The sequence below is a fragment of the Nothobranchius furzeri genome, chromosome 2, assembly GCF_043380555.1.
Source record: "Nothobranchius furzeri strain GRZ-AD chromosome 2, NfurGRZ-RIMD1, whole genome shotgun sequence".
NCBI lineage: Eukaryota > Metazoa > Chordata > Actinopteri > Cyprinodontiformes > Nothobranchiidae > Nothobranchius > Nothobranchius furzeri.
The window spans coordinates 99,831,627-99,896,422 of record NC_091742.1 but is presented as its reverse complement, the minus strand read 5'-3'; the positions used below and the strand labels follow the sequence as shown (position 1 = coordinate 99,896,422).

Sequence of the window (64,796 nt, the reverse complement as noted above, 5' to 3'; positions counted from 1 at the left end):
ACAGAGAATGAATTATCACAGTTTAAAATGAATTTAAATATAACAAAACTTTAAAATGTATTTTACTTTGAAAAACCAGTGCTGCCGTTTTTCCCCGTGTGCGAAGGAGCCGGCTTCTGTGCGGTGCGCTGCTCTCACGAGTTAAAGAAAACTACAGGGAGAGAAAAGGTGGAAGAAAGGAACCTTACGTTAAAAGAAGGCATTTTTAGTTCAGACCTGTGAAAACCAGCTTCATGCTAACGCACGCTGCTACATGTGAACAGTAACGTAGTCAATGTGGTGTGTCGTTAATGCGTAATTCCAGATCGGTAACAGCGTACAGCTTCATGTCGGGTCATGTTCCCACCGAGACTCATTTCTGCTCGCATTTTCAGAAGAAGAGGAAGGAAGCCGAGGAAGATGTTGAGGTAACGTTAGATGAAGATGCTCATTGTTCTTTATCGTGACCCAGTTCCCTCTGAGTGATCTGTACCGTGATACGTGTGATATTCCCAACGTTCCTATTGGTGACTGAAGGGAATCTAACATGTGGCTAATATATTAGACAAGTAGGCTGAAGTGGAGGAGGTGAGTGAAGGAGAGACAAGTGGAGAGGCAGAGCAAGGAGCAGCATGATGATGGAGAGAGCAGCAGGGAAGCAGAGAATCTGGCTGGGACCCAAAATGTTCCTCCCATGGCTGTAGCACAACAGTCAAGCATTACAATTCATGTCAAGTTAAATAAATATTTTATTTTATTTTAATTAAACATGAGCTGTTTTACACACTCCTGCATTAATGTTCACCAAAAACACACAGTCTCATGTCTCAGAACGACCGTCTCCATACGTCTCTACCACCCTGCATTTAGGGGCGTGGTCCTGGTCAACACCATCTCCTGAACTCCAAACTGAAGGTCAGAATGGGAAAGAAAGGTGATTTAAGCTAATCTGAGCGTGGCATGGTTGTTGGTGCCAGACGGGCCGGTCTGAGTATTTCACAATCTGCTCAGTTACTGGGATTTTCACCCACAACCACTTCTAGGGTTGACAAAGAATGGTGTGAAAAGGGAAAAACATCCAGTATGCGGCAGTCCTGTGGGCCAAATGCCTTGTTGAAGCTAGCGGTCAGAGGAGAATGGGCCGACTGATTCAAGCTGATAGAAGAGCAACTGATAGAGACTACTCCCTGGTTTAATGACAGCCTTCGCAGCCTGAAGCGCCAATGCAGAAACATTTGAGCGTTTGTGGAAGAAAACCCATCTCCACGTCCATCTGCTGCACCTAAAGGATCTTCTGACATCCTTTAAAGCCGGGCGTACACTGTGCGACTTTTTCACTCGTAGCGTTCAGCTTCAGCTCAAACTGTACGACTTCCTCGCAGAACAGATCTCACGAGTCCTGTGCTCACACTGTACGTCTGGTAGCAACACGTCGGCCCTAAAATATGCTAAAAATAGCAGTTTTTACTCAACACGTCAGACTTTTTTGTCTTGTCTTGCCTGTTGTCCTTCGGGAGTGCTGCAGGAGGACACACAGGGATTTATGGGGGTTGGATGAGGAAAACGAAATAAGAAAGTAAATCTGTGTTTTGTGATCAGTTTAATTTGACATGAACACGACAAACACGCTTTCTTGACAATCTCTGTGAGTAAAAAAACGTGTAGAAACAAAAACGAACAACGTGTGTTATTAGGGAAATAGCGAGCGACCGGCGTTGATGCAGGATTGCGCGCGCATGCGCCGTGAGCGGTTCTGATACTTTTTTGGGTCGCAGCTGCTCGCAGCGCCGCTTCAACAGTGCGATACCCTCACGAGGGACGAGCGAAATATTAAACACACCAGAAGTCCCTGCGACCTCACGACTGCTGATCGGCGGCTGGTCACGTGGTGTTTATCGCCTCTCGTAACCCCCGGTACACGACACGACGCTCGGCACAAAACTCGCCTCGATGTCGTGGATTCTCGCACGACTGGAAAATCGGCTCAAAAAAGTGAAAAAGTCGCACAGTGTACGCCCGGCTTTACTCTGCAGTCAGAGACGCTAGGGTTTCCTATTTCTCCAACCTGGTGTCCCAGAGCAAAGGGAACCCCAAGGTGCTGTTTAACACCATCAGCAGCACCGTCTCTCCTGCCTCTCCTACAGCCTCCATCCACTCTGTTGCAGACTGTGAGAACTTTCTGTCTTTCTTTGTGGACAAAGTCAATAAGGTTAGATCTAGCATCTCTCCTTCAGCCTCCACCACCTCCCTTACCCATGGTGTCCAGTGTTTCCCCTAGGAATTTTTCCAGCTGTGGCGGTGGGGCCGGTGGGGGGGTGGGGGGGGCCTTGGGGAGAAATTATGACACGTCTCTAAATAAAGTAAAAGTTTCCAGTGCAGAGTGGAGACAACCCATAGAAGCACTGATTTGATCTCATTTCAGAGAAAAATAGAACAGGTCAGATGCACCTAATAAATAAAATTACTAACAAACTCAGGAATGTTTCTTTGCTTCACTGTTCTGGTGCTGAGAATATCACTAATGCGGATCAAAGGAGATACACAGATGAATGCACCTCTTATTTATTATATGGAAACTACATTTACTGCAGCTGGCAGAGGCAGAGATTGTTTCTATTGATACACGGATTTACAGAATCATTTTAAATGTTAATAGGGGAAGACTGCTAGCCTGGAAAGCCAGACTAAATAAATGTATTATTTAGTCTGGCCACGCTCCATTGACGGCTCTCGGTTGTGGGGCGGGTTCTACTGTTGTCTTTCAAATGATCTCCGCATTCCACTGGACAATGAATGTGACATACTCTTGTTTCACTCTGTTGCATCATCCCACCCACCAGGCATATAGAGTGCCCTGATTGGCCCACAAAGCGGATAAAGCTCTGATTTGTTCACTAAGCAGATAGAGCACTATGATTGGCCCACCATTATGGACCAATCACAGCTCTTTATGTGTTTGAAACCCCTCTAGAGAGCTGTGATTGGCTAGCCAGAGTCCTGGTAGGAGCTGCGGAGGCTCTAATGGAGCGTGCCTAGACCAAAATTTGCAAAGCAAGAATTTGGTCTAGTTCACTAAGCTAGAAGACTGCAGGAGGGAGCGGTAAAATACAGGGGGTCCCCAGCAAAAACAAGAAACTTTACGAGTCTGATGAAACCCGCTGGTTTTCCATCAGGCAGTCACGGGGCAGCTCCATCGACCCAGTGGCTGTGCTGGGTCAATGTTATCGAGCTCAGTCCGGCTCGGCAGAGGGTGAACGAGCCGAGGCGACGTCGTGCTCTGCTTAAGAAGCGGTGTTATTTTCCCGCTTCAGAAGAGCGTCCAACGTGTTTTTACGCTTTCTCCGGGACATGTCACGTCGCTAAGTTGTTAGCGCCGCGCGCTAACACGTCAATAGTGCAGCGTAGCCTGCTGGAGGTTTTAAGGGTTCCGATGAAAACACCCGACCTCTCAGGCTGCTCACACATCGATCTTAAGTTGTCGCTGTTGCGCTCACGCCGTAATACAGTATTAGATGCGGTTAAAGTCAGACATGAAAAAATAAATAAATTTTACATGAATTTTTTTTTTAATTATATTTTTATTGAAAAAAGAAAACAACACTACTTGCAATTACCAAAATACAATTAACCTTTCTTCATTTTTTCTAGGTGAATAACAACAATCAGACAGAACAACAACAACAACAAAAAAAAAGAAGGGGGACAAGACAATTAGACAAAAAAAAAACCATACCAAACACCCCCCCCCCACCCCCCCGTCCCCGTCCCACACAGATCAACACAACCGTCAAACATATTACCGGAATATAACAATAACAGAAGTACAATTAAACAGGTAATACCTCTAAACTAGTAAAATAAGAGATAAAGGGTTGCCACTTATGAAAAAAACTCAGCGTATATTTAATTTTTTCAAGTTTTAAAAAAAACATGACATCTTTAAGCCACTGGGAAACAGTAGGACACTTAGCAGACTTCCAATGTAACAATATCAAACGTCTCGCTAATAGGGATGTGAAGGCAATGATATCCTTTTGTGTGGAGTCCAGTATAAGTGAGCGGTCAGGAATCCCGAATACCGCAATCAGAGGACAAGGATGAAGAGTTACGCCAAGAACAGTTGACATAATAGCAAAATACCCTGTCCAGAAACGTTGTAACTCAGGACACAAAAAAAACATGTGGCTAAGGTGACAAGGAGAACCCTGGCATTTATCACATTTATTTTCCACTTCCGGATACAGTTCAGAAAGTCTAGACTTAGAGAAATGCACCCTATGAATGACCTTAAATTGGATAAGTCCAAGACGAGCGCAGGAGGTGGAAGATCGTACCCTTGCTATAGCCTGTTCCCAAGACTCCTCATGTATTCCAATTCCTAGTTCTCCTTCCCATATACCCCTAAGCTTAACCTTAGAGTGGTTAGTAAGAGACAGAATAGCATCATAAAGTTTCGAAATGGTTCCTCTGTGATGAGGAATAAAATTTAACATAGTTTCCCACCGCTGTTCTGGAGGTAAAAAGGGGAAATTCGGGAAACACTTGGCAACAAAATTTCGAATTTGAAAATAGCGAAACAAATGGGTAATAGGGAGATTATAACGAGAAGACAAATTGGGAAAACTATCGAACACACCAACTACATATAAATGTTTAAACTGTCCTATACCCTTGTCACACCACACTGAGAATGTCGTGTCCAAAAGTGAAGGGGGAAACAAATGATTGTTGGTTAGAGGACCCGAAGAGGATGGCATTACAAAATTATTGTGTCGTCTAAACTGAAACCAGATTTTGAGTGTGTTAAGAACCACCGGATTATCAGTATACAAAGAGGGTTTTACGGGTAAAGAGGAATAGAGCAAAGCTGGTAAAGAGGAGCCCTTACATGATAATAGCTCCAATTTACACCACGAGGAACCAGAAGATTTTAGCCAGTAGCAGAGTTTTTGAATGTGAGCGGCCCAGTAATAAGCTAGAAAATTAGGTAATGCAAGTCCTCCACTAAATCTGCATTGCTGCAGCAACGTTTTAGAAACCCTAGGCGGCTTCCCTCCCCAAATAAAAGAACCAATAATCTTGTCCAGTGAAGCAAAGAAATGTTTAGGCAAAAATAAGGGAATTGAGTGAAATAAAAATAAAAATTTTGGTAGGATATTCATTTTAACGACATTAATCTTACCGATTAAAGAAAGCGGGAGATTACCCCATCTTTGAATATCAGATGTGATCCTAGATAAAAGAGGAGACAAATTTGCTGATTTAAGGCCAGATAGAGAGCGAGTCACGTTAACCCCTAAGTACTTAAACCCAGAGGGACTAAGACGAAAGGGTAGATCGGACTGTTGGAGTTGACGTGCTGCCGTATTAACAGGAAAACTCTCACTTTTCCCTAAATTTAATTTATAACCTGAAAACAAGCTGAAGTTCTCCAGAATACTTAAAACAGCAGGAATGGAGCGAGCAGGGTCAGTCATATATAATAACAAGTCATCCGCATACAATGATACTTTATGTGTAATTCCATTACGGGGGATTCCCTTGAATACAGAAGAAGATCTTAATGTAATGGACAGCGGCTCGATGGCAATGGCAAAGAGTAAAGGTGACAAAGGGCAACCTTGACGGCAACCACGACCCAGCGCAAAATAATCAGAATAAACATCATTAGTGTGAACACTGGCTTTAGGGGATGAATAAAGAAGCTGAATCCAAGAAGTGAATTTATCACCAAAACCAAATTTCTTCAAAACTGCAAAATAAATTTTACATGAATAAGTGATGATTAGCCTGGTGGGGGGAGGAGAACCTGTCAAGATCGTCAACACTCGTTTATCTTAATGCTGCTGAAACATGTAAACCACAAAGCATTATATCCACTGCTACCTTTCTAATTTTAAACTCAGTAACTTATGCTGTAACTGCACCTTGCCCTGCCTGCTCCTCCTTGCTGCCTGCCGGCTGAGATCACAAGCGACAACATGGTAGTTCCCGCTACTTCTTCGGGAAACAGCACAAAAAATAAAAACTTGGGATCTTGTAGGCGTGGCAGTGGGAATCCAGCCGTGGCGGCCCGCCACGGCTACGCCTATGTAAGGGAAACCCTGGTGTCCCACAAGGTTCTGTGCTGGGGCCTCTGCTCTTCCTCCTCTATCTGCTTCCTCTTCAGCACATCCTGAGCTCCTTCAAAGGAATCTCCTACCATCTTTATGCAGATGACATCCAACTGTACATCTCCTTTAAGCCCCATGAGATGTCTAAGCTGCAGCTGTTACACACCTGCTTAGACTCTATCAAAACCTGGATGGTGGGAGCTTTCTTCAGCTGAATGAAGATAAGACTGAGATCCTCATCTGTGCCCCAGACAAGCTGGTTCCCAAAGTCAGAGACTCTCTTGGTCAGCTTGCTTCTCACACCAAACCTTCTGTCAGGAATCTTGGCGTGACCTTTGACCCAGCTCTCACCCTGGATTCTCATGCCAGTTCTCTTGTTCGCTCTTCCTTCTTCCATCTCAGGAACGTTGCTAAGCTGAGTCCCATTCTGTCCCGCTCTGAACTTGAGACAGTTCTCCACACCTTCATCTCCTCACGCTTAGACTACTGTAACTCTCTTTTCACGTGTCTGAGCAGAACCTCCCTGAACCGTCTACAGGTGGTTCAGAACGCCTGTGCTCGGCTTCTGACCAAGTCCTCCAAACACACCCACATCACCCCGCTTCTCCTCCAGCTTCACTGGCTGCCAGTCAACTTCAGGGTTCATTTCAAGATCCTGGTTCTGGTCTATAGGGCCTTACATGGACAAGCACCATCTTACATTGGTGATCTTCTTAGTCCCTACACCCCCAGCAGGTGTCTGAGGTCCAGTGATCAAAGCCTACTGGTTGTGCAGCACCAGGCTAAAGGTCAAAGGTGACAGATTGTCTGCTGCTGTGGCCCCGAGACTCTGAAACTCTCTCCCCCTGAGCCTGACATCAGTGGTCTCCTTTAAAACACAGCTGAAGACTCACTTGTTCAGGCTGGCTTTTGTATGACCTTCGTGATTTTTATCTTGAGAGGCGCTATAGAAATGATATTTTCTTCTTCTTCTTCCCCGTCCAACAGGGAGGACAACCACCTTCCTCAGACCACGCTGGTCTGCGTTATCAGTTATACTCCCATGGGAAACAGCATGTTGACTGAATGCACCTGGTTTTGTTTGAGGGAGTTGTGGTATTGTTTTTACTCCCTACGTTAAACAGCTTTCCACCTGAATCTCTACGGAGCAGTTTAGGAGTGTGATGTGATGTGTTGTGTGTGCTTGCTAATAAAAACCCTCAGAGAACGGATGTTCCCTGAGAGATCCTGTGAACGATGCTTGGGTGTGTATTCATTTCGTCTCTCTTTTTCTTCCCCGTGTCCTGTCTGGCTGTGAAGCAAACAGAATTGATGTCTGAATGCTGGTAACAAGCCTTACAGATTTACTCTCAGGTGGAGCATCAAAGCGTCTGCTTTTAATGTCACGCCTGATACTTAAAACTTTATTGTTATTGTTGTTGAATGCTTTGTAATTCCGACCAGACACGGAGTCAGAGGTGAAAGAGAAAGGAAAAGACAAGAGGCGGGGAGATGGGGGGAAGGGGGTGGGAGGTTCCACAAAAATAAACAATAATGAACTAGAGTCTGCTTCTAGACCTGCAGAAAGAGAAAAGATTTAAAAAAAAAAAGGGACACCCTGAACAATACATCAGGAGCAAGCTATCACTGCGTCAACCTGATGATGAAATATAAAATCAACATTGTTTAACTGAACAATCACACGATAATAAATCACAGTGCATTTAGTGGCAACGACAGCCTTAAGACCTGTGTTGAACGTGCCCAAGCCCAAACTTTTGAGAGCACCTGTGTGTGTACACGCACTTGTTTATGTAAGGTTTCTCTATAGGAGCGTCCAATAGAGTGTGAGGGACCACAGATGTGTAGGAGACGGGGGGGGGGTCGCTGTCCTGAGCCCATAACCCGCTCCGGCTGCTTCTGTCACGTTCAGCCAACCATCGGACACGCCACTCATCACGGATGAAGCTGAACGTTCAGCTCTCCCGTCAGTAAAACAAGCAGTAAGTGTAGCAACTCAGTGTTGTCCACATATATAATATCTGCAACAACGATTAAAGTGGTTTCACTGTGTTAAGCATCAGTCTAATGTGCTCTGTTATGCTCTGTTATGTTATGCATCTGTGTAAATATGTAGATAAGAATGTGTGTGTATATACATGTATGCTTTTATACTGAAAAGTACCTGTAGAGGAAGTTAAACTTTGACCCCATAAAGTGACCAATAAAAGGGAGCATTGGTGTTTAGTGGCTGCAATCAGTGTGTGCTACCACCAGTGAAGGCCCGTGAAACAGACGCTCTATATATGGATTTATTTCCTCCTTTTTAATCCTGGAGATTCATTTTGGAGTCTTGGACCAACCGCTGGGTAAACGAAACTCTGCTAACACACTGAACATCCTAATCATCTATGAAGCACACGACAGCTCTGGATGCTAAAATTCTCCTAAATCATTCATCACTGAATAAATCTGATCACACGATAGCTTACAGAGAACTTCTGCTGACACAAATGTGAGCTCTCTCCCTCTCGGTTACCACGGAGACGCATTTGCCGCACACGCGCCACCGGTTCTGTCCTGCTCTCGCTTCATCCCGCCCTTCTTGCTCTTCATGTTGATGCTCGTGTTGTGACACATGGTCAGTGATGTCATCATTAATGTTTCGCTCTGGTTCAAAGTGAAAAGGCTGAACAGATGACGTGTTGATGTCGCTCAACAGTCCCTACAGGGTCCCAAAGCCGCCGGTGCAACCGAGGTACAACCATATGACGTCACTACCCAGAGTGCAGTGCGATGCTAACAACAATGGCGACCTACGAGTTAAACCATTTTTACTAATTTTATAAAGATTAAGACATCAAGAAGGTTTTTACACCATTTTAATATAACTGATACTAACATTTATCTTTTAAGAAGCACAGAGTTTTGTAACCTGGGTTCCTTTTAAAATGACAACTTTTGTCGCCAATGGCAGTGAATGAGTTAATGATGATGAGGGTGGCTCCTAGAGGCTGAGGTGTAGGGCTAAAGTGTCATCACTCACTTTGGTCTGGTCCAGACGCCGTCTCTTTACTGGTGCTCCTCAGTAGGTGACGTGAAGCTCCAACATCTGAGCGTTCTGTGTTCCTCAGAGGAGAAGAAAAGTAACATTAGCACTGGCTACATTATTTTTACTAGCATCTCAAGGCCTTGGAGAAGCAGATCTTCACTTACCTAAACATCAGACCAGTTTGTCCCAGCTGAGCTCATCAGGGCGTTAGCCTGACAGCCTGTCAGTGAAACACGGCTCCAGCCTTCTGGATGTGGACTCTAAAAAGCAAAGGAGCCTTTTTACTGTTGTTTTCATTATTTTACAGCTGATTTGATCAGATTTCTGACGCTCATGCAGACGAGTGTCGGTGAGAGTTAAAGCTTTAATGTATTTTCCTGTCTTAAATGTTCTTTTTAAGTAATCATGTGTTAAAGTAAGTCTCAGGGCGTTGTCCTTTCAGCCCAGCTCTGGTATGCTGATAAGACATGTAATTTGTCTCTGTGGGGGTTGGTGGAATAATCTGCCCGGCAACAGGAACCCATAGTTTCTGAGTGACTCAGCAGTTTTTGGCTGACCAGCAAGCAACTCCATAAAATGGATCCTTCCCCTTAGGGAAGACCCAGCCTGAGAACAGCTCTGTTATCAAACACACTTTGTGCTGATGTTTCTGGACTCAGCGCTGCTTTCAAACGTGAACATGACTCCGCTCGGTGTCGTTAATCATTTTTACCGGGCTGACTCCGACACGTGCCGGTGAACCAACCCACCTTCATGTCGCTAGTGTTAGCCCCAGGCTCCGGTTAGCTTCCAGCTAAAAGGCTACAGCACTCTCCTCCCAGTCCCACCCTGCTAAAGAGGGCCTGGAAAAGTTCCCCCACACATCAAAGTGATTTTTCATTCATGAGCTTTTATAACCTTGTTAATCAGGATAGTTGATTTGCTGCTGCACATAAACTGTCAGTCAGAAGCTCTGCTAGCCGCTTATCTTAGAGGAGCTAGTTCACTTTGTTAGCTTGTTATCAGAATCATAGTTGCAGTTTCATCATCGGAGCTGCTTTTTAAATTCAAATTCAATTTTTATTTGTCACATACACATTCATACACAGTACAAAATGCAGTGAAATGCCTTACACAACTGCTCGTGACCTAAGAGTTGAAAATAAAAATAAACTGTACACCACGCATTAAAATGAAGGGTCAATTTAACTGGGAAAGAGTAAAGTAAATTATATCTGAATTAAAGTTGAATAATAGAATAGCTTTACAACAAAATACACAATACAATACAAATTAGAATAAAAGCTAAATTTAGCTGGGAAGGAATAAGATAAAATATATATAAGTTGTAGTTGAGAATAAAGTAACTGTACAACAAAATACACAGTATGTAAATGTATAAGAATGTATGAAGAAATAAAAATATCTGTACAAAACAGCAGCTGAACGATTATTAAATGGAAATGAAAAAATATATATATATATAATGATGAATAAGATCTAGGTAAACTTGTTCAATTTGGGGTTAAAAACAAACGTTTTCACATATTTTACATGTAGTTTTTTGCCAGTTCCTCTTCTGAAAGGTAGACAATTGTTTTTCTCTTTCCCTCAGAAAATCTTAATATTCTCCTAGTTTGGCCCAGCACAGTTCACTTCCCAATTACAGCAACAGCCTCATATCATAACCACATAAGTGGAGAACATGTTCAGTAGCAATGAGGGAATTTGCTGTTGCTTTTAAGTGATGTTAACTATTATTTAACATTTAAACTTATTTTATGATGTTTTTATTTATTCTAAAAACCCTGGTAAGGGATGTTTTTCTGTATTTGGAGCATCAGAGAAAGTTTTATGGTGGAGGTGATGTTTTAAAGTCACTGAGAAACTGCATGCATGCAGTTTGTTGTTTTGCTGCTAATGCAGTAGCAGGCACAGCTGCTAATACAGTAGCAGGTGCAGCTGCTAATACAGTAGCAGGTGCAGCTGCTAATACAGTAGCGGGCGCAGCTGCTAATACGGTAGCAGGTGCAGCTGCTAATACAGTAGCAGGTACAGCTGCTAATACAGTAGCGGGTGCAGCTGCTAATACAGTAGCGGGAGCAGCTGCTAATACAGTAGCGGGTGCAGCTGCTAATACGGTAGCAGGTGCAGCTGCTAATACGGTAGCAGGTGCAGCTGCTAATACAGTAGCAGGTACAGCTGCTAATACAGTAGCGGGTGCAGCTGCTAATACAGTAGCAGGTACAGCTGCTAATACAGTAGCGGGTGCAGCTGCTAATACGGTAGCAGGTGCAGCTGCTAATACGGTAGCAGGTGCAGCTGCTAATACGGTAGCAGGTGCAGCTGCTAATACGGTAGCATGTACAGCTGCTAATACAGTAGCAGGTACAGCTGCTAATACAGTAGTGGGTGCAGCTGCTAATACAGTAGCAGGTGCAGCTGCTAATACAGTAGCAGGTGCAGCTGCTAATACGGTAGCAGGTGCAGCTGCTAATACAGTAGCAGGTACAGCTGCTAATACAGTAGCAGGTGCAGCTGCTAATACAGTAGCGGGTGCAGCTGCTAATACAGTAGCAGGCACAGCTGCTAATACGGTAGCGGGTGCAGCTGCTAATACAGTAGCAGGCACAGCTGCTAATACAGTAGCAGGTGCAGCCTCTAATACAGTAGCGGGTGCAGCTGCTAATACAGTAGCAGGTGCAGCTGCTAATACGGTAGCAGGTGCAGCTGCTAATACAGTAGCGGGTACAGCTGCTAATACAGTAGCGGGTGCAGCTGCTAATACAGTAGCGGGTGCAGCTGCTAATACAGTAGCGGGTGCAGCTGCTAATACAGTAGCAGGTACAGCTGCTAATACGGTAGCGGGTGCAGCTGCTAATACAGTAGCAGGTGCAGCTGCTAATACGGTAGCAGGTACAGCTGCTAATACAGTAGTGGGTGCAGCTGCTAACACGGTAGCAGGTGCAGCTGCTAATACAGTAGCAGGTACAGCTGCTAATACAGTAGCAGGTACAGCTGCTAATACAGTAGCGGGTGCAGCTGCTAATACAGTAGCAGGTGCAGCTGCTAATACGGTAGCAGGTGCAGCTGCTAATACAGTAGCAGGTACAGCTGCTAATACAGTAGCGGGTGCAGCTGCTAATACAGTAGCAGGTGCAGCTGCTAATACGGTAGCAGGTGCAGCTGCTAATACAGTAGCAGGTACAGCTGCTAATACAGTAGCAGGTGCAGCTGCTAACACGGTAGCAGGTGCAGCTGCTAATACAGTAGCAGGTGCAGCTGCTAATACAGTAGCAGGTACAGCTGCTAATACGGTAGCAGGTGCAGCTGCTAATACAGTAGCAGGTGCAGCTGCTAATACAGTAGCAGGTACAGCTGCTAATACAGTAGCGGGTGCAGCTGCTAATACAGTAGCAGGTGCAGCTGCTAACACGGTAGCAGGTGCAGCTGCTAACACGGTAGCAGGTGCAGCTGCTAATACGGTAGCAGGTACAGATGCTAATACGGTAGCAGGTACAGCTGCTAATACGGTAGCAGGTACAGCTGCTAATACAGTAGCAGGTGCAGCTGCTAATACAGTAGCAGGTACAGCTGCTAATACAGTAGCAGGTGCAGCTGCTAATACAGTAGCAGGTACAGCTGCTAATACAGTAGCAGGTACAGCTGCTAATACAGTAGCGGGTGCAGCTGCTAATACAGTAGCAGGTACAGCTGCTAACACGGTAGCAGGTGCAGCTGCTAATACAGTAGCGGGTGCAGCTGCTAATACAGTAGCAGGTGCAGCTGCTAACACGGTAGCAGGTGCAGCTGCTAATACAGTAGCAGGTGCAGCTGCTAACACGGTAGCAGGTGCAGCTGCTAATACAGTAGCGGGTGCAGCTGCTAATACAGTAGCAGGTGCAGCTGCTAATACGGTAGCAGGTGCAGCTGCTAACACGGTAGCAGGTGCAGCTGCTAACACGGTAGCAGGTGCAGCTGCTAACACGGTAGCAGGTGCAGCTGCTAATACAGTAGCGGGTGCAGCTGCTAATACGGTAACAGGTGCAGCTGCTAATACGGTAGCAGGTGCAGCTGCTAATACGGTAGCAGGTGCAGCTGCTAATACGATAGCAGGTACAGCTGCTAATACGGTAGCAGGTGCAGCTGCTAATACATTAGCAGGCGCAGCTGCTAACACGGTAGCAGGTGCAGCTGCTAATACAGTAGCGGGCGCAGCTGCTAATACATTAGCAGGCGCAGCTGCTAACACGGTAGCAGGTGCAGCTGCTAATACAGTAGCAGGTGCAGCTGCTAATACTGTATTAGGTGCAGCTGCTAATACATTAGCAGGTGCAGCTGCTAATACAGTAGCGGGTGCAGCTGCTAATACAGTAGCAGGTGCAGCTGCTAATACGGTAGCGGGTGCAGCTGCTAATACAGTAGCAGGTGCAGCTGCTAATACAGTAGCGGGTGCAGCTGCTAACACGGTAGCAGGTGCAGCTGCTAACACGGTAGCAGGTGCAGCTGCTAATACAGTAGCAGGTGCAGCTGCTAATACTGTATTAGGTGCAGCTGCTAATACGATAGCAGGTACAGCTGCTAATACGGTAGCAGGTGCAGCTGCTAATACATTAGCAGGCGCAGCTGCTAACACGGTAGCAGGTGCAGCTGCTAATACAGTAGCGGGTGCAGCTGCTAATACATTAGCAGGCACAGCTGCTAACACGGTAGCAGGTGCAGCTGCTAATACTGTATTAGGTGCAGCTGCTAATACTGTATTAGGTGCAGCTGCTAATACATTAGCAGGTGCAGCTGCTAATACAGTAGCGGGTGCAGCTGCTAATACAGTAGCAGGTGCAGCTGCTAATACGGTAGCGGGTGCAGCTGCTAATACAGTAGCAGGTGCAGCTGCTAATACAGTAGCGGGTGCAGCTGCTAATACAGTAGCAGGTGCAGCTGCTAATACGGTAGCGGGAGCAGCTGCTAATACATTAGCAGGTGCAGCTGCTAATACAGTAGCGGGTGCAGCTGCTAATACAGTAGCAGGTGCAGCTGCTAATACGGTAGCGGGTGCAGCTGCTAATACAGTAGCAGGTGCAGCTGCTAATACAGTAGCGGGTGCAGCTGCTAATACAGTAGCAGGTGCAGCTGCTAATACAGTAGCAGGTGCAGCTGCATATGTTTGCAATAAAAATGTTATGTTGTAATGGAATTCATGCATTAGTTTTTGTTTGCTTTGAACCCAGAGCAGACGTCACACGCCAGACAACATCAACACTGCATACTTTAGTATTTGTTCATTTATCGTGAGTAATATCGATATCGCAATATTAAGCACTGTTATCGAATATCGCAGGTTTTCCTAATATCGTGCAGCCCTAGTTTCACAAATCCAAAACAGGGTTGTATGCAATCTGCTATTGTAGAATAATCTAGAACAGGTTTAACAGAGTGTCTGTTGTAGTTTTTGAGCTACAGCTGTTCCATCGTTGGCCAGATGCTGAAAACCCCCATAAATCAGGCTTTGTTGAAGTTTCACAAATCAGGGAAAGGACCACAAATCCTATACTGTTTAATTTGATCTGCTTTTATAGTAGAATATTCTAGAACAGGTCTGAATAGTGTGGGTGTTGTAGTTTTTGAGGAAGAGGAGATTAAATAAGGTCAGAGTAGAGAAAAATTGTGTGTAACGGCCCTTTAGCCGTTTCCCGAATCGGAGGTTAACTTCAGCCTCGTTTAGTCGCGCTGCTCTTTAGCTGATGTGGGGTTTATTTACTGGATGCTAACATCACATCACACTCACGGAGTAACACACACAGGCGCTCTGCTGCTACAGTCAGTGGAAGGTTATCATCTGGTGTAAAAAGGCGTTCATCACAATTCCCAGATCACGATTTATTCCACGAAAATCGTCCGAATCCACATTAATCTGGGTGCTAACTTTACTAGCATGTTGTGCTAGCGTTAGCAGGTGGGATGCTAATGCTAGCACGCTGCTAATGCCCGTAAATGAACGTGTACAGTAAAGTTAGCCGACATTTTAGAGTGATATGAAGCTTACCGCTCTGCTGCTGTGTCGAGCTGGGTCCAGCCAGCCGCGGGGCCTTTCTGCTGGGCTAAACTAGTTCGTGTCGCACCGCCACGGCTCAACAAAAGCCACCACACCTATAAAACACACTTTTGCCTTTTCTAAGAGATGCTAATGACTCCAACTTGTTGTTTCCGTTTCGGATCTTTATTCCGGGTTACTGTTGGCCGCAGCCCACGTCTTAACTCCAGCAGAAACACCGTTAACGATCTCCGATCACACTAGCTCGTTTTCTTCTAAACAACCGAACCGGAACTCTGCACACAGCCGGCCAAGAACAGCTCTTCAACATAAAAGTCCAACCACAACAAATCGCAACCCGCAGGGCCGGCTCTAGGTAATTTGGCGCCCAAGGCGAGAGTGCCCATGTGCCCCCCCCCCCCCCCCCCACGTGCCTGCACGCCTCTCACCCAAACCCAAGTCCACCCGACCACCACACATTGGAAAAAGCAACTCCACAGTGATTCCTTAGTTACTAATTTTTTATTTTAAATATTCACACAGCAACTCTTTAAAGTCAACAGCCTGAAGAATAAATGTCAGCTTGAAAGATAAGTAACCTGAGAATATTACAATAACCAACAACTCAAAATGTTGAGCAAACATCATTGGAGGGAGGATGCAAAATCAACAGCAGCATTAAACTGTGCAATCAAAAGCAAAACTCAAATATCAAAGTGTCATCATAAAGAAAGTTCTACTTTCCATTTTGTTCTACTGCTGTGGCCAGTCAGCAGGATCCATGGGGCCAGCAGCTCACACATGTTCACACACCTGTTGAAGCTGATGATGGTGTCTCTTCAGGCTGTTGGAGTGGAGCACTGAGTCTGCTGGTGTTGGGTTCTTCTTCTGTGAGAAAATACACACACACACACACACACACACACACACACACACACACACACACACACACACACACACAGTTTGAAATAATTAAAATATCATGAAATGTTAAATTTTTTTTACCTTATTTTGAAAAACCACAGGCTTCTTCCTCTCTAGCTGCGGTGCTTCGCGTGCGCTTCTGATGAGAGACAGTAGCAGGGCCGTATCCAGAGTTTCTAAACTAGCGAGGGCCACCATCCGTTATGCCATGCACATTGAGAACAAACTGAAGACTAAAGCTGATTTCAGATTTAATAATTTGTTTAACCCTCTGGAGGCAGGCGTTGCAGATTAGCAACGTAAAAACCTACCTACCTGGTTACTCCACATATGTACTTCATGAGTATTTTTAACTCAGAAGTTCCCCTGAAGGACTTAGTTGTTCGTCCTTTTATCAAGACTTATTTTGAGCCTGAGAGGGTTAACACTAAAGTGACTTGTTTTAGTATGACGTTGCATTTTTGGTTCTTTTTAAAACACAGAAAAGTTTTTCTTACCTTGCTGACAGTTTTGTTCGTGGCTGTAAACTTCCTCAGAGCTGACTCTGATGGTGGCGTCACTTCCTACTCAGTTTATCCGCGGGCAGCAGAGGACGTCGCCCTCTGCTGCCCGCTCTCCCCTCACTGATGACACAGTCCCATGCACGATCCAATGTGTAGACCCCATCGTCTCTGTTCATGGTCCCGCATCCACGTCTCCTTATCTCTATGGCTTCCTTCATCACTCATGACGTTTAGTGAAGGTTTACCATCACTCTTCCTAGTCTAAACATATCTAAAGTCACATATAATCAGTACAATTTATGTATTTCAGTCACGTGTTCAGCAGCAAGCTTCTGGAAATTATAACAACATGTAATAACTACCAGTAACAATGTAATGGTGGCTTATCTATTGTATTATGTACAGGTTGGCAACATAATCCAGACTAAGCTGTATTGAAATATGGAAGCATTTGTGAATTACATGCTACAGCTGCTTGCTACAGCCCTGCTGCGGTGTCTGGAGCAGACTCCAGTTGCCGACTCTCAGCAGCAACAACCTGACTCCAGGTAGCAGCTGCACACATCCACACAACAAGCTGGTGGGGATTTTTCTTCCGCTTGAAGAGATATTCACAACCATCACTTTTTTTGGAACTCCACGTAATCGTGAGCGTGCAACACGCTAGCTTAGCATTAGCCAATCTGCCCGTAGTTCAACTCTTGATCCCAAACTTAGGACCATTTTTTCCTTTTTTCCCATCAGCCAAGGCCAACATTAGAAACCTAGGAGTTATTTTTGATCCAGCTTTAAGTTTAGACTCACACGTCAAAACCATCTCCTGCTCTTGTTTCATCCAACTGAGAAACATTTCAAAAGTCCGTAAACTGGTTTCTACTGCAGATCTGGAAAAACTCATCCATGCCTTTGTGTCATCACGCTTAGACTACTGTAACGCTCTTTTTACTGGTCTCAGCAAAACCTCCCTCTCACGCCTTCAAGCCATCCAAAATGCAGCAGCCAGACTCCTAACCAAATCCAGCAGACGAGCTCACATCACTCCAGTTTTACAGTCCCTCCACTGGCTCCCGGTAGAATATAGAATACAGTTTAAAGTTTTAGTCCTGACCTATAGAGCGCTTAACAACCAGGCTCCAAGCTACCTATCTGAGCTTTTATCCCCACACACCTCCTCTCAGAACCTTAGATCCACATCTGAAAACCTCCTGGCTGTTCCTCGAACCAGACTGAAAACCAAAGGGGACAGGGCCTTTCAGACTATTGCACCCAGACTTTGGAACAGTCTGCCTTCAAATCTCTCTCTCTAACACTGTAGACGTCTTTAAAAATCATCTAAAAACTCACCTTTTCATCCAGGCGTTCCCTCCCTAAATGTTTCAGAATGATGGCTTTGTTCGGGTTCACACCTTCACTTTGTTTATACTCATGATTTTATTTTCTACTTTATCACTGCTATTGTTTTTCTGATGTTTTTATTGGTTAGAGGAATTTGCCCTGATCTTTATCATGTTGTACAGCGCTTTGTGATTTATATCTGTGAAAGGCGCTCTATAAATAAACCATTTCTTCCATTTCCAGTCGTTTCTGTCTTTGCTGGTTTCTCTTTTTTCCTCCACAGCACCTAGACCATCTCATGGTGCACCAGTAAATGTGTTCAGACTGTGGTGCGCACAATTAACCAACCTTTGAATCAGTGAGAAATGACTCGATGAACTTAATGAATCAAACCATTTGAATCGTTCAATGAATCGTTTCATTCCTAAACTCAACACATGAAAATAGAACATAGTAAAGTGAAATAAAGATCATAAAGATCAAAGAAACACAAGAGCAGCGAAACAAGAAGCAGAAAGTACACAAAAGAAATCAGCTGGAACAGACCACTGCACAAGGGAAAACCATGTACTGGACTACAACCGAACACGGATCGTAAGCACAGAAACACAAATGCTAAAGATGGACCATCCCCATACCCCCTTTAAACAGCCATCACACAATGTTTTGTAAAAAGGACATGACTGTGGTACATTACCACCATGATCTAACCTTATAAACAACCTAAGCCTCCCTGATGCCGGCGTGCTGTTTAAGCTAATTATCAGCATTTATTTCTAAGCAACATTTACATCTTGATGGCCGCAATTTGTGGTTTCCAGGACAGGAAGTGTTGGCTCATGGGCTGGAAGCGACCCCGATCTAGGGTAAAGGACAACAACGTGGGATGCAGCACTTGTATCGAGGATGTACAATCTACAAGGATCATTCCTTCTCTTTTACTTCTGCCCTTTCTTTAATGTTTTTCTTTACGTCAATAAAGAGTTCTGTCACTGATGGCATGAACTCGACTAACTGGTAGTAAATCTTGTGGTTACAGCATCAAGTTCTTCAGTATGGTGCCACGGTGGAACTAAAACAACACATAAATGCAGTGAGACAGAATACGGTAAGAAGCAACAAAAAATGACACTTATGATACATAAAACATACCTCGTTGGCTGACCCGTGCTTAAAGGCAGAAATAAGTATCTTAAAAGAAAAATCTCTGAACTTCTATGTTTAACAGTCCATGCTTGAACCTCTCATGAGCGTGCATCTCTTTTTTGCACCACCGGAACCAACACATTGAAAATGTGTTCCTACATGAGAACCCTTCACAATAAAAGACCAATGTAACAAACAGTGTGCATATTGCAAAATAAAATACACAAACTGAAATTCTGGCAGTAAAGTTCCCACCAAATCACAACCCTACTGTGACTTCACCTCAAAACACATTGCATAATAGGAATATATGTACATTTACTCTGCTTCCTGTTATGTTTTAACTTGCTATGCTTCGCTACTCCCTTTAAGAAGCTAAGAGAAAAAGATAAGAACAGACGAGAAAGAAACCTGGGTATAAAAATGTTTTCCTTATTCAATTAAAACACTCACATTGTTTGTTTGTTACACAGGGTTCACTTGATCTTGGGGCTGGAGGTTCTAACAAATACCACTAGACACACCAGAACCTCGTGGACGGGCGGGACCGGAACCTCGTGGACGGGCAGGACCGGAGGCTCTTGGACAGGCTGAGGTGCGGCCTCTGGGACTGGATACGGTGAAGGCAGGTGGAGCTCAGACTTGGACTGCAGAGCAGGGGCCTCTTGGACAGGCGGCACAGCTCTGGCTTCAGGAGACTGCTGGTGTTGGTGGTGACGTCGACGACGAGTGGATGATCTGCTGGTTAATGGAAGGGGCTCGGGCTGAGGTTGCAGGGGCCTCTTGGATAGGTGGCACAACTCTGGGGACTGCTGGTGATGGTGGTGACGTCTGCGACGAGTACAGCTCCTAGGAGGTGCGGGGATAACGCCGGCAATGCCAACTGGACCTGGTGGAGGTGTGGTGGCTCGGCCCATCGAAGGTTCCGCGATGGTGCCGGCTGAAACAGATGGAGATGAGGATTGACAGCCCACCGGAGATGGAGAGGTGGTGCTGTCCGGACCGGGTGAGGGTAGGGAGGTTTGGTAAATCCGGGTCGTGGAGATACTGACGGAAGGTGGTGGTGGAGTGGAGCCGAAGGTTAATAATAGGTCCTTCGCAAAGCGCCAAAAGGAGACATCTGTTATGGGGTGATGGTCGAAGTAGCTGGTGGCCCACCGCAGAGCTTTGCCTCCCAGGCAAAGCACCATGAAAGACACCTTGTTGAATTCAGAAGAATTTAAGTCCAGGCAGCCAGCACAGTCCTGAATAAAAGTCCAGCAGGTCTCAGGATCACCATCGTATCTGTACATCTGGAGTCTCTGCTGGGTCCTGGATGGTTGGTCCATTCTGTCACGAGTTGGTGTAGGAGGATGTTTTAGGACCCAAGATGCAGATACCAGAGGAACGAGGCAGAGGTGGAGGATAAAGTAAAAATCCTTTATTAAGGTAGTAATCCAAAGGCAGTGAGCCAAAAATCAAAAATCTAAACGGAGTCATCAAAAACACTAGAGAACTAGAAACACTGGAAGCTAGGAACAGGAACGAGACGAGACTGACAAGAACAATGGGCCGACAACACATAGAGACACAGACAGGGTTATATACACTGGGGAGGATGAGAGGGAGATGAATTGCAGGTGTGTGGGGAGAGAGAGACCAGGTGAACTCAATTACTAATCAGGGAGGAAACTGACATGACCTAAGAATAAAACCTGAAGACAATAAGAGCAGGGAACATAACTTAATAATCGGGGGGGGGGGGGGGGGGCTCAAACACTGATGGGAAAAACACACTAGAGAGACTAATAATATGAACAGCTGCAGCTAAAGAAAATGACCTAGGAGAAAAACCTAAAGACCAGAAGGGCAGACAAACATAACTAATATTCAAGGGGGGAATCTGAAACTAAAGGAAAACACTACGGAAAGAAAAACTACAGGGGCGTGACTGCAGGGGGCCACGGGAGCACAGGAGGGGAATATCTGAGGAGGGAAACCTAGAAGGCAGAAGATCTGGGGGCAAATGGGGAACACCAGGAGACACATGAGAGCGCTAGGAGACACAAAAGGAGAACCTAGAGAGGGATGGAGAACACAAGGAGACACATGAGGGGAGATGCAGACCATGACAGTAACCAAAGGAAATGCATCTTTAAATCATTTGGTTTTGGTAGCTAACAAAGTCTTAGAAAAAATGGATCTAATGTTCAACAACCCACATTTAATTTTTCTAGTCTTCTGCTCAGTTGAATTTGTTCTAATATTTATGAGATTTCCATGGTTTGCTTTACTAAGCCTGATATTTAATCTGTGTGGTTTTGGCCGTGGGCAGGACACTGTCTCTATGGGGTAGTGGGTGGGTAACAGTACAGAAGCTGCAGAGGGGTGTGTTAAACTACGACTCTGCTTCCTGGTCTGGACCCTGGGTAGTCATGGAGGACTAATAAAACTGGCCATGTTCCTAGAAAGAAGAGCTGTACCATCCAAAGAGGGATGGATGCCGTCTCTCCGCATCAGACCAGGTTTTCCCCAAAAAGTTTTCCAATTATCAATGTAGCCCACGTTGTTTTCAGGACACCACCTAGACAGCCAGCGGTTGAAGGACAGCATGCGGCTAAACATGTCGTCACTGGTCCGATCAGGCAGGGGGCCAGAGAAAATTACGGAGTCCGACATTGTTTTGGCAAACTTACACACCGAAGCAACATTAATTTTAGTGACCTCCGATTGGCGTAATCTGGTGTCGTTACCGCCAGCGTGAATAACAATCTTACTGTATTTACGCTTATCCTTAGCCAGCAGTTTCAGATAAGATTTAATATCGCCCGCTCTGGCCCCAGGTAAACATTTAACTATGGTTGCTGGAGCCTCTAATGCCACGTTTCTGACTATGGAGCTGCCAATGATCAGAGTCGGCTTGTCAGTGGGTCAAGGCCGGATTAACCATACGGGCAACTGGGCAATTGTCCAGGGCCCACGAACTCTAAAGGGCCCAGGGGAGCAAGGGCACGAGCAAAGTACTGTATCTGTAATCTCCCGCTTTATATTAAACTAGGGTGACCATACGTCCTGTTTTCCCCAGACATGTCTACTTTTCACTCTCTATTCGGGCGTCCGGGGGGGGGGTTCTTGTATTGATGAAAATGTCCGGTTTTTCATCCAGGAGCAGAGATCGAATTATGGGGGAACTGTATATCCTACACATCCAGGGGAGCCGTTTTCTACCTATATTACATTATTTATGGACTCTTTTGAGCAGAGAGCACAGAGAGCGGCACAGCGCGCTGATCGTTGTTGCGCAGCGCTCCAGGCAGCTGCTTCCAGCGCACGGTCCATTCTCAAAGTGGCACAACCAAAAAACTATAATTAGCACACAATCGTTCATGTCCGCACATGTTCTCTATTTTCTGTCTTATTTGTGCCTGAAGCGCTCTGCTACTGCGGAGCTCATCACCTGTGCTGCGGTGATGTCACCTCACTGACGCAGCATCGAAACGCGCTCTGCGCTTTACGGTCAGGAGATCCCTTTGATCTGCTCAGAAGTAACTGCTGAGGTGAAAAAGTAAGAATCCAGGCAGCAGATTTTCTGGAGAGTTTAGAGGAGACGCAGGAAGATGAGAGACAGACAGGACAGGAAATAGTTAAAAAAAACAAGAAAACAAAGTGTTGAAAAGTAAAATGTAGGTAGATTTATCTCCACTACACGTTTTTACCAGTATAAAACAATAAGTTACACACATGTAATATTTATACATCTGATACAATTCAGATCACCCTCAAAACTCAGTCACACACCCAGGGTCGTTTCAAGACATTTTGGGGTCCAAGGCAAAATGCCCCCCCCATAACTGGGCTCCCCAGAAGCCTCTGTGTAATTCATAACCTCTCCAGGAGTATTAGTTATACAGTGTTTATAAAAGCCCCTCAGACATTACTGACATGTTCTAATATTAATAGATGAAAAACTAAATTATCAGGCACGCTGTCTCATCTGCTGCTTTTCTAAACTTGTAAAAAGTAACAAAACCATTTGAAAGCCACTATTTGTGGATTCTCTGAACGTTTCCATGGAGTGTGGGACAACTTATGTTTTCATTGACCCTATCGTCTAATCTCACAGCTGAAACAAGCATCCTTAATAATCTGTGCACAGGAAGCTTACACAGCAAAATCTGCAGTGTTAATTAGTGTCAATTTTCTGGTGAAAATGATTTAGAGTTGATGATTGTTGAATCCTGGTGTGGTTTGAACACCCACGGTGTCCAAATAGCTCTTGGGGTGGAGCTAACAGCGCGAGTTAAGCGCCAACTCTCCTGTCGAGTTCATTTCTACATCCGGTCTGAGAGGAGAGCGGGCAACTCTAGAAAGTTCCAGGCAGCGCGGGCTAGCAGATGCAGTGTCAAGTTTTCAACGTCAAACGGTAAGTACCACATATATTTATTAATAAAGAGCCATAAACAGCACATAAAATGGGACTTTAATGTAATTTCGGTTTTAGACTGTAAGATGTAAAATTTTGTATCCAGCTAAAGCTAGCTTAGATGCTCGGTAGCCTCAGAGTTGATTAGCTATAGACTAGCGCCGTTTTGAATTTTTTAGAAATTAGTTCGGCTGGCCCTAAACCCTGAGAAAATGGACTGAAGTTAATTAGTGCAGCACAAAATGTGCGGGAAATTATCGTGAGATTCCCGGAAGTCCCGTTGCACCGACTTAATTTTAGGCGCCTGTCCGGTTTGGGGAGCTAATTCGCATCATGCTAACATAAAATGGTCATACACAGACAAACAACACTTTCTCTTGATAGACGTTTGAGAACGGGTCGCTAGAATCTCAATGGAAAGAACAGCCACTCGGCAGCAGGCAGACGCGCTGCTAACGGCAAATGTTTGTGAAGCTTTAGCCCACTGCTGCAGGTTACATGACTGGTAAAAATAGCTCTCCGAATGGGAAAAAGATGGAGGACACAGCGATTGACATTGTTAAAATATAAGGGACAGAACAGTTCAGTCGGGTGTGGACGTAGTTCTGCTTTCCTCGTGTAAACTACCGAGGTAAACTACAAACTGCTTCTGAAGCAGAAACACCCGCAGCCGAATGACTCAGCGGGATTTAGAACTTTATAATTCCAGATAAGAGCGAGCTCATCTATTTTCTTTAAGCACCATGCATGTAATTGTTCTTCTTTGTGCTTAAACAGTAGAGAAAGTCACTACCAAACACACACAAGCGGATTTAACGAGTCAATCCGTGCACATTGGATAAACGGAGAATATAAAGATTTTCCATTTCTGTTCTTTCTAAGCATGAATAATGTCTTGTTTTAAGTTTTTTCTTTAAATATTGTTTAGATTTCTACTGATTTAAAACACTTGTTTGTTTGAAATATGTAAATTTTAGAATAAGCAACAAGAATAAATATAGAGACTAAAACTTGAGAATTTTTCATTTTTATGCCAGCTTTGAGTTATGTTTTGTTTAAAATAAATCTATTTTATTATATCAAACACTAACTACTTTTCTCCTTTTGACATTTTTTCCTAAGAAATCATCATGTTGCTGAAGGTGAAACACCAAAGTTCCAAGAAGTACATACGGTTACAGCCAGGGTTCACATATTTGGAGTTCATCAGTGAAGGTGGGTAGCTGTCTTGTGTACCTTCACAACAATCTGAACAAGCTAAATCTTTTGTTATTTTAAACTACTTATACTTATTGTACCTTTTTCTTAGTAATTTTATTTGGTCTTCGACAAAGGCAGAATTTGTAGATTTTCACATCACATGTAAATGTTTACTTGCAGTGTTAAGTTAGCAAATGTAAATAACTGAAATTTGTTTTGTATGCACATAAGTTAGTGACTGAAGTGTCACATCACTAAACTTCATTTTTAAGTGAAAGCAATGTGGAATTTTAGAGTAGCTTTAGAAATACAGTTCTTCTTTCTTTCAGACTAAATTTTGCTTCAGACATATTTACCTCATATGTTATCATCTTCTTTTAGTCAAAAACAAGTTTGGGCTTCCTGATGTCACAGAACTGCACATTTTTGATGAGACTGATACAGCAGTGGAGGAAGACATCTTTCTTGAACTGATAGAGGCCAATCCTGACATATGCCTGACTGTAAGTGACAGCTCAGCAGGTGATGGTAAGTTTCATTTCATTGTTAAATCTTATTTTAATGAATGCTCATGGATCTTCAGGTGCAGATTTTTATAATACCTTTTGGCTGTAACAAGCTGGCTATTCGAACGATCAGCAACAGTATCCAAAAGGCAAACATTTAAAATTGTGGTTGTTTGCAGTTGCATAAAATCCAGCCAAATTGAATTTTGTTAAGAAATCTATTTTATTGAAAAGATAATGCAAATTGGTCTACATAATTAAACAGATAAGGACTTTACACATAATATGCGGATAACACATGGTGCAAACATACAAGAATAAAAGCTATGTTACACATGCACTCAACAGCCCATACACCCTAATCACACTTTACTCTGTCTACCTTCATGAAAAATTATAGCTTAATCTCTTTAATTGAATATGAAATGTTAGTATAAAATAAACAAATGGAATGAAACCAACATATTTCATACTTAGCTGATTTTATTAAACACATATACTTATGGCAGAATTACCTCAGAACTGCACTCCTCCACCAGGTTGGCAAGTTATTTTTTTCTTCATGTTTGAAATTATAATTTTTTTTCTTATAGCTCATTCAACCTCATCCTCCCTCACGGATACCGTGTCACTATCGTCTAGTGACAGTGATCTTCACAGAGATTTGGGGATCCCTGTTACTGGAAGTAGATTGAGCTCTGGGGTCAAGAACAAGTCTACCACAGAAGTTTCAGAGTCTGAGGCTGCAAAAGAGGTACTTCAGATTCATTTTAAAAAAATTCTACTGTAATTGGCATAATTCAGATTGCTATAGTATAAATATGGTTTCATAAAAAATTGTAAATTGTATGATAAAATAATCTGAATGAATAGCTGCTGCAGGTATTTATTTTTTATTTTTACTGGCTGGCAGGGAAGTAGCTCTGTCTGTTTTAGTATGAACTAGGAAAGGGCAAAATGACCTAAAACTGATATTGCGCTAAATTTTGAAGCACATGTTGTAATGATATATATCTCGATTTATTCTTCTCTTCTGTTTATAAATGTAAAAATCACTGTTTTTGAACAATCTGACATGCCCAGTTAAATTGCATAACAAATAATTCTAAAGTATACAATAAATTTCAATATATATTATTTATTATAAATTGCATTTAATTTTCTAAACTTAACTAAATACAACATCTCAGTTTTAATGTTAAGGTTATTTTTCCTAACAATGCAACAAAATTATAACATGAATAAAGATGAAGATATTTTAAAAACAAGCTAAATGTGACAGACTAGATTCTAAATTGTCTGAACTAAAGTGAAAAATGCAAATAACGATAATGATTCAATAATGTATCATATTGTTCTGAGGATGTTTTTCTGCTCAGCATCAGACTACAAAACAAGGTCTGTGTAACCAATGTAACCTCATGCTCTTTACAATCACATCTTCACGCTCTCTGCTCTCTGTGTTTCGTCCAGAGCTGACGCAGATTGACAACATTCATGTAAAAGCGGGACAAGTTTACGCTCAGCCTTGTTACTTAAAGAGCTGAACTGTCGCACTCCTCAATGACGTCATCAGCAAGCGCCAGTTAGCCGATAGTAAATCTTTATCGTAGGCCAAAATCATACCGGTTACATCTTGTACAGTTTATACCATGCACTATTAGTAAGAACTGAAAAATGATGGTTTATACTTTTTGTTTTATTTCGCAAGACATAACCTGTCTCTGTTAATTGACAACTTGTTGTAGATGGTAGAGAATGCATTGCATGTAAAACCTGGAGGTGAGGATGTCTTGGAAGAGTACAAGTCCGAGAAATCCCTGCAGCATCGCACGCGCAGGCAACTTGTTAACATACTGGCTAGTCATATGACTGAGATGCACGGGTAAGAAACTGGACTGATTCAGATTAAAAGGATCAATCTAGCAAAAGGAATGTTTGGTTTTCAAGATGTACTGAATTACGGTTTTATAAAACCTTGTTATAACTTACTAATTTTTGTTTGTATTCGTTTTCTTTGTTGTAAGGAGGATTCCTTCACGTAAGCAGAAAGAGAAGTATGCCCTGGGATCCATTACGCTTTTTCCTTCACTGAAGGATCCTTTTTCTCCAAAAGGCTACGTAAGTAAAAAATAAAAAAAATATATATATATATACCGTATTTTCTGGAGTACAAGTCGCTCCGGAGTATAAGTCTCACCAGCCATAAAATGTATAATGAAGAAAGAAAAAACATAAAAGTCGCACTGGAATAAGTTGCATTTTGGGGTGAAATTTTATTTTTCTTACAAAATCTGAGACCAAGCATTTCACATTGCAAGACAAGTACTGGTAACAACAGAATAAAAAACAAGCTGTTGCATCAGCGGTACTCAGCAGCGTGCCACGATCTCCAGCAGAGTTTGGCAGTGTTTGAAACCCTCCTAGCGGGACAGGGGAGTTCATTCCTGGGTCGGAGCCGACCTGCAGCAGCGCGGTATAGCCTACATAATTTGGTATATAAGTCACTTTGGCTGGTCCTGTGACTTATATACCAGACTATGGGAAAAAAAAAGTGCAACTTATAGTCCGGAAAATACGGTATACCTGAAGAAAAATCTACTCAGACTAACTGTTCAATGTTTGTAGGGATGCACATTTTGAAAATTTCTTTAACCGGCTAATGATGCCCCTTAACGATTAATAGCCGGTTAACCGGAACCAACCAACAACGCTCATTACATTTATGAACAAAAAGAAAAGAGTGAGATGACAGCTGGAATGTCCTTCAGACTCGGAACTAGTTGTGCAGTGAACCGTCTGGCATCAAATACACATCGCTGCTGGCAATTGCATGCTCATAAGCGCATTCTGGAGACCACGGTTTAAAAAAAATACTTCCTTTCCTTACATTAAACTAAATAATTACACTGACATGTTCTGCCAGGCTCAGCACTTTGTTGGGAGGCCTATTGTGTTCCAGGAATGAAATAACAAAGAATAAACTGCTTCCACAGTGCTAATTGCTCAGTGTTTGACAAGCTAATTTCTTCTGTGGTTGCCCGGGAAACATTATAATAGTGTTACTATTGCGCCCTCTAGTGGCACATAATATATTATACGGAAACGCAGCAGCAGGATATGAAACTGTTGACCGGGAAAAACTATTTTACCCGGTTACAACATTAACGGCAATTAAGCGGTTAACTAAGTGCATTCCTAAGTTTTTGACATAATATAATTCACCAGTTAGAAAAAAGGTCTAAAAAATTGTGTGTGTGTGTGTGTGTTGTACCCCATATTTGAAAATTAAATTTGTGTAAAATTTAAGTTGCTCTTCTGAGATATGTGAGTGAACATTATTTTCTAATATTTTTTTTTTATTTCATTGACAGGAGCACTTCTATGATGGGGAAAAAGGCACAGGATATTTAGCGTGGCGCCTCAAAACCATGTCCAGGAGTAGATATAAGAGGCCAGAGAAGGTAGCCACCTCACCTCATGTGCAAGGACCAAACCGTAAAAGAACAGCAACCACAGTGCCTCAACAGCTTGATGGAGATGCCTGCAGGGAGGCAGTTTCATTTCTTCTTCACTGTAACGATGAGACAGTTGTCTTTCAAAAGATGAAGATGACCTTTCAACATCGACAGGACCTTGTGCATGATCCACAGACAAGTGCAGATGTCTTCAAAACATTCCCACGTTTTTTAGACGTTAAAGGACTAGTAAGTGGTATTTTTAATACGACTGCAATTGACTGCAGTCTTAGCTGGTCAGATTTTGACAATGGTGCTTATTTAATTAAAGCATTTTCATGCGTTAATGATTAATAGGTAAACCAAGACTTCCAACTGTTGCTTGGAGCTGAAACCTCTTCTAAAATGCTTGAGAAATGGGACACGACATTTAAACCCAAGGTTATTGATGAGGCCCGAAATCTGACTCAATCAGCGGAGGTTCGCCAACTTCTGAAAGCTGCTGAGAACCTTTCAACAGATGATGACTCCAGTAAGGCTACTCACACTCTTGCATTGTAGTCCAGCAAGCTCAAGCTTTTTTATTTGTGAATTTTAATATGCCTTCTTTTTCCCTGCCAAAAGACTGGGACAGTGATATGGCTTCTCTGCTGCTCCTTCTTCATTTGTTGCCACCCACTGCTGGTCGAAAGAGGACAAAAATTAGCCCCTGTGATGCGGTGGACAAAATGGTGCACTTTCACAAGGTGAATACGCCTCTTCTATTACAGTCTAATAAACTAGGGTAACCCATTAGCAACAGACTATTATTTCCTATCCGTGTATCATTCGTTCTTTTCATTTTCTATTTAAACAAAGTTTAAAAAAGGCAAATTTTGTTTATTTGGTTATCCATCCATACATTTTCAGCTGCTTGTCCGGGGTTGGGTCACGGGAACAGTAGCTTCTCTGGCTCCTCTCAACGCAGAGGAGCTGCGAGTCGACTCCGAGCCCCTCCCGGATGACTGAGGTTCCCACCCTATCTCGAAGGGAGAACCCAGACTCCCTGTGGAGAAAACTAATTTTGGCCGTTTGTATCCGCAATCTTTCTTTTGGTCACTACCCAAGCGGCTGAAATGAATGCAGGGAACGCCTTGGGATTTCTCAAGAGGAGCCCAAGTGGCTGTGAAGAGGGAAGTCTGGTCCTCTCAGCTTAGGCTGCTGCCCCCGCGACCCGACCCTGGATAAGTGATTAAAAATGGATAGATGGAATAGAACGAATGATGCATGGATTATTTCCTATATGCAAGTTGTCATTACAAAAGTACTTTTTATAGTTTTCTTATTGCCATATGTACACACCATATGCAGTTTGCTGTATAGCATGCAGGAAGCACTTAAAAAATTGAAGTTGCTCATTTCTCAACTGCTTTTTTACTGGTGCAGCAGTAGCTCAGGTGGTAAAGCTGCTTGCCTCATAAATGGAGGATCATGGGCTCGATTCCAGCCCCCGCCAGGTGTATTCTGCTGTTGTGTCCTTGGCCAAGACACTTCACCCAACTTGCCTGTGTTGGTGGTGGTCAGAGGGGCTGACGGCGCCAAATGGCAGCCTCGCCTCTGTTAGACCTCCCCAGGGCGGCTGTGACTACAAAGTAGCTTACCATCACTGGCAGTGTGTGAATGTGAGAGTGCATAAAAGCATCTTTGAGTGTCCTAAACAAGCGCTATATAAGTTTGATGATTATTAAGTGTTCTTTCCAGTTTCATAGGTTTATTCCCTTCACATAAAAGCAAAACATTTAATTAGTTTCTCACCATCTATTTGTGGAAAATTTTATACATTTGTTGGTTGCTGGATGACCATACTGGAGTGTTTCAGCAATAAATACGATTATAAAAATGTCTATTTCATTTGTATGTGTTTTTGTTTCTCAGTCAAACTGCAGCATTGATGAACACCTGCAGAGACGAGAGGGGAAGCAGCCATACATTCTTGCAGTTGGTCGCACACCAAACAAAACTGGTGCATTCTACATTGTTGTGGACAAGCACCTCATCCCCTGCCAAGCCACCAGCTCATTGGGTGCTTTTGATGAACTGTTCAAATGTCACTACGTTTTCAACCTGTCCTATGATGAGTCCCTGGTCCAGCTCTTCACCTTTGTGCAAACAACGATCTACAACATCGATGCTACAACAACAAGTGGATCTCCAAGAGTTTGTGAGCTTCGAGCAAAATTCTTTAACTAGGTTTAAAAAATGTTCAGGTGTTTCATCTGTCAAGCTGTTCATGCTGCTTGCCAGTTACTAATAACTCATTTAAGACTTGACCATAGTTTCTATCCAAGCACCAGGTTTAAGTTGGTTTGTGCACAAGATCGTTGTAGGCGACAGTTTTCTACATATTCAGGTTTCAAAAAACATTTAGCTGTTCATGAAAAGGATCTTTCGCAAAGTCTTGATGAAGAAAATCCTGTTAACTGTTCAGATGGTGACACTAAAGAAAGCGAAACAAATACCACGCAGAGCCCAGAAAATAATGGCTTTGAGGAGAAAGGAACTGATCTTATTGCAAATGTGAAACATATTTGTGCTTCAATAATTGGTAAACTGCAAGGAAGTGGTATGACAAATAGTGCTGTTTCATCAGTTGTTAGTGATTTGGAAGATCTTGCTACTGGTCTACACGCTCAGGTAAAAAATGACATTTTGGCTCATTTCTCCAAGGATGACCCTGTGAGGTCTACATTAAATGAAAGCTTGGACAATTATGAAAACCCCTTTGTTAGCTTTAATTCCGAAACTAAAAGAATGGCATATTTCAGAGAGAAATGGGGCATTGTGGAGCCTGTTGAAATAATGTTGGGAGTTCGATTCGATACAAGGAGAAATAAATCAACAGGCACCTATGATCAAGTTCCAGTAAAAGAAACATTTGTTTACATTCCAATTTTAGAAACCATTAAATTTATGTGTCGTAATGCAGAAATTTGTAAATTGCTTAGTGAAGCACATATATCAAAAACAAACACATTTGAAGACTTCTGTGATGGAAGTTATTGTAAGACACATCCCTTGTTCTCCAAAGGTCAGAGTTCCTTGCAAATTCAGTTGTACTATGACGACTTTGAAACTGCAAACCCATTGGGTTCAAAACGCACTGTCCATAAAGTCGGTGCTCTTTATTTTGTCCTTAGAAACTTGCCACCTAAGTTCAACTCTGCTCTTATGAACATTCATCTGGTAGCACTGTTTCACACTGAAGATGTGAAAAAATATGGATTTGATCCAATTCTACAACCTCTAATAAGTGACATCAAAACACTGGAGCATTCTGGCATCGCTTTACCATTCTCAACTGAAAAAGTTCATGGCACTATATGTCAGATAACTGGAGATAACTTGGCAATGCACTCAATTTTGGGTTTTATTGAGTCTTTCAGTGCACGACATTTCTGCCGTTTGTGCTTGATTGAGAAAGATGATGCCCAGACTGTTTTTGACGAAGATGACCCTAAGATAATCCTGCGTGGAAAGGATTTGTTTGAAATGCATTGCAATGAGTTGCAGTCAGACCCACAGAAGTTGTCAGTGTTTGGCTTAAAGCGCAATTCAACGTTAAATGGCCTACAGTTCTTTCATGTTTGCCACAATTTCTCTTTGGACATAATGCACGACATTCTTGAAGGGGTGGCACAGTATGAGATAAAGTTACTGTTGGAGCATCTTTGTGAAAATGTTTTGTCAAAAAGCGATCTCCTTTCAAGAGTTTATGCTTTTGATTACGGGTATTTGGAGCGCAAAAATCGCCCTACAAGGATAAACCTGGAAAGCAGTGGCAACAGCATAGGGCTCAATTCCACTCAGACTCTTTGCCTTATAAGAAACCTTCCTCTCATTTTAGGTGATCTTTTGCCTGAGGGAAACCCAAACTGGACTTTGCTGTTGCTTTTGTTACAGATCATTAACATAATATTTTCTCCGTCTCTTACATTTGGCATGACAGTACACCTAAAGCATTTGATAATAGAACACCATGTCTTGTTCAAACAGTTGTATCCAAATAAGAATCTCATCCCAAAACATCACTTTATGATCCATTATCCTGCTTGCATAAGAAAAATTGGGCCTCTAATACATATGTGGAGCATGAGGTTTGAAGCTAAACATAAGGTTTTCAAAAACACTGTTAAGAACTTTAAAAATGTCACAAAGTCCCTTGCAAAAAAACACCAGATCTCCATAGGATACCACTGGGAGACGTCACCTTTAAATCGCATCGAACATGGACCCTTGAAATCATTTAATGTGGACACTGAGGACAATACAGAGATCTTTGCAAAAGCGCTGCATGCAGCACCAAAAGACTTATTTTCTTCTACCTGGATCAAAATAAGTGGAACAGAGTACAGACAAGGACTAATCATTTGCTGTGATGTTAAAAATGAAATGCCTGTATTTAGTCAGATAAGAAAGATCATTTTAGCTGACAGTACCACGTACTTCCTTGTGGACAAGCTTGTGGTCGATAACTTCAGTGAGCATTTTCATGCCTACAAAGTGTTTAAGATTGAAGAAAAGGATGTTGTGAAAGCAGACAATCTCATCAGTTACAAACCGTTTGACTTGCAATGTGCACATAGTGGTGTTGGTCAGTATGTTGTGCCTCTATTTTATTTTTAGTTGTATTAAAGCAGCTGATTGGTGGCCAGTTTGTTTTGGTGCTTGGAAGACCTTTGGAATTAAAGGATTTTTATTTAATTTGTTTATGTATCGTTGTATTTCTTGAGCCTCAAAGGCAATTACGTTCAGGCTTAATAGAGATGAATGGCATTTATCTTTCACATTATTCTGTTGCCTCATGTGAAATGTGAAATTTTGATTATGGGAGTGTTTTCACTATTGCAAACACTTAACTACAACCAAACTGGTGTTTGCTGTGAATTTCACAATATCATAACAAATTGATAATTAGAACATGTTAAAAACACTTGTTAAAAATTTAATCAAATATTAGTGCTGATTAGTGTTAAATACACTTAAAAGTGACACTCCAAAGTGTCATAAAACAACACTCCAAAGTGTCATAAAACAACACTCCAAAGTGTCATAAAACAACACTCCAAAGTGTCATAAAACAACACTCCAAAGTGTCATAAAACAACACTCCAAAGTGTCATAAAACAACACTCCAAAGTGTCATAAAACAACACTCCAAAGTGTCATAAAACAACACTCCAAAGTGTCATAAAACAACACTCCAAAGTGTCATAAAACAACACTCCAAAGTGTCATAAAACAACACTCCAAAGTGTCATAAAACAACACCATTGATGGTGTTATTTTATAACACTATTGAAAGTGTAATTTTAACACTGGACTGGTGAGGATTATATAAACACTGCAATAGTGTTAAAAATAACACTATCCGAGTTAAATTTACACTGACGATTTTGCTGTGTACCGATGCTGTAGTAAAACAAAAGGTATAATAATTTATTATTAATAAAACCTTGTTGCAGCACTAAAGCAGAAAAATGAGATTTTGCAATAAACATGCTAAATATTTACATATGAATTGTTTTAGAGCCCTTTTATTGACAGAATCTGATATTAATGTAGTTCTTACAAAAAATGGGTCCCAGCGTGGTTTGTGTGGCGTTGCCATAGTGACGTCATAGGCACAGATCCCCTGTCCTCTTGTTTGGAAATGGAAATATGATCACCCTATATTAAACAAACTGTCCACCCGGGCTTTTGCGCTGCACAGAGACGCTTCGCTGCCTACGACTGAACGTCAGTTGAGAGTCAGTCTCATGCAGACTGACCAATGAAGAGACGGCCTCAAGTTAAGACCCTCTCCTCATTGGTCAGTCCACACAAGGTGGGTCAAAGGTTACCCTGAGCGGGTTACGTGATGTCAGGCATTCAAGCATTGAGTATATTTACTGCATATTACAGTAAAATATTCTGTATGTGACCATATTATGGTGATCCTTGGGTCGTGATGATGGGGCCCTTGAATATTGTTGCCCAGGGTACAACAAAGTCTTAATCTGGCCCTGCTAATATACATGCAGCTCTATGCTAAAAGTGTATTTTCAAAGAGGTAATGATGGATTTCTTTGTAAAAGTTGTCCATCTTTCCAACAGAAAGATTTGCCTGGACCAACGTAACGTGATAACAACGTAACGTGATTACGTAACTTCCGTAATGTTCAGCCAATCAACTACTTAGACGTCATCGGCAGTCGACGGACCCCGAGCCAATTTTGCACCCGAGCAGATCCTGTACCGACACCGGCTTTGCTGACAGGCGGCCCTAGGGCTCCATCTGATGAACAGGGTGCAAAATAAAAAGTTTATTAAGTTTATGTTTGTTATATGAAATGCGCTCTCTACACACTCAAAATTCCCCTCTGAAATGACATGAAATTAAAACATCAATATTTAAATTCTAATGATCTGGCTGCATTTCGAGCTCCCGCTTGAGCCACCGCTCTGAAGCATTTGACCGTTAAGGGTGCCATAGATCACGTGTGTGGGTAGCACAGAAGGACATCCTGTTGTAGTTGCTTTTAAACTTTTGATATTTTACGATGAAAAGAACACCTAAGCCATCGGGATCAGCATTCCCAAAGCGAAGGAAGGAAGAAGAATAAAAACGGGCCCAAAGCAGAGGTATGTAGACTTTATAAGTTTTGCAAAGGAACTTTTTGCGTTAGCATTGTAGCTAACTGCCTCTCCTGCCACGCACGGTCCACGGACGGACTCTCGCTAGCTGTTTACACACACAATACAGTATCTGTAACTTTAACCCATTCATTTTACTTTTGAATCGTCGTGTCCAGATGCAGTGAGACAATGTTGAGTCTCACTGTGATGATGAAGAATGTAAGATTTTTTACTGGTTTTTGGAGCTTGATTGCAGCCTTTTATGAACGTTGTTTCAAGTTTTAAGTACGCATACAATATGAATTTAATATTTGTATATCAGAAGAACGTTAGGTGTGGGTGTAGCAAAATTTCAACTTTGTCCTTCACGTCGGGCGGGCGGCACCGCCGCGGCCGTGGCGGGGACTCCCCCGCTGCCGCCGGGCCCGGCGGGGAGTGAGAACAGCCTAAACACAGCATGACATCTTATGGCGTCTCTTTCTTGTTTACGCTGCAGCGTCTTCATCCAGGCATCACGCAGCAGCAGCACATTTACTGAGCTACAGTCTCAGCATCTAGAACCAGGTGAGTAAGTTACTTGTTAGGCTATTTGTAATCAGCAGTAGAAACGGGCTTTTTCAAATTAAACGGCTTATCACATATATCGATATGTAAAATTAATTTATTTAAATCCACACCAGACACTTGTTTTTGGCACAATCAGTGCAGCATTGATTTAGCATTGAGAATATTAAATAATCTGAACACACACATCTGAAATTGTCTCCTTAAGATGTTATTGTCAATTAGGCTGTAAATTTGTAAAAAAGGATGGACGTTAGTTTTTGTGACATAGTGAGTCATCTTCAAGGTATAAAGGTTTATGTCCTGAAGAAGGTCGTACCGAAACGCGTCGGTGTTTCCTTGTTTAATAAATGAAAACCTCAGAGTGCCTCAGATCACCGGTTCTTCTTCCTCATGTTCTACATTTATCTGATGCTGAAGAGCACCTGAGAGTGAGACATAAGTTTTTTCAAATATTCCCCACTTCCACCTGTTTTTGATCATTTTATTCATGTTTTCATAGAACAGATGAAAAAAGATCAATAAAATAAAAAGTCCAGTAACATTAAAAATAATGAAAAGCATCACTGCACATGACCGAGGAATACTGAACATGAAAGTGGCGCTGTTCTTAATTCATGCATCAGAGGGTTAAGTTACTTTGTGTGTGTGTGTGTGTGTGTGTGTGTGTGTGTGTGTGTGTTTATTTTCTCACAGAAGAAGAACCCAACACCAGCAGACTCAGTGCTCCACTCCAACAGCCTGAAGAGACACCATCATCAGCTTCAACAGATGTGTGTGAACATGTAGGAGCTGCTGGCCCCATGGATCCTGCTGACTGGCCACAGCAGTAGAACAAAATGGAAAGTAGAACTTTCTTTATGATGACACTTTGATGTTTGAGTTTTGCTTTTGATTGCACAGTTTAATGCTGCTGTTGATTTTGCACCCCCCCCCCCCCCCCATGACATTTGCTCAACATTTTGAGTTGTTGGTTATTGTAATATTCTCAGGTTACTTATCTTTCAAGCTTACATTTATTCTTCAGGCTGTTGACTTTAAAGAGTTGCTGTGTGAGTATTTAAAATAAAAAATTAGTAACTAAGGAATCACTGTGGAGTTGCTTTTTCCAATGTGTGGTGGGTGGGTGGACTTGGGTTTGGGTGGGCACGGGGGGGGGGGGGGGGGGGCACATGGGCACTCTCGCCTTGGGCACCAAATTACCTAGAGCCGGCCCTGTCCATCCAGACACAGGTTTGTTTAATAACAAGTTTTAATATCAAGCTGTTTCAAATTGTCATTTTTAAAAGTGTCAGTAATAAATTCTTAACTTTTAAAAACCTGACTCTTCTTTGAAATCAAACACAGAATGGTGTATATATTTTGGTTATTGAATAAGCAAAGATTCCTAACTTCTGATTCAGTAAATAACCTTTTGCTATTATATTTAATTATCTTAAATTAAACATTAATCTTTGGATTAAAATATAGACCAAGACAGTTGGTGTATGAACGATTGCATTAATATCCTAGATATTTGTGCATAATGTAAGTTCATATGCTAATGTCCGATCTTTTCTCAGGATCTAACCAAACTGAAGCAAACAGTGTTAAATCCTAGTATGTAGTTAACCACGCTACAGAGGATTATTTAGGAGGATTGGGATGAACAAACTGATTTCAGTGGTGAAGGGTTAAATGAGTGAGTGAACCCACTACCAAGGATGAACTCTGCTAACTTTAAAAATCAGCTGCTCTAAATAAGCATGAAGGTCAGAGAGGAGCTCTAGGATGGACATGGATAAAGGAACTGTAATGTAGAGGTAAAGTAGGCCAGGGCCGACGTTAGCAGCTGTCATACGCTCCATCTGACATGTCTGACTTTCATTTAGCTTGTTATGTGACGGGTTAGAGCACAGTCTCATGTTAGAGTTTAGTCATGAGAACATTGAGATACCTCACACACTGATGGTGTCTAAAATATATAATTTTTTTCAAAATAAAGAATAATTTTAATCACAATCCTAGAAGAACCTCGTCCAATCAATGTGCACGTCCATTTCTCAATGATTGGATAAAAATCCCTCCATCAAACTGTGTGTGTGTGTGTGTGTGTGTGTGAGCATGCACACAAGCGTGTTGTGAACTGGCGTTGTGATTTTTCACTACTTAGATGTAGCCATCCTTACACTGACAAAAATGTAACCAAGTATCTTTTACTTCGAGTATATTTAATTTAAGATACTTTTTAAATTTACTTGAGTAAAAATTTAGGCAAGTACTTTTACTTGTACTTGAGTAAAAAATTATCAAAGTATTGGTACTCGTATTTAAAGGTATAGCAATCGATGTTTTTCTTCCGGGTGGATCACGTCAACCATTGGTCCGCAATAATGTCAATTTCTGGTGAAGCCAATCCTGGGTTAGTTTTCACTTCCTGCGCATGCGTACTCTGTGCACCCCCGCACTTTCATGGAAATCAGGAAGAGGATAACGCGGTCCAGTCTGCTCCCCACAGACGCCGCCGTTGCCGGTTTTCTGCTCGAGAGGTAAGCTAACGTTCTGCATGCTGTTTTAAGAGCCTCTTATTACACATTACGGCCGACAGCTACTTGTAAACAGGCGCTGGGAGAGTGTTGCGCAACGTGGAGAGGGCAGTTCTTTCCTGACATTCAGAAACATCGATTGCTATACCTTTAAGTAGGAAGTTGTAGTACTCTTTCCACCTCAGGTTGCACCTCAGACATTACAAAAACAGAAAGAATGGAAAAAAGAAGCTGGATTAGTTGGTACCATTGCCGGTGGATGAATCTTCCTTGGTTTGGGAGTGAAGTGAAGCAGCTAGACCGATGGAAGTGGCGGGTTTTGTCCAGTTTGCTGAGCGCCACATGAAGCTAACCTGCTTTTGCTACCTTTCCATCCGATGCTTACCCTGTTAGCGTTAAACAGCAAAGTAAAACCTTCTAACCTGTACATGAACTTTTTCTATATGTCACAGTGAAACTTGGATTTGTAATTACAGAAAGTAAAATGTTATGTGTAGATGTGCGAGGGAGAGCCGCTACACCGTGCAGTGGAGCTAGATGAACTCTGGAATCGGTGAGCAAATCTTATGCTGTTATTTCAAATAAGTTTGCACTATTTTACCTGAAAAACGTTAAAAACAGTTCATTGTACATATTCTGGTTAATAACTGTTACAAAAAAAGTCAATTTTTGAGAAAACCAGATTTATACTTTTGCTAACTGTGAATCCGAGTTTCCAATTGTATTTGGATGCCAAACAATATGGATAATATAGGTATTAATTTTTGATCAGGTTTATTTGCATGACAGATAATTACATGAGTGGATTAATCTGGTGACTTTGATGGCGAGCCTTCTCACTTTGCAAAACATCAGCATTTACGTTTAAACTCCAGAAACAGCGAACAACAAACTGAATAGTGAACAAAGAGATTTAATAAAACACTTTGAACTTCTTCTCCAAAAACAAAACATTTAATAAAACTGCTGCCTTTCATTTTAGTTAAAAGAGCTTCCAGATCAGTAGCACATTTTATTCAACACCCTTAGAAGTCCCAAAATGTATATTTTAATAATGTAAATTAATTCTGTCCTGTGTGAACTCTCATGTGTCTGTTTAAACTTGACTTTACACTAAATCTTTGTCCACAGAGCTCACAAGTAAAAGGCTTCTGTCCTGTATGGACTCTCATGTGTGTGTCTAAATGTCCCTTTAGGGTAAACCTTTGTCCACAGAGCTCACAAGCAAAAGGCTTCTGTCCTGTGTGAACTCTCATGTGTCTGTTTAAATGTGACTTTACTCTAAATCTTTGTCCACAGAGCTCACAAGCAAAAGGCTTCTGTCCTGTATGGACTCTCATGTGTGGGTCTAATTGTCCCTTTTGGGTAAATCTTTGTCCACAGAGCTCACAAGCAAAAGGCTTCTCCCCTGTGTGAACTCTCATGTGACTGTTTAAATGTGACTTTCGATTAAATCTTTGTCCACAGAGCTCACAAGCAAAAGGCTTCTCCCCTGTGTGAACTCTCATGTGACTGTTTAATTGTGACTTTTGATTAAATCTTTGTCCACAGAGCTCACAAGATAAAGGCTTCTGTCCAGTGTGGACTCTCATGTGAGTGTCTACACTTGACTTTACACTAAATCTTTGTCCACAGAGCTTACAAGCAAAAGGCTTCTGTCCTGTATGGACTCTCACGTGTTTGTTTAAACTAGACTTTACACTAAACCTTTGTCCACAGAGCTCACAAACAAAAGGCTTCTGTCCAGTGTGGACTCTCATGTGAGTGTTTAAACTTGTCTTATGACTAAATCTTTGTCCACAGAGCTCACAAGCAAAAGGCTTCTGTCCTGTGTGGATTCTCGTGTGACGGATTAAATGTGCCTTTCGACTAAATCTTTGTCCACAGAGCTCACAAGCAAAAGGCTTCTGTCCTGTATGGACTATAATGTGTTTCTTTAAACTTGACTCATCACTAAATCTTTGTCCACAGAGCTCACAAGCAAAAGGCTTCTCCCCTGTGTGAACTCTCATGTGTTTGTTTAAACTTGACTTATCACTAAATCTTTGTCCACATAGCTCACAAGCAAAAGGCTTCTCTCCTGTGTGAACTCTCATGTGTATGATTAAACTTGTCTTTTGGGTAAATCTTTGACCGCAGAGCTCACAAGTAAAAGGCTTCTGTCCTGTGTGGATTCTCGTGTGTCTGTTTAAACTTGTCTTTTGGGTAAATCTTTGACCACAGAGCTCACAAGTAAAAGGCTTCTGTCCAGTGTGGATTCTCATGTGTGTGTCTAAATGTCCCTTTTGGCTAAATCTTTTTTCACAGAGCTCACAAGCAAAAGGCTTCTGTCCAGTGTGAATTCTCATGTGAATGTTTAAATATGATATGCAGCTGAAACTTTTTCCACAGTCGTCACAACTAAATGATTTTAGTTTTGTCTGAACTTTCCTGCTAGAGTCTACATTTTGCTTCACTCTAACACGTTTCTTATCAACACAACAGCTTGAAGACTTCAGTCCTGAAGGACTTGTCACTCTCATGTGTTTCTGGAGAGACCGCTCATGGAGAAACTGTTCACCACACTCTGGGCAGCTGAAAGATTTGACAGCCTTAACATGTGATTTAGAAGACCTGCTCTCCTTCCAGTCTTTGTTATCATCTTTGGTGTTTGGCTCAGAATCTGACAAGAGTTTCAGCTGAGAGTCAGAATTGTTGCCATCCTGGTCATCATCTTCATCATTGCTGACTTCAGTCTCTGAAGAGTTAGAATCATATTCATAAAGATTTAGATCTGGATTCCTGGTAGTTTCTGCTCCTCCACAGTCCTCTCTACCACTTTCTGCTTTCATCTGGTCAGTGGTGCTGCTGGTTGGAAGATCTCTGTCTTTAGGTTGGTTCTGATCAAACTGTGACAACAGAACTTCTCTTCCTTCTTCCTTAACCTGATGAGAAACTGCAGAGAATGAAATGTTGGTGGCATCAGTTTTAATCTCATCAAGCTGCTCCTCCTCTTCCTGCTTCATGTTGAGGGGCTCCATGTCCTTCTGCTTCAAAGGAGGCCTCAGTTCTTCAGGAGCTCTTCCTTCTTCCTTAAACTGACACAAAACTACAGAGAATGAATTATCACAGTTTAAAATGAATTTAAATATAACAAAACTTTAAAATGTATTTTACTTTGAAAAACCAGTGCTGCCGTTTTTCCCCGTGTGCGAAGGAGCCGGCTTCTGTGCGGTGCGCTGCTCTCACGAGTTAAAGAAAACTACAGGGAGAGAAAAGGTGGAAGAAAGGAACCTTACGTTAAAAGAAGGCATTTTTAGTTCAGACCTGTGAAAACCAGCTTCATGCTAACGCACGCTGCTACATGTGAACAGTAACGTAGTCAATGTGGTGTGTCGTTAATGCGTAATTCCAGATCGGTAACAGCGTACAGCTTCATGTCGGGTCATGTTCCCACCGAGACTCATTTCTGCTCGCATTTTCAGAAGAAGAGGAAGGAAGCCGAGGAAGATGTTGAGGTAACGTTAGATGAAGATGCTCATTGTTCTTTATCGTGACCCAGTTCCCTCTGAGTGATCTGTACCGTGATACGTGTGATATTCCCAACGTTCCTATTGGTGACTGAAGGGAATCTAACATGTGGCTAATATATTAGACAAGTAGGCTGAAGTGGAGGAGGTGAGTGAAGGAGAGACAAGTGGAGAGGCAGAGCAAGGAGCAGCATGATGATGGAGAGAGCAGCAGGGAAGCAGAGAATCTGGCTGGGACCCAAAATGTTCCTCCCATGGCTGTAGCACAACAGTCAAGCATTACAATTCATGTCAAGTTAAATAAATATTTTATTTTATTTTAATTAAACATGAGCTGTTTTACACACTCCTGCATTAATGTTCACCAAAAACACACAGTCTCATGTCTCAGAACGACCGTCTCCATACGTCTCTACCACCCTGCATTTAGGGGCGTGGTCCTGGTCAACACCATCTCCTGAACTCCAAACTGAAGGTCAGAATGGGAAAGAAAGGTGATTTAAGCTAATCTGAGCGTGGCATGGTTGTTGGTGCCAGACGGGCCGGTCTGAGTATTTCACAATCTGCTCAGTTACTGGGATTTTCACCCACAACCACTTCTAGGGTTGACAAAGAATGGTGTGAAAAGGGAAAAACATCCAGTATGCGGCAGTCCTGTGGGCCAAATGCCTTGTTGAAGCTAGCGGTCAGAGGAGAATGGGCCGACTGATTCAAGCTGATAGAAGAGCAACTGATAGAGACTACTCCCTGGTTTAATGACAGCCTTCGCAGCCTGAAGCGCCAATGCAGAAACATTTGAGCGTTTGTGGAAGAAAACCCATCTCCACGTCCATCTGCTGCACCTAAAGGATCTTCTGACATCCTTTAAAGCCGGGCGTACACTGTGCGACTTTTTCACTCGTAGCGTTCAGCTTCAGCTCAAACTGTACGACTTCCTCGCAGAACAGATCTCACGAGTCCTGTGCTCACACTGTACGTCTGGTAGCAACACGTCGGCCCTAAAATATGCTAAAAATAGCAGTTTTTACTCAACACGTCAGACTTTTTTGTCTTGTCTTGCCTGTTGTCCTTCGGGACTGCTGCAGGAGGACACACAGGGATTTATGGGGGTTGGATGAGGAAAACGAAATAAGAAAGTAAATCTGTGTTTTGTGATCAGTTTAATTTGACATGAACACGACAAACACGCTTTCTTGACAATCTCTGTGAGTAAAAAAACGTGTAGAAACAAAAACGAACAACGTGTGTTATTAGGGAAATAGCGAGCGACCGGCGTTGATGCAGGATTGCGCGCGCATGCGCCGTGAGCGGTTCTGATACTTTTTTGGGTCGCAGCTGCTCGCAGCGCCGCTTCAACAGTGCGATACCCTCACGAGGGACGAGCGAAATATTAAACACACCAGAAGTCCCTGCGACCTCACGACTGCTGATCGGCGGCTGGTCACGTGGTGTTTATCGCCTCTCGTAACCCCCGGTACACGACACGACGCTCGGCACAAAACTCGCCTCGATGTCGTGGATTCTCGCACGACTGGAAAATCGGCTCAAAAAAGTGAAAAAGTCGCACAGTGTACGCCCGGCTTTACTCTGCAGTCAGAGACGCTAGGGTTTCCTATTTCTCCAACCTGGTGTCCCAGAGCAAAGGGAACCCCAAGGTGCTGTTTAACACCATCAGCAGCACCGTCTCTCCTGCCTCTCCTACAGCCTCCATCCACTCTGTTGCAGACTGTGAGAACTTTCTGTCTTTCTTTGTGGACAAAGTCAATAAGGTTAGATCTAGCATCTCTCCTTCAGCCTCCACCACCTCCCTTACCCATGGTGTCCAGTGTTTCCCCTAGGAATTTTTCCAGCTGTGGCGGTGGGGCCGGTGGGGGGGTGGGGGGGGCCTTGGGGAGAAATTATGACACGTCTCTAAATAAAGTAAAAGTTTCCAGTGCAGAGTGGAGACAACCCATAGAAGCACTGATTTGATCTCATTTCAGAGAAAAATAGAACAGGTCAGATGCACCTAATAAATAAAATTACTAACAAACTCAGGAATGTTTCTTTGCTTCACTGTTCTGGTGCTGAGAATATCACTAATGCGGATCAAAGGAGATACACAGATGAATGCACCTCTTATTTATTATTTGGAGACTACATTTACTGCAGCTGGCAGAGGCAGAGATTGTTTCTATTGATACACGGATTTACAGAATCATTTTAAATGTTAATAGGGGAAGACTGCTAGCCTGGAAAGCCAGACTAAATAAATGTATTATTTAGTCTGGCCACGCTCCATTGACGGCTCTCGGTTGTGGGGCGGGTTCTACTGTTGTCTTTCAAATGATCTCCGCATTCCACTGGACAATGAATGTGACATACTCTTGTTTCACTCTGTTGCATCATCCCACCCACCAGGCATATAGAGTGCCCTGATTGGCCCACAAAGCGGATAAAGCTCTGATTTGTTCACTAAGCAGATAGAGCACTATGATTGGCCCACCATTATGGACCAATCACAGCTCTTTATGTGTTTGAAACCCCTCTAGAGAGCTGTGATTGGCTAGCCAGAGTCCTGGTAGGAGCTGCGGAGGCTCTAATGGAGCGTGCCTAGACCAAAATTTGCAAAGCAAGAATTTGGTCTAGTTCACTAAGCTAGAAGACTGCAGGAGGGAGCGGTAAAATACAGGGGGTCCCCAGCAAAAACAAGAAACTTTACGAGTCTGATGAAACCCGCTGGTTTTCCATCAGGCAGTCACGGGGCAGCTCCATCGACCCAGTGGCTGTGCTGGGTCAATGTTATCGAGCTCAGTCCGGCTCGGCAGAGGGTGAACGAGCCGAGGCGACGTCGTGCTCTGCTTAAGAAGCGGTGTTATTTTCCCGCTTCAGAAGAGCGTCCAACGTGTTTTTACGCTTTCTCCGGGACATGTCACGTCGCTAAGTTGTTAGCGCCGCGCGCTAACACGTCAATAGTGCAGCGTAGCCTGCTGGAGGTTTTCAGGGTTCAGATGAAAACACCCGACCTCTCAGGCTGCTCACACATCGATCTTAAGTTGTCGCTGTTGCGCTCACGCCGTAATACAGTATTAGATGCGGTTAAAGTCAGACATGAAAAAATAAATAAATTTTACATGAATTTTTTTTTTAATTATATTTTTATTGAAAAAAGAAAACAACACTACTTGCAATTACCAAAATACAATTAACCTTTCTTCATTTTTTCTAGGTGAATAACAATAATCAGACAGAACAACAACAACAACAAAAAAAAAGAAGGGGGACAAGACAATTAGACAAAAAAAAAACCATACCAAACACCCCCCCCCCCACCCCCCACCCCCCCACCCCCCCGTCCCCGTCCCACACAGATCAACACAACCGTCAAACATATTACCGGAATATAACAATAACAGAAGTACAATTAAACAGGTAATACCTCTAAACTAGTAAAATAAGAGATAAAGGGTTGCCACTTATGAAAAAAACTCAGCGTATATTTAATTTTTTCAAGTTTTAAAAAAAACATGACATCTTTAAGCCACTGGGAAACAGTAGGACACTTAGCAGACTTCCAATGTAACAATATCAAACGTCTCACTAATAGGGATGTGAAGGCAATGATATCCTTTTGTGTGGAGTCCAGTATAAGTGAGCGGTCAGGAATCCCGAATACCGCAATCAGAGGACAAGGATGAAGAGTTACGCCAAGAACAGTTGACATAATAGCAAAATACCCTGTCCAGAAACGTTGTAACTCAGGACACAAAAAAAACATGTGGCTAAGGTGACAAGGAGAACCCTGGCATTTATCACATTTATTTTCCACTTCCGGATACAGTTCAGAAAGTCTAGACTTAGAGAAATGCACCCTATGAATGACCTTAAATTGGATAAGTCCAAGACGAGCGCAGGAGGTGGAAGATCGTACCCTTGCTATAGCCTGTTCCCAAGACTCCTCATGTATTCCAATTCCTAGTTCTCCTTCCCATATACCCCTAAGCTTAACCTTAGAGTGGTTAGTAAGAGACAGAATAGCATCATAAAGTTTCGAAATGGTTCCTCTGTGATGAGGAATAAAATTTAACATAGTTTCCCACCGCTGTTCTGGAGGTAAAAAGGGGAAATTCGGGAAACACTTGGCAACAAAATTTCGAATTTGAAAATAGCGAAACAAATGGGTAATAGGGAGATTATAACGAGAAGACAAATTGGGAAAACTATCGAACACACCAACTACATATAAATGTTTAAACTGTCCTATACCCTTGTCACACCACACTGAGAATGTCGTGTCCAAAAGTGAAGGGGGAAACAAATGATTGTTGGTTAGAGGACCCGAAGAGGATGGCATTACAAAATTATTGTGTCGTCTAAACTGAAACCAGATTTTGAGTGTGTTAAGAACCACCGGATTATCAGTATACAAAGAGGGTTTTACGGGTAAAGAGGAACAGAGCAAAGCTGGTAAAGAGGAGCCCTTACATGATAATAGCTCCAATTTACACCACGAGGAACCAGAAGATTTTAGCCAGTAGCAGAGTTTTTGAATGTGAGCGGCCCAGTAATAAGCTAGAAAATTAGGTAATGCAAGTCCTCCACTAAATCTGCATTGCTGCAGCAACGTTTTAGAAACCCTAGGCGGCTTCCCTCCCCAAATAAAAGAACCAATAATCTTGTCCAGTGAAGCAAAGAAATGTTTAGGCAAAAATAAGGGAATTGAGTGAAATAAAAATAAAAATTTTGGTAGGATATTCATTTTAACGACATTAATCTTACCGATTAAAGAAAGCGGGAGATTACCCCATCTTTGAATATCAGATGTGATCCTAGATAAAAGAGGAGACAAATTTGCTGATTTAAGGCCAGATAGAGAGCGAGTCACGTTAACCCCTAAGTACTTAAACCCAGAGGGACTAAGACGAAAGGGTAGATCGGACTGTTGGAGTTGACGTGCTGCCGTATACACAGGAAAACACTCACTTTTCCCTAAATTTAATTTATAACCTGAAAACAAGCTGAAGTTCTCCAGAATACTTAAAACAGCAGGAATGGAGCGAGCAGGGTCAGTCATATATAATAACAAGTCATCCGCATACAATGATACTTTATGTGTAATTCAATTACGGGGGATTCCCTTGAATACAGAAGAAGATCTTAATGTAATGGACAGCGGCTCGATGGCAATGGCAAAGAGTAAAGGTGACAAAGGGCAACCTTGACGACAACCACGACCCAGCGCAAAATAATCAGAATAAACATCATTAGTGTGAACACTGGCTTTAGGGGATGAATAAAGAAGCTGAATCCAAGAAGTGAATTTATCACCAAAACCAAATTTCTTCAAAACTGCAAAATAAATTTTACATGAATAAGTGATGCTTAGCCTGGTTGGGGGAGGAGAACCTGTCAAGATCGTCAACACTCGTTTATCTCAATGCTGCTGAAACATGTAAACCACAAAGCATTATATCCACTGCTACCTTTCTAATTTTAAACTCAGTAACTTATGCTGTAACTGCACCTTGCCCTGCCTGCTCCTCCTTGCTGCCTGCCGGCTGAGATCACAAGCGACAACATGGTAGTTCCCGCTACTTCTTCGGGAAACAGCACAAAAAATAAAAACTTGGGATCTTGTAGGCGTGGCAGTGGGAATCCAGCCGTGGCGGGCCGCCACGGCTACGCCTATGTAAGGGAAACCCTGGTGTCCCACAAGGTTCTGTGCTGGGGCATCTGCTCTTCATCCTCTATCTGCTTCCTCTTCAGCACATCCTGAGCTCCTTCAAAGGAATCTCCTACCATCTTTATGCAGATGACATCCAACTGTACATCTCCTTTAAGCCCCATGAGATGTCTAAGCTGCAGCTGTTACACACCTGCTTAGACTCTATCAAAACCTGGATGGTGGGAGCTTTCTTCAGCTGAATGAAGATAAGACTGAGATCCTCATCTGTGCCCCAGACAAGCTGGTTCCCAAAGTCAGAGACTCTATTGGTCAGCTTGCTTCTCACACCAAACCTTCTGTCAGGAATCTTGGCGTGACCTTTGACCCAGCTCTCACCCTGGATTCTCATGCCAGTTCTCTTGTTCGCTCTTCCTTCTTCCATCTCAGGAACGTTGCTAAGCTGAGTCCCATTCTGTCCCGCTCTGAACTTGAGACAGTTCTCCACACCTTCATCTCCTCACGCTTAGACTACTGTAACTCTCTTTTCACGTGTCTGAGCAGAACCTCCCTGAAGCGTCTACAGGTGGTTCAGAACGCCTGTGCTCGGCTTCTGACCAAGTCCTCCAAACACACCCACATCACCCCGCTTCTCCTCCAGCTTCACTGGCTGCCAGTCAACTTCAGGGTTCATTTCAAGATCCTGGTTCTGGTCTATAGGGCCTTACATGGACAAGCACCATCTTTCATTGGTGATCTTCTTAGTCCCTACACCCCCAGCAGGTGTCTGAGGTCCAGTGAACAAAGCCTACTGGTTGTGCAGCACCAGGCTAAAGGTCAAAGGTGACAGATTGTCTGCTGCTGTGGCCCCGAGACTCTGAAACTCTCTCCCCCTGAGCCTGACATCAGTGGACTCCTTTAAAACACAGCTGAAGACTCACTTGTTCAGGCTGGCTTTTGTATGACCTTCGTGATTTTTATCTTGAGAGGCGCTATAGAAATGATACTTTCTTCTTCTTCTTCCCCGTCCAACAGGGAGGACAACCACCTTCCTCAGACCACGCTGGTCTGCGTTATCAGTTATACTCCCATGGGAAACAGCATGTTGACTGAATGCACCTGGTTTTGTTTGAGGGAGTTGTGGTATTGTTTTTACTCCCTACGTTAAACAGCTTTCCACCTGAATCTCTACGGAGCAGTTTAGGAGTGTGATGTGATGTGTTGTGTGTGCTTGCTAATAAAACCCCTCAGAGAACGGATGTTCCCTGAGAGATCCTGTGAACGATGCTTGGGTGTGTATTCATTTCGTCTCTTTTTTTTTACCGTGTCCTGTCTGGCTGTGAAGCAAACAGAATTGATGTCTGAATGCTGGTGACAAGCCTTACAGATTTACTCTCAGGTGGAGCATCAAAGCGTCTGCTTTTAATGTCACGCCTGATACTTAAAACTTTATTGTTATTGTTGTTGAATGCTTTGTAATTCCGACCAGACACGGAGACAGAGGTGAAAGAGAAAGGAAAAGACAAGAGGCGGGGAGATGGGGGGAAGGGGGTGGGAGGTTCCACAAAAATAAACAATAATGAACTAGAGTCTGCTTCTAGACCTGCAGAAAGAGAAAAGATTTAAAAAAAAAAAAGGGACACCCTGAACAATACATCAGGAGCAAGCTATCACTGCGTCAACCTGATGATGAAATATAAAATCAACATTGTTTAACTGAACAATCACACGATAATAAATCACAGTGCATTTAGTGGCAACGACAGCCTTAAGACCTGTGTTGAACGTGCCCAAGCCCATACTTTTGAGAGCACCTGTGTGTGTACACGCACTTGTTTATGTAAGGTTTCTCTATAGGAGCGTCCAATAGAGAGTGTGAGGGACCACAGATGTGTAGGAGACGGGGGGGGGGGGTCGCTGTCCTGAGCCCATAACCCGCTCCGGCTGCTTCTGTCACGTTCAGCCAACCATCGGACACGCCACTCATCACGGATGAAGCTGAACGTTCAGCTCTCCCGTCAGTAAAACAAGCAGTAAGTGTAGCAACTCAGTGTTGTCCACATATATAATATCTGCAACAATGATTCAAGTGGTTTCACTGTGTTAAGCATCAGTCTAATGTGCTCTGTTATGCTCTGTTATGTTATGCATCTGTGTAAATATGTAGATAAGAATGTGTGTGTATATACATGTATGCTTTTATACTGAAAAGTACCTGTAGAGGAAGTTAAACTTTGACCCCATAAAGTGACCAATAAAAGGGAGCATTGGTGTTTAGTGGCTGCAATCAGTGTGTGCTACCACCAGTGAAGGCCCGTGAAACAGACGCTCTATATATGGATTTATTTCCTCCTTTTTAATCCTGGAGATTCATTTTGGAGTCTTGGACCAACCGCTGGGTAAACGAAACTCTGCTAACACACTGAACATCCTAATCATCTATGAAGCACACGACAGCTCTGGATGCTAAAATTCTCCTAAATCATTCATCACTGAATAAATCTGATCACACGATAGCTTACAGAGAACTTCTGCTGACACAAATGTGAGCTCTCTCCCTCTCGGTTACCACGGAGACGCATTTGCTGCACACGCACCACCGGTTCTGTCCTGCTCTCGCTTCATCCCGCCCTTCTTGCTCTTCATGTTGATGCTCGTGTTGTGACACATGGTCAGTGATGTCATCATTAATGTTTCGCTCTGGTTCAAAGTGAAAAGGCTGAACAGATGACGTGTTGATGTCGCTCAACAGTCCCTACAGGGTCCCAAAGCCGCCGGTGCAACCGAGGTACAACCATATGACGTCACTACCCAGAGTGCAGTGCGATGCTAACAACAATGGCGACCTACGAGTTAAACCATTTTTACTAATTTTATAAAGATTAAGACATCAAGAAGGTTTTTACACCATTTTAATATAACTGATACTAACATTTATCTTTTAAGAAGCACAGAGTTTTGTAACCTGGGTTCCTTTTAAAATGACAACTTTTGTCGCCAATGGCAGTGAATGAGTTAATGATGATGAGGGTGGCTCCTAGAGGCTGAGGTGTAGGGCTAAAGTGTCATCACTCACTTTGGTCTGGTCCAGACGCCGTCTCTTTACTGGTGCTCCTCAGTAGGGGACGTGAAGCTCCAACATCTGAGCGTTCTGTGTTCCTCAGAGGAGAAGAAAAGTAACATTAGCACTGCCTACATTATTTTTACTAGCATCTCAAGGCCTTGGAGAAGCAGATCTTCACTTACCTAAACATCAGACCAGTTTGTCCCAGCTGAGCTCATCAGGGCGTTAGCCTGACAGCCTGTCAGTGAAACACGGCTCCAGCCTTCTGGATGTGGACTCTAAAAAGCAAAGGAGCCTTTTTACTGTTGTTTTCATTATTTTACAGCTGATTTGATCAGATTTCTGACGCTCATGCAGACGAGTGTTGGTGAGAGTTAAAGCTTTAATGTATTTTCCTGTCTTAAATGTTCTTTTTAAGTAATCATGTGTTAAAGTAAGTCTCAGGGCGTTGTCCTTTCAGCCCTGCTCTGGTATGCTGATAAGACATGTAATTTGTCTCTGTGGGGGTTGGTGGAATAATCTGCCCGGCAACAGGAACCCATAGTTTCTGAGTGACTCAGCAGTTTTTGGCTGACCAGCAAGCAACTCCATAAAATGGATCCTTCCCCTTAGGGAAGACCCAGCCTGAGAACAGCTCTGTTATCAAACACACTTCATGCTGATGTTACTGGACTCTTTGCTGCTTTCAAACGTGAACGTGACTCCGCTCGGTGTCGTTAATCATTTTTACCGGGCTGACTCCGACACGTGCCGGTGAACCAACCCACCTTCATGTCGCTAGTGTTAGCCCCAGGCTCCGGTTAGCTTCCAGCTAAAAGGCTACAGCACTCTCCTCCCAGTCCCACCCTGCTAAAGAGGGCCTGGAAAAGTTCCCCCACACATCAAAGTGATTTTTCATTTATGAGCTTTTATAACCTTGTTAATCAGGATAGTTGATTTGCTGCTGCACATAAACTGTCAGTCAGAAGCTCTGCTAGCCGCTTATCTTAGAGGAGCTAGTTCACGTTGTTAGCTTGTTATCAGAATCATAGTTGCAGTTTCATCATCTGAGCTGCTTTTTAAATTCAAATTCAATTTTTATTTGTCACATACACATTCATACACAGTACAAAATGCAGTGAAATGCCTTACACAACTGCTCGTGACCTAAGAGTTGAAAATAAAAATAAACTGTACACCACGCATTAAAATGAAGGGTCAATTTAACTGGGAAAGAGTAAAGTAAATTATATCTGAATTAAAGTTGAATAATAGAATAGCTTTACAACAAAATACACAATACAATACAAATTAGAATAAAAGCTAAATTTAGCTGGGAAGGAATAAGATAAAATATATATAAGTTGTAGTTGAGAATAAAGTAACTGTACAACAAAATACACAGTATGTAAATGTATAAGAATGTATGAAGAAATAAAAATATCTGTACAAAACAGCAGCTGAACGATTATTAAATGGAAATGAAAAAATATATATATATATAATGATGAATAAGATCTAGGTAAACTTGTTCAATTTGGGGTTAAAAACAAACGTTTTCACATATTTTACATGTAGTTTTTTGCCAGTTCCTCTTCTGAAAGGTAGACAATTGTTTTTCTCTTTCCCTCAGAAAATCTTAATATTCTCCTAGTTTGGCCCAGCACAGTTCACTTCCCAGTTACAGCAACAGCCTCATATCATAACCACATAAGTGGAGAACATGTTCAGTAGCAATGAGGGAATTAGCTGTTGCATTTAAGTGATGTTAACTATTATTTAACATTTAAACTTACTTTATGATGTTTTTATTTATTCTAAAAACCCTGGTAAGGGATGTTTTTCTGTATTTGGAGCATCAGAGAAAGTTTTATGGTGGAGGTGATGTTTTAAAGTCACTGAGAAACTGCATGCTAGCAGTTTGTTGTTTTGCTGCTAATACAGTAGCGGGTACAGCTGCTAATACAGTAGCAGGTGCAGCTGCTAATACGGTAGCGGGTGCAGCTGCTAATACGGTAGCAGGTGCTGCTGCTAATACGGTAGCAGGCGCAGCTGCTAATACAGTAGCGGGTGCAGCTGCTAATACAGTAGCAGGCGCAGCTGCTAATATAGTAGCGGGTGCAGCTGCTAATACGGTAGCAGGCGCAGCTGCTAATACGGTAGCAGGTGCTGCTGCTAATACAGTAGCAGGCGCAGCTGCTAATACAGTAGCGGGTGCAGCTGCTAATACGGTAGCGGGTGCAGCTGCTAATACGGTAGCAGGTGCAGCTGCTAATACAGTAGCGGGCGCAGCTGCTAATACAGTATTAGGTGCAGCTGCTAATACATTAGCAGGTGCAGCTGCTAATACAGTAGCAGGTGCAGCTGCTAATACGGTAGCAGGTGCAGCTGCTAATACGGTAGCGGGTGCAGCTGCTAACACTGTAGCGGGTGCAGCTGCTAATACAGTAGCAGGTGCAGCTGCTAATACAGTAGCAGGTGCAGCTGCTAATACAGTAGCGGGTGCAGCTGCTAATACAGTAGCGGGTGCAGCTGCTAATACAGTAGCGGGTGCAGCTGCTAATACAGTAGCAGGTGCAGCTGCTAATACAGTAGCAGGTGCAGGTGCAGCTGCTAATACAGTAGCAGTTGCAGCTGCTAATACAGTAGCAGTTGCAGCTGCTAATACAGTAGCAGGTGCAGCTGCTAATACAGTAGCAGGTGTAGCTGCTAATACAGTAGCAGGTGCAGCTGCTAATACGGTAGCGGGTGCAGCTGCTAATACAGTAGCGGGTGCAGCTGCTAACACGGTAGCAGGTGCAGCTGCTAATACAGTAGCGGGTGCAGCTGCTAATACATTAGCGGGTGCAGCTGCTAATACAGTAGCAGGTGCTAATACAGTAGCAGGTGCAGCTGCTAATACAGTTGCAGGTGCAGCTGCTAATACTGTAGCGGGTACAGCTGCTAATACGGTAGCAGGTGCAGCTGCTAATACAGTAGCGGGTGCAGCTGCTAACACGGTAGCAGGTGCAGCTGCTAATACAGTAGCAGGTAGAGCTGCTAATACAGTAGCAGGTGCAGCTGCTAATACAGTAGCGGGCGCAGCTGCTAGTACAGTATTAGGTGCAGCTGCTAATACATTAGCAGGCGCAGCTGCTAACACGGTAGCAGGTGCAGCTGCTAATACAGTAGCGGGCGCAGCTGCTAATACAGTATTAGGTGCAGCTGCTAATACATTAGCAGGTGCAGCTGCTAATATGGTAGCAGGTGCAGCTGCTAATACAGTAGCGGGTGCAGCTGCTAACACTGTAGCGGGTGCAGCTGCTAATACAGTAGCGGGTGCAGCTGCTAATACAGTAGCGGGTGCAGCTGCTAATACTGTAGCAGGTGCAGCTGCTAATACAGTAGCGGGCGCAGCTGCTAATACAGTATTAGGTGCAGCTGCTAATATGGTAGCAGGCGAAGCTGCTAATACAGTAGCAGGTGCAGCTGCTAATACGGTAGCAGGTGCAGCTGCTAATACAGTAGCGGGTGCAGCTGCTAATACAGTATTAGGTGCAGCTGCTAATACATTAGCAGGCGCAGCTGCTAATACAGTAGCAGGCGAAGCTGCTAATACAGTAGCGGGTGCAGCTGCTAACACTGTAGCGGGTGCAGCTGCTAATACAGTAGCAGGTGCAGCTGCTAATACAGTAGCGGGTGCAGCTGCTAATACAGTAGCGGGTGCAGCTGCTAATACAGTATTAGGTGCAGCTGCTAATACATTAGCAGGCGCAGCTGCTAACACGGTAGCAGGTGCAGCTGCTAATACAGTAGCAGGTACAGATGCTAATACAGTAGCAGGTACAGCTGCTAATCCAGTAGCAGGTGCAGCTGCTAATCCAGTAGCAGGTGCAGCTGATAATACAGTAGCAGGTGCAGCTGATAATACAGTAGCAGGTGCAGCTGCTAATACAGTAGCTGGTGTAGCTGCATGTTTTTGCAATAAAAATGTTATGTTGTAATGGAATTCATGCATTAGTTTTTGTTTGCTTTGAACCCAGAGCAGACGTCACACGCCAGACGACATCAACACTGCATACTTTAGTATTTGTTCATTTATCGTGAGTAATATCGATATCGCAATATTAAGCACTGTTATCGAATATCGCAGGTTTTCCTAATATCCTGCAGCCCTAGTTTCACAAATCCCAAACAAGGTTGTATGCAATCTGCTATTGTAGAATAATCTAGAACAGGTTTAACAGAGTGTCTGTTGTAGTTTTTGAGCTACAGCTGTTCCATCGTTGGCCAGATGCTGAAAAAAAAAACATAAATCAGGCTTTGTTGAAGTTTCACAAATCAGGGAAAGGATCACAAATCCCATACTGTTTAATTTGATCTGCTTTTATAGTAGAATATTCTAGAACAGGTCTGAATAGTGTGGGTGTTGTAGTTTTTGAGGTAGAGCAGATTAAATAAGGTCAGAGTAGAGAAAAATTGTGTGTAATGGCCCTTTAGCCGTTTCCCGAATCGGAGGTTAACTTCAGCCTCGTTTAGTCGCGCTGCTCTTTAGCTGATGTGGGATTTATTTACTGGATGCTAACATCACATCACACTCACGGAGTAACACACACAGGCGCTCTGCTGCTACAGTCAGTGGAAGGTTATCATCTGGTGTAAAAAGGCGTTCATCACAATTCCCAGATCACGTTTTATTCCACGAAAATCGTCCGAATCCACATTAATCTGGGTGCTAACTTTACTAGCATGTTGTGCTAGCGTTAGCAGGTGGGATGCTAATGCTAGCACGCTGCTAATGCCCGTAAATGAACGTGTACAGCAAAGTTAGCCGACATTTTAGAGTGATATGAAGCTTACCGCTCTGCTGCTGTGTCGAGCTGGGTCCAGCCAGCCGCGGGGCCTTTCTGCTGGGCTAAACTAGTTCGTGTCGCACCGCCACGGCTCAACAAAAGCCACCACACCTATAAAACACACTTTTGTTGCCTTTTCTAAGAGATGCTAATGACTCCAACTTGTTGTTTCCGTTTCGGATCTTTATTCCGGGTTACTGTTGGCCGCAGCCCACGTCTTAACTCCAGCAGAAACACCGTTAACGATCTCCGATCACACTAGCTCGTTTTCTTCTAAACAACCGAACCGGAACTCTGCACACAGCCGGCCAAGAACAGCCCTTCAACATAAAAGTCCAACCAATCCAATTTTATTTATAAAGCGCATTCAACAAGGCATTACAACCAAACAAGGTGCTGTACACTAAAAATGTTAGTTAGTTAGTCGAACACAGTTAAAAGATAAAAAGGAAATACAAAAAAATTCCCAAAACTAACAGCTAAAATTCAATAAGACACAGGGAGAATAAAAAATTAGAAAAACATTTTTAAAAATAACCTCAATAGTACGGAAGGTGATATTGTGAATTCCGAGGGCCACCATCCGTTATGCCATGCACATTGAGAACAAACTGAAGACTAAAGCTGATTTCAGATTTAATAATTTGTTTAACCCTCTGGAGGCAGGCGTTGCAGATTAGCAACGTAAAAACCTACCTACCTGGTTACTCCACAAACGTACTTCATGAGCATTTTTAACTCAGAAGTTCCCCTGAAGGACTTAGTTGTTCGTCCTTTTAGCAAGACTTATTTTGAGCCTGAGAGGGTTAACACTAAAGTGACTTGTTTTAGTATGACGTTGCATTTTTGGTTCTTTTTAAAACACAGAAAAGGTTTTTTTTTTTACCTTGCTGACAGTTTCGTTCGTGGCTGTAAACTTCCTCAGAGCTGACTCTGATGGTGGCGTCACTTCCTACGCCGTTTATCCGCGGGCAGCAGAGGACGTTGTCGCCCACAGGTTTTTTTGTTGCCTTCACTATTTTTCAGCCTCATGTTCAGCTCTTTCAGAGTTTTGGGGCAACCGTCGCCATCCTTTTCCAGGTGTTCCCTCATCTGGTGGATTAAAAACAAAGTTTGTGCTGGACTGAATCCCTGGTTTGCTGCCAGGCTTGAAGTGGACGTTGAGGCCACGTTCTCTTTGGCTTTAAGGACGGGTAAAAACAATAGTTATGATGCTGCAAGAACATTTCACATTTATTATGTTAATAGTAACGTTTACTTCAGGAGCTTTACCCGACTCGTCACAAACATCCTCCTCAGCCTCTATAAGGCTGGCCTCTATTGTGAGATCCTCATCCATGGAGCACGTGGGACTGCCCTGCCTCTGGAACGAGGGGCCAGGAAAGGGGAAACTCCTCTGTTCGTCTAGGAACATTGCCATGTTTTTGTCCAAATAGACTGCAAAATCAACAAATGAAGATTAAAATGAAATACATTTGATACAATTAAAAATATTTAACGCAAAAATGTGGCCACAGGTAGAAAATAATGTAAACCATGATTAGGACTCTAAAAACAGACAGCCTAAAAATACAAATGTAATCCCTGAAAACTGAAATCTCAGTAGGCAGTTTGGAATCAAAGAGAGAAAAATAAAAAGCTATCTTTACGAGCTGTGTATCTTTTGCTTAGTGGGGGAGTGGGATAGCACACCTCCCAAGTAGCCATTGTTTGTATAACGTAGTTATAAGCTGTATGTTCGACATGCAAACAACCCTGTTAGATTGTTCAGCTTGGAGTTGCAGGCGCTACATATAACACTGATTTTAGACACACTCTCATAAGTGTGTCTTGTAAAATAAACACATTTCAATCAAAACTTACAGTTGTTGATACAGAGAGCTGCCATTTTGGATCTCGAAGTCGGGGTTGTGAAAATTTTCAGAGTTTCCGACTGGGAGGTCTGATGTGGGGGGGCATTTCATTTGAATTTTCCTACTCGGAGGTGGGGATTTCTGAGTTCTGAGGACAAATCGAAAGCACAGTCAGCAGCAACAACCTGACTCCAGGTAGCAGCTGCAGCAGGTCAGCTCCACACTGATGCAGCTGCAGCGGTTCTTCTCCACACTGATGCAGCTGCAGTGGGTCAGCTCCACACTGATGCAGCTGCAGTGGGTCAGCTCCACACTGATGCAGCTGCAGCGGTTCGGCTCCACACTGATGCAGCTGCAGCGGTTCTTCTCTACACTGATGCAGCTGCAGCGGTTCTTCTCCACACTGATGCAGCTGCAGTGGGTGAGCTCCACACTGATGCAGCTGCAGCGGTTCTTCTCCACACTGATGCAGCTGCAGCGGTTCTTGTCCACACTGATGCAGTTGCAGCGATTCTTCTCCACACTGATGCAGCTACGGCGGTTCGGCTCCACACCGATGCAGCTGCAGCGGTTAGGCTCCACACTGATGCAGCTGCAGCAGTTCGGCTCCACACCGATGCAGCTGCAGCGGTTCAGATCCACACTGATGCAGCTGCAGCAGTTCTTCTCCACACTGATGCAGCTGTGGCGGTTCAGCTCCACACTGATGCAGCTGCAGCAGTTCTTCTCCACACTGATGCAGCTGCAGCAGTTCTTCTCCACACTGATGCAGCTGCAGCAGTTCTTCTCCACACTGATGCAGCTACGGCGGTTCGGCTCCACACTGATGCAGCTGCAGCAGTTCTTCTCCACACTGATGCAGCTACGGCGGTTTGGCTCCACACTGATGCAGCTGCAGCGGTTCTTCTCCACACTGATGCAGCTGCAGCGGTTCGGCTCCACACTGATGCAGCTGCAGCGGTTCTTCTCTACACTGATGCAGCTGCAGTGGTTCTTCTCCACACTGATGCAGCTGCAGTGGGTCAGCTCCACACTGATGCAGCTGCAGCGGTTCTTCTCCACACTGATGCAGCTGCAGCGGTTCTTCTCCACACTGATGCAGCTACGGCGGTTCGGCTCCACACTGATGCAGCTGCAGCGGTTCGGCTCCACACCGATGCAGCTGCAGCGGTTCAGATCCACACTGATGCAGCTGCAGCAGTTCTTCTCCACACTGATGCAGCTGTGGCGGTTCAGCTCCACACTGATGCAGCTGCAGCAGTTCTTCTCCACACTGATGCAGCTGCAGCAGTTCTTCTCCACACTGATGCAGCTGCAGCAGTTCTTCTCCACACTGATGCAGCTACGGCGGTTCGGCTCCACACTGATGCAGCTGCAGCAGTTCTTCTCCACACTGATGCAGCTACGGCGGTTTGGCTCCACACTGATGCAGCTGCAGCGGTTCTTCTCCACACTGATGCAGCTGTAGCGGTTCTTCTCCACACTGATGCAGCTGCAGCAGTTCTTCTCCACACTGATGCAACTGCAGCGGTTCTTCTCCACACTGATGCAGCTGCAGTGGTTCTTCTCCACACTGATGCAGCTGCAGCAGTTCTTCTCCACACGGTTGCAGCTGCAGCGGTTCTTCTCCATACTGATGCAACTGCAGCGGTTCTTCTCCACACTGATGCAGCTGCAGCGGTTCTTCTCCATACTGATGCAACTGCAGCGGTTCTTCTCCACACTGATGCAACTGCAGCGGTTCTTCTCCACACTGATGCAGCTGCAGCGGTTCTTCTCCACACTGATGCAGCTGTAGCGGTTCTTCTCCACACTGATGCAGCTGCAGCAGTTCTTCTCCACACTGATGCAGCTGCAGCGGTTCTTCTCCACACTGATGCAGCTGCAGTGGTTCTTCTCCACACTGATGCAGCTGCAGCAGTTCTTCTCCACACGGTTGCAGCTGCAGCGGTTCTTCTCCATACTGATGCAACTGCAGCGGTTCTTCTCCACACTGATGCAGCTGCAGCGGTTCTTCTCCACACTGATGCAACTGCAGCGGTTCTTCTCCACACTGATGCAACTGCAGCGGTTCTTCTCCACACTGATGCAGCTGCAGCGGTTCTTCTCCACACTGATGCAGCTGTAGCGGTTCGGCTCCACACTGATGCAGCTGCAGCGGTTCGGCTCCACACTGATGCAGCTGTAGCGGTTCGGCTCTACACTGATGCAGCTGCAGCGGTTCTTCTCCACACTGATTCCAGGAGAGAGAGCAGCAGCTGTGATCAATCAGCTGATCAGCGGGTGGCCTTCATAAGGAGGACGGAGGACACTGCTAAGCTGCCGGATGATTACGCCTTACTGGTAGAGTTCCAGCCACAGTGTTACCTCGATTTTTGAAACTTTGACTTTGAACTTTAGAAACGTGTTTTTTCGCTAGCGACCTTCGGCTCAGATTATTTGTTCTCGTTTTGTCTCAGGCTCAGTCATCTTTCCATACACCACCTCCTCGCTGTGGGCTTTTGGATTTACAACCCGACCATACGACTTCTGGACTTCACTCCCGGTTCCCGTCCTCCTCACGGTAGGGATGCACCGATGGATCGGCATTTGATCGTAATCGGCCGATAGCGCCCCTATCGGTTTTGATCGGAATTTTCAAAATAGATCAGAGCAAACCGATCAGGTAGGGTTGTCACGGTAACCAGTGTAGCGCTAAACCCCGGTAAAAAAAAAAAAAAAGAAAAAAAGTTGACAATAATAACCGTCTTGTTTTTAAAAAAACTATATTATCTTGGTGGGTTTACCGTGGCTGCGGTGTAGGCGCGGTGACCCTTACCAGCCACCGTATCATCTGCTGAAGTTGCCGGCGGCTCATGCGCGCTTTGTTTACAACAAAACTTTGTTGAAGCTAAAGCTGAAATAATGGTCAAAGGAGGAGACGGCAGCGCTCAGGAGGACATTTATTATCCCTCAAAGAAGACAAAGTCGGAAGTACGGGCATCTTTTAGATATTTGAAGAATGCTGAGGGAGTTTATGGAAGACGGACGGCTATCCTGTTTGCAGCACGAGCAGAAAAAGTGTCTGTGAAAGGCAGCAATGCTTCAAATCTCATGACACATCTGCGTGACCATCACCCACAACTCTACAGTCAACGCAAGGCAAGCTAACGTTAGCGTTTTAGCTAAAATGCGTGATCCGAGGATTTGGGTGGAGGGAGAATGCAACGAGTCGCTATATAAAGCAGCCGCAGCGCCGCTACCTGCATATAAACCGTGTCGCGGACACCGCCATGTTGAAATGACGCTATGCATTACGGGGCTCCCAGGGGCAGATAAGAGTTGGTCTCTCTCCGAGAATAATTATGAATTTAACAGCGATTACTGCCTGATGACATTTTCCCACATCTGCAAAGCTCACTGGAAGGACACAAACAGAGGACAATATTTTCCTGATATAGGGTTTATTACTCAAGTAAGGGTAAAAATCTGATCTAATATTTTTAAAATGATGACATCAAACAGACAAAAAATAAGAAGTTATGGGCAAATATTGGTATTTTAAAGACTGAAGGGGAAAATGTAAACAAATAAACAACTTAATTACAAAATAACACATTTTAGGCAAAATTTAGATACAAACTGAGGACAATATTTTCCTGATATACAGGGTTTATTTAATTGTGTGAAAATGTAGCACGTTTAAAAAAATACCGCGATAATACCGAAAACCGTGGTAATTTTGGTCACAATAACCGTGAGGTTAAATTTTCACACCGTGACAACCCTAACCCCCAAATTCCACTACCTCCGCTCCGCTCCGACACGAACGGCGGAGCAAAATCTGTCCCGTTGTAGTCAATCAGAGCAATTCCACTACTGCGGCCGTGCTCCGGCAGTGCGGCGCCGTGCGCCGCCCTCTGTTCCGGCGTCCGGCAAAAATAGAATCAATCCTATTTTCGCTGGACGCCGGAGCACCTCCGCAGTAAATGGACAGAAATCACAACGGCCCAACAGGAAAAGGAGCGAGCACAATTTCCGTTTTTCACAATAAATCGATAAACAAAAGGCATTTTTTGTTTCATATGTACAGGTTTAACAACTTTTAACAACTATCAATGGCGGCTGAAGTTTAAATGCACAAAAGTAAGCCATAAATACAGTTTCCACTATCAAAGTAGTCACACTTTGTTGATCCAAACACTGCTGATCTCTCAACACAAATGATGGACAGATTAAACAGTTCATGCCGATGCTTCTCCCACACAACGGGTGCTTGGATCTAACTTCCGCGTTTACTAATTGGACGGTATCGCAAGATCTCGAAAATCCCGCGCATGCTTGTTTGTCCCCCTCAGGTCTCCGCACCGGAGCGGAGCCGTTGTAGAGCGGGTACCAGTAAAAATTGAATTCGGAAGCGAGCGGCTGCGGAAGGCGGGGGCGGACCGGAGCGGAGCGGAGGTAGTGGAATTTGGGGGTCATACAGACCATTTTTGATTAGGTTACATTTCCTTTATTCCCAGATTATGTAGTTTGTAGCACTCATTATAATGTTGTAGAAAATTTCTGGCCAATGAACGTGATCGGTATCGGTGATCGGTATCGGTGATCAGCATTCTTTGATATCGGTATCGGTGATCGGCAGCAAAAAACCTGATCGGTGCATCCCTACCTCACGGTACTAACTGCCCCCAGCACTACTGGCTCTCTCTCTCCTCCCCTCCGGTTGGAAAACCCCGCCGCTCATCATCATCCCGGAACACTCCTTCACTCTCCCAGCTCACCCCTTCCTGGAGATCCTCCACCACGCTACGTCTGTAAGTCCTCCTACCAAGCTCATCCTCTACCGTACTATATTATCAATCAAGGACTCACCTCTGCTTCCCTTCCCTCAGACGCTGCTCCCGTTTGTCCATTCACTGGGTTTCCAGTTCACCCTGAGTTCTAATTAACCAATAAATCTTTATTTTACACATCCTGCTCCAGTGTATTGATTCTGCATGTCTTAGGTTAAATCATTACCTCAGAACATGACAGTCGTGGTTGTCTATCTGTCATCGCCTCTCTCTAAGATCCACTCGGATTCATCGCTCCTTTCAGCCTAAGTGGAAAACATATCCTTCAAGAGCTTTGTCACAGAGGCATCGGATGGGATGCCCCACTCCCAGAAGATGTGAAGCCACGGTGGGAGGAATGGATGAACGGTCATCTCAAGTTAAAAGAGGTCTCAGTTCCGAGATGTTACCACCCACATGACATTGTCAGAGTAGAGTTACACCATTTCTCAGATGCCAGCTGCATGGGATATGGTGCATGTTCTTACCTCAGGTACAAAAATGACAAGGATGAAGTCCATTGCAGTCTTGTGATGGTGAAAGCAATGGTCGCACCCTCAAAGGTCACAAGTATCCCGAGGCTAGAACTCGCAGCAGCTCTGATTTTGGCAAAGGTCTGTGTCGTGTTAAAATGTAAACTTGACATGAAAATTGATCAAGAATTCTTCTGGACTGATTCGCAAGTCGTGCTTGGGTACATCAACAATGATGCTCGCAGGTTCCACATATTTGTTGCAAACCGTGTTCAACTGATTAGAGATAACAGTGATCTAATCAATGGCATTATGTGGACACCTCAGAAAACCAGGCCGACCATGCATCTTGAGGTCTTCGTGCTTCAGACATTCACTCAACGAACTGGCTGCGAGGACCAAAGTTTCTCTGGGAGCGTGAATTACATCTAATGCCCAGCACTTCAACAGACTTACTCGTCGGTGATCCTGAAGTCAAAACAATTCAAGTGCTTGCAGCTGAAACCAATAACTGCAATGACATCCTCAGGCATCCAAGTCAGTTTTCATCATGGACAACACTTGTAGAGGTAGTTGCAAGAATCAAGAGACTGAGGTCTAAACAAACACAACATAGTGAACATGTGACTGTAGAGGAGCTTGAGAGAGCTGCTGAGTCAGTATTAAAATCGTACAGCAGTAAGCCTTCTCCCATGAGATAAAAATGCTTCAAGGTGGAAAAGACCTTTCAAACTCAAGCTCTCTCTTCAGTCTTGATCCCTTCTGGTCTGAAGGACTTCTCCGCGTTGGTGGGAGATTAAAACAGTCATCTTTCTGTCACGAAGTCAAGCACCCAGTCATCCTACCAAACAACAGTCATGTTACTAAGCTGATTGTGTCCCACTACCACGCTAAGACACACCATCAGGGTCAAAGTCAGACACAAATGGAGCTTAGGACCAATGGATTTTGGATCATTCGTGGGAACAAGCTGGTTGCTAATCTTAGGTGTGTTCTTGCTGTGTCTTTCTAAATCCATTCTTTCGTTCTTTTTTAAACACAGAAACAGTTTTTGTTTACCTGTTTGTAGCTACAGTTTCGCCGACAGCTGCCGGCTGATACGCACCTGTGTGCTTTGCAGGAAACTTCGACGGCCGACAGAGAACCAGCGGATGGCTGAACTACCTAAAGAACGTCTTGAAGCCTCAGCACCTTTTACGTATAGCGGCATGGACTGTTTTGGCCCATTCATTGTAAAGAAAGCCCACAAAGAATACAAAAGATATGGCCTAATTTTCACATGTCTGCACTCTAGAGCTGTCCATATCGAGATGCTCGAAGATTTGACGACAGACTCATTCATCAATGCATTGAGATGCTTTATCAGCCTCAGAGGAGCTGTTCGACAACTACATTGTGACCAAGGTTCTAACTTCATTGGTGCCAGAAATGAGTTTAAGGAAGCACTTAAACAATGTGACTCCAAACTACTTGAAATCTTCCTGACTGAGAGGCAGTGCGAATTTGTCTTTAACACCCCTTCTGCCAGCCATGCAGGCGGTGTCTGGGAACGGCAGATCAGAACCATTAGAAATGTGCTAAATGCCACCTTTGCACAGTGCCCAGGTCGACTTGATGATGCCTCTCTCAGAACACTGTTATATGAAGCCATGGCCATCGTTAACAGCGGCCCATTAACAGTCGATGGAATCAATGATCCACAAGCGCTGGAACCTTTAACACATAATCACCTCATCATGATGAAATCTAAAGTTGCTCTTCCTCCCCCTGGAGTATTTGTCAAGGAAGATTTGTACGCTACAAAGAGATGGAGGAGAGTTCAGTATATCATTGAACAATTCTGGGGTCGCTGGAAAAGGGATTATCTACTCAACATATCCACAAGACAAAAATGGCACTTACCTCAGCGCAACCTCAGAGTCAAAGATATTGTCATCATTAAAGACGACAACTTCCCAAGAAATCAATGGCCACTAGGACGAGTGGTGGAGACTGTTCAAGACAGCGATGGCTTAGTCCGTTGAGTCAAAGTGCAAGTAGGAGGGCGAAAGCCTCAAAGAAAACAAGATCCCCCCTCCAAACCTTCAGTTATTGAGAGACCAATCCAAAAATTAGTGCTTCTCCTTGAGAACTGAGTAGAACAGACAGTGACAACTGTTTGTGTGCACACGGCTTCATTGTGTATGTTGTACAGTTCAGCTACATACTTCTGATGGTTCAACTTAAGGTTTTCATTTATTAGAGTCAAGAAATCCTACACAATTCACTTGCTCTTTGTGTA

At 43.5% G+C, this 64,796-nt stretch overlaps 3 protein-coding genes across 10 annotated transcripts in view; 1 reads left to right on the top strand and 2 right to left on the bottom strand.

The window, feature by feature from the left end:
• The window catches only part of LOC139066221 (zinc finger protein 665-like), a 17,812-nt gene extending 2,333 nt beyond the window's left edge, over positions 1 to 15,479 (bottom strand). Inside the window, exons 1-4 of one of the 3 annotated variants that reach the window (XM_070548513.1) lie at positions 15,146 to 15,479; positions 9,288 to 9,383; positions 9,118 to 9,200; positions 1 to 151 (exon numbers count right to left, since the gene is read on the bottom strand). The exon at positions 1 to 151 is cut by the window's left edge and continues 2,333 nt beyond it. The gene's annotated coding sequence lies outside the window, so the exon portion shown is untranslated. Of the gene's footprint in view, positions 152 to 9,117; positions 9,201 to 9,287; positions 11,051 to 15,145 lie in introns of those variants that run through there. The other 2 variants (XM_070548512.1, XM_070548514.1) reach the window with 2 other exon arrangements.
• Positions 15,480 to 23,082: 7,603 nt separating this feature from the next.
• On the top strand, positions 23,083 to 33,736 carry LOC139066225 (uncharacterized). Its single transcript, XM_070548548.1, has 10 exons — positions 23,083 to 23,443; positions 24,566 to 24,658; positions 25,025 to 25,171; positions 25,743 to 25,903; positions 26,898 to 27,034; positions 27,177 to 27,270; positions 28,524 to 28,856; positions 28,965 to 29,139; positions 29,232 to 29,353; positions 30,522 to 33,736. The coding sequence occupies exons 1-10, from the start codon at positions 23,245 to 23,247 to the stop codon at positions 30,834 to 30,836; spliced, it is 1,776 nt and encodes a 591-aa protein (XP_070404649.1). The 5' UTR covers positions 23,083 to 23,244; the 3' UTR covers positions 30,837 to 33,736.
• A 5,371-nt stretch (positions 33,737 to 39,107) lies between these two features.
• On the bottom strand, positions 39,108 to 55,753 carry LOC129160634 (zinc finger protein 665-like). Of its 6 annotated transcripts, none has more exons than XM_070548507.1 (4): positions 55,383 to 55,753; positions 50,747 to 50,842; positions 50,577 to 50,659; positions 39,108 to 41,591 (listed from the first exon to the last, which is right to left on the bottom strand). In XM_070548507.1, exon 4 carries the CDS (start codon positions 41,368 to 41,370, stop codon positions 39,412 to 39,414), a length of 1,959 nt encoding a protein of 652 aa, XP_070404608.1. In that variant the 5' UTR covers positions 41,371 to 41,591; positions 50,577 to 50,659; positions 50,747 to 50,842; positions 55,383 to 55,753; the 3' UTR covers positions 39,108 to 39,411. The 6 variants fall into 6 exon arrangements, with proteins under 6 accessions (XP_070404608.1, XP_070404607.1, XP_070404606.1 ...); XM_070548506.1 differs by having other exon boundaries at positions 50,577 to 50,651; XM_070548505.1 differs by having other exon boundaries at positions 50,577 to 50,842.
• Positions 55,754 to 64,796: the final 9,043 nt, after the last annotated feature.

Excerpts from the sequence above, each read along its gene's own strand:
- LOC139066225 (XM_070548548.1), top strand. The coding sequence starts at position 23,245 with ATGATTGTTGAATCCTGGTGTGGTTTGAACACCCACGGTGTCCAAATA. Across the intron at positions 23,444-24,565 it reads CAAGTTTTCAACGTCAAACG|AAATCATCATGTTGCTGAAG; the intron begins GTAAGTACCACA and ends TTTTTTCCTAAG. Across the intron at positions 29,140-29,231 it reads TTCAACAGATGATGACTCCA|ACTGGGACAGTGATATGGCT; the intron begins GTAAGGCTACTC and ends CCCTGCCAAAAG.
- LOC129160634 (XM_070548505.1), bottom strand. The coding sequence starts at position 41,370 with ATGGAGCCCCTCAACATGAAGCAGGAAGAGGAGGAGCAGCTTGATGAG.